We start from the raw sequence: 70,078 nt of genomic DNA, 5'->3' as shown, positions 1-70,078 counted from the left end.
ATGGAATCCGCGTTTTGATTTAGGCACAGATATAGGGTGGGGGAAATTTTTCACAGTGGATTCAGCTAGACGGGTGTTTTTCGTGAAAGATTGGCGAGGGGGACCAGAGATTGAAGTTCAGACGAGCATCTGCCATGGAAATAACGATAAAACAAGGATAGGCTCGCAACGTCTCTTCTGTGAGAGAGAGGTTGCAGGGTAGAGAAAAGGGCATCCCCCCTTAAACCACGAAGTCTATTTTGTACTCTGTCAAGGCAGGATAGGCTGTTTTTAGCAGCTCCTGCCCAGATATGGCAACAGTATTCCATCCTTACACTAAGTAAAAAATTCTTATTGGATCGTTCCATCATCGTGGTCGTTTTATTTACTGTTTCATTTTATTGAATGTTTTTTGAGGGAATGATTTTATTTATTGAATGATTTTATTTATTGAATGATTTTATTTATTGAATGATTTTATTTATTGAATGATTTTTATTAGATGTCTTCTATTTATTGATTTTTTTATTGATTGTTTTTTTATTGGATATTCTTTATTTATTGAATTTTTTTTATTTATAGAATGTATTTATTAAATGTTTTTTATTTATTTAATGTTTTTATTGAATGTTTTTTGGATGTTTTTTATTTATTGAATGTTTTTATTCGATGTTTTTTTTTTATTTATTGAATGTTTTTAATTTATTGAATGTATTTTTCATTGGGTGTCTTTTATTTATTTAATGATTTTTATTTATGGAATGTTTTTATTGATTGAATGTTATTTTATTGAATGATTTTTATTTATTGAATGTTTTTATTTATTGAATATTTTTTATTTATTTAATGTATTTTATTTATTGTATGTTTTTTATTTATTGAATGTTTTTATTTATTGAATGGTTTTTATTTATTTAATGTATTTTATTTGTAGAATGTTTTTATGTATTGAATGTATTTTATTTATTGAATGTTTTATTGATTGAATGTTATTTTATTCAATATTTTTTATTTATTGAATGTTTTTTATTTATTGAATGTTTTATTTATTTAATGTATTTTATTTATTGTATGTTTTTTATTATTGAATGTATTTTATTTATTGAATGTTTTTTTATTTATTGAATGTTTTTTATTTATTGAATGTTTTTATTGATTGAATGTTTTTATTTATTTAATTTATGTTATTTATTGAAAGTTTTTTTTATTTATTGAATGTTTTTTATTTATTGAATGTTTTTATTAATTGAATGTTATTTTATTGAATGTTTTTATTTATTGAATGTTTTTATTTATTGAATGTTTTTTATTTATTGATTTTTTTTATTTATTGAATATTTTTATGTATTGAATGTTTTTATTTATTTATTGTATGTTATTCATTGAATGTTTTTTTTTATTGAATGTTTTTTTATTTATTGAATGTTTTTATTGATTGAATGTTATTTTATTGAATGTTTTTATTTATTGATTTTTTTTATTTATTGAATATTTTTTATTTATTTAATGTATTTTATTTATTGTATGTTTTTTAGTTATTGAATGTTTTTATTTATTGGATGTTCTTTTATTTATTACATGTTTTTTATTGAATTTTTTACTTGTTGAATGATTTTATTTATTTAATGTTTTTTATTTCTTGAAGTTTTTTATTGAATGCTTTTTATTTATTGAATAACTTTTTTTAACTGATGTTTTTTATTTATTGAAAGTTTTTAATTCATTGAATGTTTTCATTTATTGAATGTTTTGTATTTATTGTATGTTTTTTATTTATTGAATTTTTTATTTATTAAATGTTTTTATTTAATCTTTTATTTATAGAATGTTTTTTTATTGAATGTTTTTATTTATTGAATGTTTTTCATTTATTGAATTTTTTATTTAATGACTGTTGACTGTTCGATTTATTTATTGAATGTTTTTTATTTATTGAATGTTTTTATTGAATGTTTTTATTGAATGTTTTTATTTGAATTTTTTTATTTATAGAATGTTTTTTGTTGTTGAATGTTTTTGTATTTATTGACGTTTTTTATTTGTAGAATTTTTTATTGAATGTTTTTATTTATTAAATGTATTTTATTCATTGAATGTTTTTATTTATTGGATGTTTTTTATTCCTTGAATGTTCTTATTGAATTTTTTTTATTTATTGAATGCTTTTTATTTATTAAATGTTTTTTATTTATTGAATGTTTTTATTTATTGAATGTTTTTTATTTATTGAATGTTTTTTATTGTATATTTTAAGATTTATTGATTTTTATATTGGATCTTTTTTATTTATTGAATATTTTAATTGATTGGATGTATTTTTATAGGTGTTTTTATTTAATGAATATATTTTATTTATTGGATTTTTTTATTAATTGAATGTTATTTTATTGAATATTTTTTTATTTATTGAATGTTTTAATTTATTATTTTTATATTTTAATGTATTTTATTTATTGTATGTTTTTATTTATTGAATGTTTTTTATTTATTATATGCTTTTTTGATTTATTGAATGTTTTTATTTCTTGAATTTTTTTATTGAATGTTTTTTTTATTTTTTTAATCATTTTATTTATTGAATGGTTTTTATTTATTGAATGATTTTTTATCGGATCTTTTTTATTTATTGGATGTTTTTAATTTATTGAATGTTTTTATTTATAGAATTTTTTTATTGATTGAATGTTTTTGATTTATTGAATTTTTTTCATTTATTGAATGTTATTTTATTTATTGACTGTTCCTTATTTGGTGAATTTTTTTTATTTATTGAATGTTTTTTTTTTATTTTTTGAATGTTTTTATTATAGAATGTTGTTTATTTTTTAATGTTTTTTTATTTATTGAATGTTTTTTATTGAATATTGTTCATTTATTGAATGTTTTTTATTTATTGGATGTTTTTTATTTATTGAATGGTTTTATTTATTGAACGTCTATTTTATTTATAGAATGTTTTTTATTTGCGGAATGTTTCTTATTTATTTTTTTCATTGAATGTTTTTAGTTGTTGAATTTTGTTTTATTGAATGTTTTTTTAGTTATTGAATATTTTTTATTTATTGAATGTAATTTATTTATTGAATGTTTTTTATTTATTGGATGTGTTTTTATATATAGAATGGTTTTTATTTGTTAAATGTTTCTTATTTATTGATTTTTTTATTTGTTGAATTTTTTATTGTATGTATTTTATTTATTGAATGTTTTTAATTTATTAAATGTATTTTATTTATTGGATGTTTTTATTTATTTGATGTTTTTTTATTTATTGAATGTTTTTATTGAATGCTTTTTATTTATTGAATGTTTTTATTTATTGAATATTTTTATTTATTGAATGATTTTATTTACTGAATGTTTTTAATTTATTAAATGTTTTGTATTTTTTTAATGTCTTTTATTTGTTGAATGCTTTTTTTTATTTATTGAATTTTTTATTAATGGAATGTTGTTTATTTATTAAATGTTTTTTTATTTATTGAATGTTGTTTACTTAGTGGATGTTTTGTTTTATTGGAAGTTTTTGAGAGGTTGGTCAACAGCTGGTTTGTTCAGTTTCTATACAGTTTAAGCCTTTTTAGTGATGTTTTATGGTTTTCGTTCAACAGCTGATCTGTTATAACTGAATGGATCCGTCAATTTATAGAAAATTCAGGCGATAGTATGGTCAAATCAGTAAACATTTCAAAGTTTTTTGACAGAGTGTAGCTTCCTAGTCTTCTTCATAAACTTTGAGGTTATGCTATTAATGGTAAAATTCTTCACATTGTTAGGTCTGTACCTTTTGATCAAAGTTTGTAAGTAACTCCTAACGGAGTATCTTCATTTTCTTTTCCCTTCAATGCCGGTGGTCCTCAGAGCTCTATTTTAGGCCCAACACTGTTTCTTCTCTATATAAGTGACCTTCCAGAGAATATTATTCAGAAAATGAACATTTATGCTGATGACACCACCTTCTATTGCTTCTGGCCCATCTTTCTCGGATCAGTAGAAATATGCAGTTGATCTAGAAGTTGATTTGAGGTTCAGTTATGGATTGGGGTAAGAAATGGCTTGTTTTGTTTAATCATGTTAAGACTCAGCTATAGTTCTTCAATTACAGGTGTGCCCTTTTTTTCCTGAGATTCTTATGGATGGATCGGCTTTGATGAGAAATAGATTCTAAAAATTATTGGTTTTCTTTCTCATGAAATCTTTCTTGGAGCCCATATACTAAATCTTACTCTTTTGTTCCTAGTAAAATCGGTTCTCTCTATCGCTCTAAACATTTCATCACACAAGAGAATACAGTCTGTCTCTACAAATCAACTATCAAGCCATGTATGGAGTACTGTTGTCATATTTCGCCTAGTGAGTCTGTGTCCCATTTGAAGGTTGTTCATAAATTGTAGAAACGTATCTGTAATTTAATTCGCCCCACCTTTTCTTCTTCACTGTTACCTCTCTCTCACAGACGTGATGTTGATAGTCTCAGTCTTTTCTACAAATACTATAACGGTAGGTGTTCCTCAGAATTGTCTTATCTATTCTTTGGTTTCTTTGTTCCAACTCACTTGACTTCTTGGTCAAGCGGTCTCAGCCTTCCTATCCCATCGCGATTAACCACCTGACAAAGGGCAGAGGAATAGTTGGCCGAAACGTTGTGAAAAAACAACTATGAAGATGAGGATAACAGTCCGTAAATAAATAAATAAATAAATAAATAAATATATAAATAAATAAATATATAAATAAATATATAAATAAATAAATATATAAATAAATGTATAAATAAATAAATATATAAATAAATATATAAATAAATAAATATATAAATAAATGTATAAATAAATAAATATATAAATAAATATATAAATAAATAAATATATAAATAAATAACTATATGAATAAATATATAAATATATAAATAACTATATAAATAAATAAATATATAAATAAATATATAAATAAATATATAAATAAATATATAACTAAATAAATATATAAATAAATAAATATATAAATAAATATATAAATAAATAAATATATAAATAAATATATAAATAAATATATAAATAAATATATAACTAAATAAATATATAAATAAATAAATATATAAATAAATATATAAATAAATAAATATATAAATTCATAAATATATAAATAAATATATAAATAAATATATAAATAAATATATAAATAAATAAATATATAAATAAATATATAAATATATAAATAAATAAATATATAAATAAATATATAAATAAATATATAAATAAATATATAAATAAATATATAAATAAATAAATATATAAATAAATATATAAATATATAAATAAATAAATATATAAATAAATATAGAAATAAATAAATATATAAATAAATATATAAATAAATAAATATATAAATAAATAAATATATAAATAAATATATAAATAAATAAATATATAAATTCATAAATATATAAATAAATATATAAATAAATATATAAATAAATAAATATATAAATAAATAAATATATAAATAAATATATAAATAAATAAATAAATAAATAAATATATAAATAAATAAATATATAAATAAATATATAAATAAATAAATATATAAATAAATAAATATATAAATAAATATATAAATAAATAAATATATAAATAAATAAATATATAAATAAATAAATATATAAATAAATACATATATAAATAAATGTATAAATAAATAAATATATAAATAAATATATAAATAAATAAATATATAAATAAACAAATATATAAATAAATATATAAATAAATAAATGTATAAATAAATAAATATATAAATAAATATATAAATAAATATATAAATAAATAACTATATAAATAAATATATAAATAAATATATAAATAAATAAACAAATATATAAATATATAAATAAATATATAAATAAATATATAAATAAATATATAAATAAATAAATAAATATATAAATAAATAAATATATAAATAAATATATAAATAAATATATAAATAAATATATAAATAAATAAATAAATATATAAATAAATATATACATAAATAAATATATAAATAAATGAATATATAAATTAATATATAAATAAATATATAAATAAATAAATATATATATAAATAAATAAATATATAAATAAATATATAAATAAATAAATATATAAATAAATATATAAATAAATAATAAATATAAAAATTATAAATATAGAAATATACAAATTACTCATCTCAAAGGCTTCCAATAATAAAATAATATAAAAATGATAAGGAAGACATGCTACAAAAAGAAGCACAGAAGATACAAACGTTTCTCAACCACTAATAGTTACCAATCGATTTCCTCGATTTGTCTTTTCTTCCTAAAGGATTTTTTTATATATTGTTATTCTACTGTTTTGGAGTTGCCGACTGACTTATTATCCAAGTCTCTGACTAAGTTGTGCCAACTTAAAGTTTTGTGGATTGTTTCAACACAACATGATCATTGAATTATTGTGAGAACAACTGGTCGGATTCCTGCGATGATTGCAGTTTAGAATGATATTGAGATCTTTTGATAATGCAGAGATTTGTGAGTTTGTAAACTTCTTCTTACAGAATTAACAGGTGATTATCTATCATCTACCATGGTGTTATACAGAGACAACGGCCTTAATATGTACTTTTTCAACTTCAAAATGATAATAATCAACTTCAAAATGGACTTATTTTTATGTAAAAAGATTTAATCAATTCCAAAATGTATTAATTAACCTCCAAATGAAAGAATAAACTTAAAAATGGATTAATTAACTTCAAATTGAGAATTAATATAAGACAACTAAATTTGATATTTCTTCTTTTATTTTTACTCCAAAAGGATATAAAATAATATAAATGTTCCTAAGAAATTTATTTGAAATATTATATCATCTAAGTAATCTCAATTGCGGATATGAAGTTAGTGCAAGCCTCTTAGTAGTTTGTATTATGAATAATTATTATTCAATTATAATTATAAGTGATTGAGGCTGAAGGTGGCTACATTGAATAGATGTCAGCTCTACTACATAATCATGTTCCTATTTACAATGCCTCCCTACTGGGCAGACTTAGACATTAAGACACTAGAGTCGTTTTTTAATGTGGAGAAAAGGAACAAAAATAAAAATTGTCTCAGTCGTGAAAGATTTCTCCTCCACTGACAGAGAACAAGAAATTGAAGTGCAGCATCTGAAGAACAGATACTACACTTTGATCTTGGCTCGAACCGGAATTGATTTTTTTTAAATAAAGCTGCACTGTTGTTTTCTTTAGGCGACACTTTTATCGTTCCACCCTGTAATTTGATTGAGCCTATTCTTTATTCTTTTCTGCAACCACCCTCTCTCTTTCTCTGTCTCTCTCTCACACACACCGACGTGATTTTGCTAGTTTCAGTTTCTTTTGTAGGTACAATTCTGGCATATGTTCTTTAAAATTGTTTGATCTTACATCAAGTAGCTTTATGCGTTGTCTGGATCGATTACTGTACGTAACTTTAAGACTCATTTATAACTAGGATGTTACACTAAATCTACACCAGGACATTAGATGGATTTGTTTAAAAATTGTCATACAATAACTCTTATTCTAAAAATTTGGATTTCAACATCTTAGAACCATTGACTAGTTTTTATTTTAAGGTTTCAAAGTAAATCCTCTTTGACTAACAATAATTCAATTTGATAAATCGTATCATTCAAACATGGTATTGGTTGAATATACGGTTAAGTGTTGGTTATACTCATTTAGAACTGCTTTAAAGCTTCACCCTTACTCATTTTGAGACCAAATTTCAAACAATTTTTACAGTTCATAGCTCACGTTCTCGGCTATATTTTGAAATAAAAATTTGCAATTTTCGTTCAGTAAAACAAAAGTTATAAGAAAATTACTGTGTTCAAAAATTATCAGACTTCTGTAAGGAACGGAGAAACGGTTTTTTTATTGTCTGTTGGTTACCATAGCAACCAAATCTCTTACGCTACCTCAAATCGGCTGGGAACGGTGAAGATGATGACGTAACAGGATACAAAAAGAAACTGTCGCTAATAATTCACCACTGTCTTGATCTGTCGCTCAGCTGTACTGTCGCTAATAATTCACCACTGTCTTGATCTGTCGCTCAGCTGTACTGTCGCTAATAATTCACAGGTAACAAGTGAAACAGAGAGAGAAAATTTTATTTCAAAGCAAAGCCTGGAAAAATCATGGATTATATAAAAAAAATGCGAACATGAAAAGCAATATGGTTAAGATCTAAATATGGAAAAGTAAAAGGACTAGTTGTTAAAACTGGAAAAGAAAAAGACGGGATATTCTTGTAAAAAATATAATAAATTTATAACTTAAAATATTGCAGCATTAATTAAGAATTGATTATATAATTTTAAATTGAATTTAAAAAAATATTCTTAATGTTGCAATATTTTAAGTTCTAAATTTTTTCTATTTTTTACCAGACTATCTTGTCTTTTTCTTTTCCAGTTTTAACAACTAGTTCGTTACTTTTCCATGTTTAATCTTAACCATATTACTTTTCATGCTCACATTTTTCCATGTAATATATATATATATCATTATAATTAAATAATAATTATTCATTTATACTTGCAGACACTAGTGTCCATGCTTACGTAATCATCAGTGTAGAATAACAACTCCTGCTAGTCATGAGATCTAAACCGAGCCACAAAGCCACTTTTTGCTCCATTAGCTGAGCTTCTACCTCAGGTTCACTAAACAATTGCCACAGAAAGGCAGGGAATTAAGAATTATTGTTATAGTTGTGAAACAGAAGAGAAATTAGCTGTTATTTATCTATCTATCAATCCAGCTATCACTCCTCTGCAAATACCGACTACCTGGGAGAAATAAAAGAATATTTATACATAAAAAAACTACACAGCATCTTAGTATCTCTTTGAAACGTCTATGTTTACACAGAATCCTTCTCCCTAAGGTTTGCTTGAAGAACTCCCAGAGAAATGACAGCAGAAAAACAGGTATGTCGTCAATGTATGTGTTTATGTATTTATGTCTGTCACACTCTCACGCATATTAATGCTTAGATGAAATTATCACTGACTGTGAAATAGACAGTTATATATATATATATATATATATATATATATATATATATATATATATATATATATATATATATATATACATGGATTAAATAAGAGGTTCTATTTTTAATTCTGTGCAGATTCCAAAATTCGACAGAAAGATTCCAGAGTTTGACAAGATACAGCTGAAGAAGGTAAGAGGTTACATCGGCTGAAACGTTGTAAGAATCACATCTGAGAACAGTAGTCTAAATAATCCAAATAATGTAAAGAACCAGTGTGTCATCGTGATTGAAATTTCTAAAGTGCAAAATTTAAGAATTGTAAAATGATTGTAAAATAGAAAATTCTTTATTTTTCAACTCAGGTGAATAAAACAGAAAATCACAGAAAGGTTATTTTGGACGTGTTTTTTTTTTTTTTAATTTGTTGTTTTTTTTTTTTAACTTAAAAAAAAATAACATGGTGTGATTGCTTTTGGATTTATTTACTCAGAATAATCATTTATGAGTAATTTATGAGTTTAAGCTCGTAAATTATTACCATTAAAAAAAATTCGGAATTACTCAATTTATGAAGTCAAAGATGAAAAAATTCCTTGAATGCTTTTTTGTTTAGAGATTGATTGGATTTTGATACAAAGCATCTTTCAAATCTTCATTAACCTTCGCTGGAGAACAAAAGACACAAAATCAGACAAGGTTTTGAAAAGTCAACACAGTAGAAGTGCATTCTATTCTACAAACACTGGCCAAAGAAATCCATTGGCATTCACCGGTAAGGGATCCTTCAGACGATTTACAATAAAACAACATCTTTTTAAGAAGTAAGGTAATACCTGGGAGGATGGATCTTTTAATACTACACAGAACTATACTTCAGCTTGACAGTAATAAAACCATTGTCATACTGATTGCTGCGGACGTGTCTATGATACACCTGAAGAAAGTCGAAGGTTACATTGACTGAAATATTGTGCAAATAACACTCAATATGAGCAGTCAGAACAATCCAAATTGTTAATAACCATATAATATTTTCCCAAAACGCCAACATTATGTTCACTGTTTGTGTATAGAATTTAGCTTACTGTAATTTAATATTCTTTATGTAATGAAACATGATTTTAATTTGGTTATTTAGGAGTAATGCCGAAAACCATTTTGGTGAAAATAATCAACACCTTCGACTAATAAATCACCATTTTATTTCTATGTTTCTTTTAGTCATCGGGGTTAAGATATGCCTGCTTGACCGTTTCATAATAATCGCTGAGTTTCCCACCAGTGAAGATGAAATGCTTCGACATGTCCTCCTTATAGCGAAGAGACGGCGGAGATTTCCCCAGTATTTCCGCTAGATGTCGTGTGTATTCAGAGCTGTTCCCACAGCAGAGACCAATATACTTGACACCAATTTCCTTGCAAGACTGACCGAAATATTCAATCTCGTCCATGCTGCAATGATGCTGGGCCAGATTACTTGCGAAACAAAATTTACCTGAAAGAAAAGAACAAAATCATCATCATCCTCATCATCATCATCATCATCATCATCAGTTTAATGTCCATTTCTTATACTGACATGTACTGAACGGTTTTAAGAAATTGACTTCAAAAGTGACATATCTATAACCAGGCCTTTATTTATTCCTTTTCCTTTCAGGTCCATTTTTATTATTTCACTAGCATTTCAGCCCGGCGTTGCCCGGGTGTTTAGAGGTGTATGTTGAGCAAAAAAAAAAAAAATAGTAGTAGGAAAGCAGGCTCGAACCTGTACCATGGAGGAGGAAAAGAACGGGAAAAAACGTGACGTCTTTGCTGTTACGACTACCATCAACCGGAAGTGACATAGGTTTAAATTAAGGCTAGACAATCGACAGGAGAGAATGACTTTCGAAAATATCGGCCAAAAAAGCGACCCCCCCTCTGTAGAAAGTGCCCAGTTGAAGGTGAAGATATTAATGTTTTTAGCCAATTTTTCGATATTTATCGTCTGACTGGTCGAACTTCGAAACGATACTGATTTTGTAAAAATCCGTCGACTCTGTCGAAAGTTTTAGGCAGACATGCTAACATACATACATATATACATACATATATACATACATACATACATACATATATTGGTAACTAAAATTTTTCAACCCAAATCGATTAAAAAGCTTGCCCTATCTCTGAATACCCTATATATAAATTTCGAATGTTTAGACCAGAAATTATCTGAGTAATTTGGTAGAGACCGCAGAGGTAAAATTTTTTTAACTTTGATCCCTATTATGACCCCTTAACATTTATTGTTTTGGGCTCAAGTCAAGTTATTAAGTTGGATCCATGTCCAAGGAACCTATATCTAAAATTTCAAGTGTTTACGCCCAAAATAGGCAGAGTAGTTTGGTAGAGTTCTCCAAGGTCAAATCGTTGAACTTTGACCCCTTAACAGACAAATTTCTGGCCGAAAACCAATCACAAAGATTTTCCCAAATCTCAGTACCTTGTATATCAAATTTCGAGTCTGTAGACAATTGACAAAGTTATTGCGTAGGAAAATGTACACAGACACACAGACACATTCACTTTTATAGATAGATAGATAGATAGATAGATAGATTAAATAAAAATATATGCGTATGCATAAATATATATGGAAACAATTTTGTGTTTACTCTAAATTTTTTATGCAAATGTTATGCAAGTATAAATCAAGTAGAATATCTGCATGAATATAATTCCATGTAATAGTTAACTAAAGACGATCATCCCATAAGAAAATCGAAAAAACTAATAGGGAATTAATTAAAATGAATGTTTAAAAGAATATCCAAATTAGCTAGATCTTTTGCTAGTGAATGCAATTCCACAACCCACACATAAGAAAATTGTATTTTCTTTTTAAATAAATAGAAAAGAGGGTTTTTAATATAAATATCAATACACACAAATAAAAACGAATTTATAGGAGTATAGATAGATAGAAGATAGATACCATGTTTTCCCTGTGAAAATCCTGCTACCTGAACTTTTCTACATTTACAAACACAAGGACTATCATTCATTGTTTCAACGTGGCCATACCACCTTTTGATACTGTCCAGATTTCATCTTCCTCTGAGATCAGCCGTTTATCATTACACATTTCTCTCCATGCAACACATATCTTCAGCTCTTGCTTGGTTGACACTGGTAACGCTCTGCTGGTTAGTAATGCTAAAAATTCCCTGCACTTACTCCATCTATTCCTAATTCTTGCTATCATGTAGACACCTACTTCACAATGGTATCACTAAGTTACCAAGATTTCTGAATAACTTCAACATACAGAATTTTTTTTTTCTCCATATCTGAGTTCACATTCGTCTCTGTTGTCTTATATAAAAACTGGTTGTTCTCTCTCAACCTACCTGGAATTCTGCTGCCCTTTTTTGTGTATTCAATGCTTAAAAAGTTCACAGAAAGTTTAGTTGCACCCGATTTCCTTACCATAAACTGAGTATGACAGTTTTCTTTCCAGAGGATTTCCAACCGCTGATCCACATTTTTGTCTCAGATCTTTACTTTCTGCAGCATACTTCCAAATTTTGAACTTAACAAATAGACTTTCCATTGTTTCACAAGTACCAAGTAATCAACATATAACATCTCTCCTGCTGGACAATTCATGCATAATTCCTTGGATAATAGCCTCTAGGACATAGATGAAATGTAATGGGCTCAGAACAGGGTGGAACGATAAAATTCTCGCCATAGAAAAGACAACATGATTCCATTTCCGTTTGATGAAAAGCGGTTTTATTTTTTCATAGCAGACCATTTTCTAGTTAGCCAATTGTGTATAAATCCCAAGAGCAATAGGAGCCTTCTATCATGTCTGAAAGAAACTCAAAGTTCAACGAACGAGATCAGAGACGCACTGCTGTACAACATGCTCTCCACCAATTCAAGTTATGACAACAGGACCATTGCCAGCACCCTGAAAATGCATCGCTGGATTGCCACAAATAACAGGGACATGCTCAGTGTGAGGAAAATAAAGTTTTCAGCCACAGTTTGGTGTGATTTCTAGTGAGGTCTACATCATGCCACCTCACATCGGCTTGAAAATCTACACCAAAGTGTACCTGGATGTGCTTAAGAATATGTTGATCCTTTAGTGCAATCAGGTAACCACTCGCAAACCCTGGGTGTGGTAGCAAGACTCGGTGCCAGCCTACAAGTTCAAAGAGACTCAGGCTTGGTTTCAGAAGGAATGCTATGACTTTCTCCCTTCTCTCACTGCACCCCTCCTCCCTCGACTTGAATCTGCTGGACTACTTCGTTTGATCATAGAACATCACCAACATGATCTCCCACATCACAAAAGCCAGCTTGATCGCTACCATCCGCTGAGTATTCGCTGAGCTCCTGCCAATGCTTGTGGAAAAGGTATGCTCCCAGTTCCGGACCCGTATCGAGGTGATGACTGAGGCAGAAGGCGGCTACATTGAATAGATGTTAGCTCTACTATATAATCAAATTACCTGAATTGATTTTTTCAATAAAGTTTTAAAATAAAGCCTTAGTGTTGTTTTCTTTAGTGCGATAAATTTATCATTCCGCCATGTAAAGCGGGGTGCATTTCTGTAGCTTGCTTGAACAATCTGCACAAACCATCGATTGGTTCTTATTTAGAGAATCTTTCATTGGCACTCTGTGAAAAACTTTCACCAAAACAAAATACAGATTCTTTTTACCAAGATATTTCTTCTGCATTTGTCTCAGAATAAATACAGTACCAATGGTATTATACTGAGGCATAAAAGCAAATTGCATTACATCTGCTTTATTTAACTTTTTGATGCTCATCTATCTTTTCAACCACTTTCAACCATCAACATTAAACCTCTGTAATTACTTCCATCAAGTGCTTCCCCTTTACCATTGTAATCATTCAAAATTGTACAAAGTTCCCAGTCTTTCGCAACCATCCTTTCTGATCAATTAAATGCCTTCAACATTTCTGCAACATTTGAAAGTCTTTTAGTTTCACCATTTATCATCTTACAGTTTCTTATACCATTTCTTTAAAATTCTTATACTAACGCCTGAAAGTATCCTGTACCGCTATAAGGCCACCATTCTATTCTAGTAACCGAATTCTCAGTCGTTTGGTCATTAAACTCATTGTTCTCATGTTCTCCATTCAACTTCCACACTTTTCACTTTTCTATTTACCTCATGAGCTTTCTTCAATAAAGTCACAAATAACCGATTTTAAGCAAAAAAAAACAAAAAAACAATCAAAGTATCGGAATTTCTTGCCAACGTTATTATTCAATTTGCCCCCTAGCTCCTCGTAATGCAATTCACCACATCAATTCCTCTGAGTACAATTCACTGCATGTGCTATGAACAATCCATGATGCCACTGTGAAATGACTTGAGGGTTATCCTTATATTGCACCATGGTGCATTATTGTACTCTAAGGAGTGTCCAACTAGAGTACACACACACACACACACACACACACACACACACACACACACACACACACACACACCGGTGTTTTTATGCATGTCCGTCACTCCAGATTCATACATTACAAGATAGCTTTTTGGATTTTTAAGAACAGTATTTGCAATCATCATGTCCATGCTGAGGTCGAATTATAAAATTCCTTTTCCTTCTGAATTCCAATCAACGTATCACAGACACCTTCTGTCCAACATGTTCATTTAAATTTCCAACCACAGCAAGTACTTCCTTCTCATCAACTTTACTTATACTTACTGTAATAAGTTTGTCATAAACTCGTCTTTCACATGTTCACTCAAACAAAAACTGGTGTGAAAATTTTCTCATCATTAACAATATGATTTGATCATGTGTAACATGAATCATTTTATCATTCATAGTTCTGAAGCCTTTCATAATATTGTCCCATCATCCAATTGGAAGTTTCACTAACCTTTATCCTCGAGTGACTTTTAGCCTTGGTAAGTGGTAGGCCATTAATATTAAAAAAAAAAAGCAATGGTAACAGCATGACCATGTGTGTTACAAAAAAGATCAGGTTGTCTAAAGATATTGGCTTCCTGAGACGAAATGTATCTAACATTGATGCTTTTTGTTTTTCTACTTCTTTTTGCAAAAGTTAATCATGTTCTGCAAAACCCAAAAAAAAAAAAAATCACCTTCCCCCCTTTTCCTTGTTCCCATTTCCCCTTTCTCTTTCTATCTCTCCCACTTCCTGACTGGTTTCGTTACTTAAAATTTATCAAACATTAATACTGTAGCCCTTTTCCCTCTCCCATTACAAAACTCATTCATGTTCTGCAGGGAACAAAAACGATAAAATCCACTATAAAAAACAAACAAACCAAACACTACAAACTTGCAATTGAAGATATAAAAAGCTTGAAGAATAAAAACCTTCTACAAAATAATTGGATGCAACATGAATACGATTTCTAAAATAACTAGATTCGCCATTAAATAACCCGAAAAGGGTTGATGTGCCATAAAACAAAACAACCAAACCAAAAAATAATGTAATGATTGACTCACCGGAATTTCTGTCTTTCAAAATTTGAATTGTAGGAGCCTCTGGGGTAGTTGCATAGCACACGGGTAATGCTGCAATTGGACCCTAAAATTTCAAAAGAGAACATCTCAAGAATATATTTCTGTCATCATCATCATCATCATCATCACCATCATCATTATCAACATCATTATCATCATCATCATCGTCAACATCATTATATGTAATATACAAGCACAATATATAGATAGCAAGTTGTTAGCTAAAACATAGCATCAAGAGTATAGCTCACTCTCAGTTATACAGCAATTCGAAAAGTTGTGGGGGTTGAGCAATTAAACTGAACATACAAAGGGACACTATCGGGGAAATAAAGACTGTGCTTGACTCTAATAAAGCAATCCTTGTCATGGATGTGTGTCAGAAGTAGAGAGGAATCACTCAATTCTCCACAGAGAAAAAATTGAACTGATCAACATTCACCGGCGCCTATTGAACGTTTACGAAGCTAGTACAGTTTATGTCAGCACATGTAGGAGATGGCTTCGTCGATTTCAGAGTAGCAATAGAGATGTCAGCGAGAAAATGCACTTTTGACTTTCACAACCCAGGCATCAAAAGTGGCTGGCAAACATGAATTGAAAATGGTGGTGACTATGTAGAAAAATAAATTCTGAAATATAAAAGGTGTATCGTTTTAGTGGTACCACTCTCATGTTCATAGTTCTTCAACGTTTTATTTTTTAAGTTAAAAATAGAAGACCTTACTTTTGGAACGACCCTTGCATATATATATATATATATATATATATATATATATGCATGTGTGTGTGTGTGTGTGTGTGTGTGTGTGTGTGTGTGTGTGTGTGTGTGTGTGTGTGTGACACTTAAGAAAGCAATTAAAATTGTTTTGCAATGTAGGATTTAATAATTAAATCCCTGATAATCGGTGCGATGCAATCATTTTTGTGAATAAGAACTAATATGCTAGGTCTGATCTTACTCACCTATGCATATTCATCTGATCATGACGTTGAAGACACGATTGAGATTCTCATTTAGTTAAATATAAAATCTAATGAAATTTATTGCTAAAAAGGTGCAACAAGCCGTATGAAAAGAAGGTGTGTGTTTATATATCATTTGATGTTTGTTGAAGATGATTTTAAACCTCGATATGATAGTCATCATCATTGCCTTTGGAAGGATGTTCCCTGGAGCAGAAATACAGACAGATAATTCTGTCTTTCTTTAAATAAGAAGAAAGTGACGATGGCATATGTTTGGTTGTGTTCCATGGAGACCACAACTTAGTGCTGGGATGAAAACTGCAAAAACGTTTCTTTAAATTCCACGCCTTCTTATGAATTCTTCTGTGTTTGAGAACAATGTCTTCAATTGTATGTTTGATCTAGACAAACTGTTGCTGTTTTCGTCCCCCACAAAATTTTAACATTATTTTATTTTATGACATGTATATTATTTTATGACATGTATATTACTGCCACAGTAATGCATGGCTATTTTAGCAACTTTACATGCGCTCAAGAATTAATTATTTTATATATATATATATATATATATATATATATATATATATATATATATATATATATATATATATATGATTGTTGAGCTGGATTAAATCTGACGATATGAAATAAAATGGAGGTGGAAGGACCTGAATACTCAACATCAATGACCATCCCTCTTGAAGAAGCCTGCATAAATCGGGCGAAACATTGAGCATTCAGGTCCTTCCACCTCCATTTTATTTCATATATATATATATATATATATATATATATATATATATATCTATATATATATACACTAGCAGTTCAGCCCAGCTTTGCTCGGGCCCTATGTACATTTGATAACTTTATATGCATATATTAAATAAAAAATTCGTTTCTTATCGTTGAGCACTTTCAGTTGAATTAAAAAATCGGTCAACTTAGCTCTTATGCATAGATCGTCGTATAACGATTAGACCACTCTCTGACTGACGTAAATGAACATTTAAAAATTAAAATGTTTAAATTCGACGTTATTTCACGCGGTTAATGGTAGCCGAATGGATTAGGTCTTTGCTAAACCGAGCCAGAGATGTCTCGTGATGCGGGGTTTGAATCGTTCGACTGGTATTAATCGTGACACCCTGCACTGAAGATTCCCGAAAGGATGAAACACTAGTGTCTGTAGGTATTTAATAATTATTATAGTAAAAAAAAATAATTATACATATATATATATATATATATATATATATATATATATATATATATTAAAATGTTTGAATCATGTCCAGGTAACCTAAATCGAGGATAAGGGTTAATGAATGTAAGGTGGTAGTGTAGTAATCGTTAATAGTATCCATTTGGTTGAATTTGGATAATTTATGAGGACAGCTCAACAAGAACTTGCTTACATTGAACTCAAATGCTACCATGTTGTAATCGGTCGGGAAGCATGCCAGTGAAACAGTGTTCCACAAGTGGGCAGTTCTAGCAAAGAAGATTTTTTCATGGAATCTGCATTTAGATTTGGACACAGATAAAGAGTGAGGGAAATTGTTGACAGTGGTTGTACCTAGTTGAGTGTTTTTTGTGAAAGTTTGGCATAAAAGGACCATAGATTGGAGCTCAAACAATCACTTGTCATGAAAAGTAGAGATTACTGGGTAATGTTGTGTTGGGTAAGCTAGTATTTAATCTCATTCAAAAGTGCATTTTTTGTGCTTACTGTGCAGGCTTGCCTCATCTCCTTAAGGAATGGGACCATTGTTCGTGGTCCACGGCTACAATTCACTCCAGCCACAGCAGCGCCCATATCTTTCAATTTCCTGCAAGCTTCTCCAAATGGCATACCTTCCAGCGTGGTCTTTTTAGAAGTTGGGGCCATTGTCACGACGGCTGGTAAACCTAAAAAAAAAAAAAAAAAAAAAAACACCATATAAAAAACATAAAAAAATTTGAATTCATAAAATAAAATAGTTCTTTATTTCTGAGCAAATTGTTACGTTTTAGGTTGATTTTCATTGTTTCATAATCAAAACAATCATACAAATCTTTATTAATGAAAATAAGATTTTTTTTTTCAATTATTATAATACGATTCATAGGAAGCAAAGATAGCATTTTACTTTATTTCATTTATAACTAGTGGCCCTGTGACCCAGTGTTGTCCAAGAAAACTGAAGAAAACAAACAACTCCCAGAAGTAAATTGATCAGAAAATAAAAGAGTTGAACCAGATTCCTACAAAGGAGGAAAGTCAGGTTTGTTTGGGCTGTCACATTGTTCACATTTCACGGTGTGCTGTATATTGTTTATCTCTCGTGTTGCCAGAAAAGAAGAGACAATTCCTACTGCAACTGCTACTGTTGATATTACTAGCGAACGTGATCACTATTATTGGTGAAAGGAATTGCTTAAGCAAGCAGTTCCTTGTTCATTTGCGGGTTTTCCATATCAGAACCAAACAAAGCCGTTTATGTCATAAATTGACTGGAAAGGGTTAAAAAGACTATTTTCACCCAAAATTCTAAGCCTTTATCCACGATATATTTGTAAATATATGAGGAGCAAAATAGAAACAATAAGAACAAATAGTTAATTAATGTAATAACCTTTTGCAAATCAATATTGTTATTCTGTTGCGAATATAAATGTATTTAAAGCTCACTGTTAATGCGATAAATGTTGCAGTACAACTTTATAAATATGCAGATATTGTGGTCGGGGTACGTCATTTCTGTAATAACAAAACTAAATGTTATTGACCTTCATGTCTTTAAAAAGATGAATCATGGTTGTTTTTGATTAGGACATCAAATCACCACATTATTTCGGTTCGGGTTAAATTACTAAAAAAATAAGCCTCATCAACGATCTCCCAAATCATTATTCCGTCAACATTTATGCAAACAAAAACACTTAAAAGGCCAAGATCTTTCTGGTTCTCCCTCTTCCGACCTTGAGGTGGTTGGTTAATTTTAATGCGTCCCAGCCAAGCTTCCATCTTTTCATCAACAATTCTCTGTTCCAACATGGCCGCAAATGAAATGAACAACTTTCATTTTGAAGAAGTACACTTCTTTGAAAAGCTTCTATGACTAACTTTCATTCCTGACCTGAAATGAAAAATTTACATCAAATCCGTTGCCAACATCGCTGGAAAAATGGTTGCATCATTCTACCACTCCAGAAGTATCTCACTCCTGATCAGAGCACCCTTTCCTGCCTTCACAGGGTACAAAAACTGTCTTCGAAATCTAGTGGGCGATGTCCATTTTTCCTCCTTACTACTTTTTTCTCACAGGAGAAACATTTTGAGCATATCACTGTTATATTCTTATTTTCATAGCAAGTGCTCGACTGAGCTTCAATCTATAGTCCTTCCCTGTTAAACATTTACCGCAAACACTTGTCTAGTTATAATCACTGCCAACAATTTCCCCTACTTTCTATCTGTGCCTAAAATTAAATGAAAATTCCATGAACAAAGTTTCTTTCCTAGAACTGCCTGTCTGTGAAACACAATACTGCAGGAGTGCTTCCCAGCTGACTACAGCATGGTCGTTTTAAATCGGATGTAAGCAAGTTCTTGTTGAGCCATCCTCTTAAATAATCAATTTCCTCCAAATTTCTATGCTACGGGTTACATGTTACACATTAACCTTTATCCTTAAATGGCTTATGGGCCTGCATAAGTAGTGACTCCTCTGTAAAATAAAAGATGAACACGGAGTGAAAAGAAAGATTAACCTAAGTGACATATAATATAACACTCCAAAATATCAGCTATTTCAATTTACGTTATTTTGTCTTCAGCTAACCCTTTTAATCGTTAATGACGTTGCAATGATGTGTTTAACCAGAATGGGAAAAATTAGAAATAACTCACTAGATTAAAAGAATGAAGTGGAATTTTTAAGATGAATATTTGTGGCAACTTTGTTTCTACATAAACTATGTGTTGCATGGCGAAAAATGATATGAGAATTCTATCAGGCATGTGTATGCAATGCAATCATGTATGAAAATGAAACCTGGCAAGTGAATGTTGAAGATATGCGTTGCATGGTAAAAAATGATATGAGAATGATATGATGGATGTGCAATTTGAGTCATAAAGACAGACTTAAATCTGATGACCTCAGAGGGAGATTAAGGGGATTAAAAAATGGACCTTAGGTTTACTTTCAAACATTCTCGTAATTCTCACTTCTCTTATTTTGTTCTTTCATGAGCAATGTTTTCTGATAAAGGGGGAAGAATTGCTGTTTTCTTGGTTAGAATCTATTCAGCTAGCACTTATTGTTGGTTTGTTTCCCAACTTGAAGTATTTTTTTTTTTTAGCTTCTTACGTAAAGTTGCTTTATGCCTTGTCTGGAGTAATTTTTATAAAAAAAAAAAACGTATGGAAAATATAGGGAGACTTTGTTGGTTTGGTCATATTGCAATAATGTATAAGCGTTCTTGGCTGAGTAGATATAGAGCAGTTGAGTTAGCAGGGTTCATTGATAGGGGAAGGCTGAGGAACAGATTAGAGAAAGAGGGATAAATCTAGCCAGAGATAGGTTAGTTGTTGATGATGATGATGATGATGATGATGATGATGATGATGATGATGATGATGATGATGATGATGATGATGATGATGATGATGATGATGATGATGATGATGATGATGATGATGATGATGATGATGGAAAAAGAAGAAGAAGAAGAAGAAGAAGAAGAAGAAGATATGATTGCCAAATCAGAGTAAGAATAAAAGGGGGGGGGATGTTATTATCGAATTCCAAAACAATGTTGATAGGCGAACTAATAAAACGGTTGTCATATGAAATATTTGACAGAATTTAATCTTTATACTGACGTAGTATTAATACTGTAAATGTACCAAACATTGTCGGTTTGTCTTTTTTTAATACTAAGGAGTTACTACTTACCAGGGCCAAAAGCCACTTGAGAATAAAAGTTAATGAAATTGCCAGTTCAATGATGAACAATACTGCGAAAAGATTGAAAACGGTGGATGAAAATTTGAGGACAACTTAAAAGCATTTAGTGACATTTGAATCGTCAGACGACCATGTTGTAGTCTGTGGAGAAGCAGTCTTGAAACTCTTCATAGAACCCCGTTTAGTTTTAGGTTCAGAAAGAAAGAAAGGAAATTCTGGTAGAAGACAAGTTCTTGCTGCAAAAGTTTTACAGGGAGGAATCAGAGATTTGAGCTCAGTCGAGCACCTTCTATGAAAATGACAATCGTTTTATGTTATACTGAATTTTAAATGTAAAATTTGAAGATGTACGTATAAATGTGAATGAAAATTACTTTGGGAATAATAGCTGGAATGGAAGAATAGCCCAACATGTACTTGTTGATATTTGATCGATGTAACGCTCTTGGAAAGAAACTTTGTTAATGAAAGTACTATTTGGTTTCAGGTGCACAGAAGAATAAACAAGAGTTCTTTGCTAAACGAGTTCTTGCTGTGAACGTTTTGCAATGAGTAGAGAGATCAGATTTTTCAGCTCAGACAGTCGCCTACCATGAAAACAATGATGGAGTAGAGAAAGATTAGCAATGTATATTTTGTGAGAAAGGTGTTTTAGAGAAGAAAAGAGATCAACCTCCCCACTGGATTTCAAAGCTGATTTTATACTTTGTCAAGACAAGAAAGAGTGGCACCTCACCAGATGTGCCAGCAATATTCTATTTTAAGATGTATCTTAAGATGTATCTTACTCTTATAGAGTTAGAGGATTGCATTAGATGTGAGGTATTATCTAGAGTGGTAGAAGGATCCAACCATTTTCTCAGTGATCTTTGCTAATGGAAATATATGGTTGGAATGGCTGAAAGGACGACAGAACAGTGACAGTTACAAACAGTTGCTGGACGAGAAAGCCCTTTGATGTGTCTTTCATTTGTCTGATCTATTCCCTGCTTCTTTTGTTTCAGCTCATTTGACGTGTTGGTCTAGTGATCTTCATCAATTCACTGTTTTCATATCTCATTGTATTACAGTTTCCTAGTTAAGTATAGGAGCCCGACAATATTTTTCAGACACTTTAGTATTCAACCTTCCAAGTACAATAGAGTGGCAAAATTCCTTCAATAGAATAGCCTAAACATATAAAGACAAAACGTGTAATAAAAATGGAAGAAAATCGATTAGGTAAGGAAAAATATTTAATTTTCATCATTTTTTACAAAACACACACAACATTATTTTTTGGACATCATTGGAAAACTGTTAATAGTCTGTAATATCACCTTTCTTCTCAATAACTTTTATCAATCTCTCTTCAGAATGATCAAACATATGCACAATAACATCTCTACATGTTTCTATTAATTGTTTTTTAGCATCTAGTATTCGTTCCCATAGTTGAGCCTCTTTCGTTATTTCAGGTCCATCATAGACAAGTTGCGCAAGCATTTCCCAAACATTTTCCATTAAATTTAGATCTGGGTTTTTTGCAGGCCATTCCAAAGTAGTCATATTCACTTTAGTCATCCATTCTTTCATGACACATGGATGCTGCAATTGTCTTGCTGTAGAACGAAATCATTCTCCATCTCCCTTCTTATCTTTCTCGTCCAGCAACTGTTTGTAGCTTTCACTCTAGCCAAACTAAAAAAATTTTTTTATTTTTTTTTATTACATTTTCACTCCAAACAAGGCACATTGTCACTTTGATGTAGGGGGCTACTATCAGGGACATAAGCTACAGGGGTACTATGTGGGGAGTTGGGCAGCAAGATGTCGGTTCACATTATACTTGAACTTCTGCATGTCAGTACAGTTGGGGAAGCAGGAACCCGGAAGGGAATTCCAAAGTCTAGCGGTTCTGGGGAAGAAACTACTGGAGTAGGAGGCTCTTTTACATCTAGGGATCTCAACTGTGAAGGGGTGGGATTTTGCTGCTTGTCGGGTTTGTCGGGGGTATTTACGTCGAGGGGGTACAAGTGCTTGCAGTTCTTCGGAGCATTCACCGTTAAAGTACTTGTACAACAGGCAGAGGAAGGGATGCTACATTTCGTCGACGGGACAGAGGCTGAAGCTTGGATGACAGTTCAGGACCTATTAGGTTGGCGACTCTCTTTTGAACCTTGTCTAGGAGTGAGAGACTAGTAACAGATGCCCAAATATGACAACAATATTCCATACATGGACGAATGGTGGACTTATAGAGGTACAGGATACTTTCTGGCGTTAGTAGCTTTCTAGCACGGTAGAGAGAATCTATCTTTTTAGCAGCGGTCCTGGCAATGCTCTCAATGTAATTGTTCCAACTCATGTTTCCTGTGAACGTTAGGCCGAGAGTTTAAAAGATGTGCTTTCAAATAAAGAGTCTTTGGCCATTGTTATTGGTGGTAGAGAAGGTTTCTTATATTTATTGAAGGAAACAAGTTTAGTCTTGGCAGCATTGAATGTGACCATCCATTTTTGTCCCTATTCCACTACAAATTGGAGATCATCCTCTAGTGTTTTTGCCATTTCTTTAGATATGTGTTCATTTGTTTTCCTGTCGTGTCTGTTATAGAGCGTGGTGTCATCAGCATATATACCCATCTCACAGACAATTTTGTCAGGGAGGTCATTTATGAATATGAGGAATAATAGAGGTCCAAGGATAGACCCCTGAGGCACTCCCGCATTTATATCATATTGTTTAGGTGCATGACCATCGAGGACAACCTGGATTTTTCTCTTATGATAATTGTAGTGGATTTTCACTTCTCAACTACGTACTTACAATCTCAAAAGTTTTTGGCACTAGTAACTACCTTGAAGTACTTTTTTCAAAGAGTACAAAAAATATAGTCGGGCCCCTGTAGTTTCTTTTCACAAACTACTGGCTGACAGTTTTTCTCCTACATATAATCTTTATCTTTTCAAGGCTAAGGCCTCCTGTCTTTATAACAATATATTTTGTTCTTCTTAGCTCATACATCAAGTGGCTTCATGCCTTGTCTGGTGTTATTTCCATAAAAAATTCAGGTTTGAAGTGAAAGTCAGTAATACTGGCTTATCAAAACAAGGAGCTTTCTCAGGGAGGGAGTCATTTATTTCAACTGAGGCAAAATGATTTTTAAGGATTGAATTAAAATGCATAAAAGATGATGCTTGAATAGGCATAACAAATAATATTTGTATCGGATTTTTTTTTTTTTTTTTTACAAAATTGAGCAATTCACTGTCTTACCTCCGCCATATTGCTTTATAGCCTCTAAAGCTAAAGAAGCTTCATGGAATGAATTAAATGTTTCTCCGATAATATAATCAGCCCCTTCCTCTTTGGCCCAGATCACTTGTTCCTTAAAAATATAAAAGTAAAGTAGAATGATAAGTTTATGGAAAGTAATTACTAAGAAACAATTTCAAATAGCAAAAAACATTGTTATCTTTATAGAAAAAGCAGCTGTTTGTGTGTATGTCCACTTAAAACTCAAAAAAAAAAATCTGTTGCTCTGGATAAATAATATCAAAATTTAGAAAAAGTTTATTTTTTAACCCTAAACTGGTGCATATTTCGTCAGAGCAGGGGATTCTTTTTGCAGCTATTTGATGTACTAAAAGGAAATGTTGCAATATTTTTTTATATTTAATGAAAGTATGATCACTAAAAGTTGGAAGATCCTACTTATAGATGCTGACAATAGGAACTGACCAATCAAATTAAATCACATTCTGCTCGCAACCAATCAGAAACTAGAATTGCTTCATAAAAATATTGAATCTTTGAGCATTCCAGTGCATAAATTTTTCATGTCAACACGAGAAGGATCTTTTGCTTTTTGCCTACAAAATTATGAAGTCCATAACCTGTACAGAACAGCTACCCACTGAAAATTCTTCATCTCCAGAACTTGTACAGAATAGCTACCCATCGATACAGAATAGATACCCATTACTGAAATTCAAAAAATTCAGTGCAACTTGATGAGTTGCGTAGATGAAGGTTTCTGGAAATTCCATGTTTATTCGTTGTATTTTTGTGTGTGAAACGGTCGTCAAATTACATTAAATTGTTTTTTTTTTATCTTGGTAAGAAAATTAAAAATTACAATATCGTCATATTTTGCATTTTGTTTTTTGCTATTAATGTTATAAAACTTTGTTACATTAAATCATTTTTCTTACATTTTTTAGTAAAACAGATTTACCTCCTTTGCAACAATGAGATTAAATTCCGAATTGTCAAAAATACTTATTTGGTACTTGTAAGGAATGAGTATTTAAAGAGTTTCAGTACTCAATGTGTCAGTCCTGAGTATAGATGGAGAATCCATACTCAGTTTCAGAAATGTCCTCAGCAGATTATGATTTGAAAGTCACCCGCTTTTATTTTATTTTTTATTTATTTTTTTTTTTAGAAAATGTTTTCAATTTTTTTAAGGGCGAAGTTTTTTAAAATCTCAACACTAACCTAAGCATTCTGGGATGGAAGCCAAAGAGGAAAATAAGTTAAAATAGAGAAATATTTACAATTAAAAAAAATAGAATCTTAAAAACATTATGTAACGTATATGACGATTTGCAACCCCTTGAGAGAGATTGAAAGAACAAAGAACTTGATAGATGGGTGCCTTACGAATTGAACAAAAGAAACGCTCTTATGAAATGTCAGCTTCCCTTCTTTTACGCAACAAGAATGATCTGTTTCCAATCGAGTTGTGATTTACGATGAAAAGAGGGTTCTTTATGACAACCGGCGATGCTTTTCGAAGCCAGAGTTGCACCAGAAGAAGGTCATGCTAACTGTTTGGTGGTCTGCGACCGATCTCATCCATTACAAATTTTGAATGCAGGCGAAATCATTATGGCAGAGAAGTACTGTCAAGAAATGGATGAACTGCATCAGAAACTTCATCAACAACACCCAACATTAATCAACAGAAAAGACCCAATTCTCCTCCACAACAATGTGCGGTTGTGTGTTGCTAAACTGACCCTGCTGAAGTTGAATAGAACTGGGCTACAAAACTCTGCCTCATCTGTCATACTTTCGAGACCTCTCACCTCTCACTACTACTTTTTCAACTATCTTGACAACGTTCTTCTTTTTTTTATTCATTTTCACTGCAAACAAGGCATATCATCACTTGGACGGAAGGGGTTACTAATTGGGCGCATGCCTAAGAAAGATTAACAAGATGTTGATTTACGTTACATTTGAACTTCTGCATATCAGTACACTCTGGGAAGCAGGTAGGGAATTCCAAAGTTTAGCTGTCTGAAGGAAGAAGTTATTAGAGTAGAAAGCTTTCTGGCATTTAGGAACCTCAACAGTGAAGGGGTGTGATTTTGTTGCTAAGCGGGTTTGTTGAGGATATGTACATCGAGAGGGCACAAGTGCAATGAGTTCATCAGAGCACATTCCAGTAAAATACTTGTAAAACAGGCACAGGGATGCAACATTGTGGCGATGGGACAGGGGCTGGAGCCTAGTTGACAAAGTGGGACGGTTTGCAGATTCGTTTTTAGCACACAGAAATCTACAAAAAAATATTTTTTTATATACGAACGTGAGACGGGCCTTAAAGTAAAATAATACCAAACTTTGTACTCAAATCTATAATAAGTCGTCGCATTTGTTTAATAAATATTATCACCACATTTTTAAATAGTCGCATCTTAGTAAAACGGAGTTATCTCCCTTAACACAATGACGATGATTGTAAACACGCCGAAAATCTTGAATAAGAAAGATAAATTAGTTAAAAGAAAATAACGAACAATAACTCTTACTAAAAGAATAACAATTACCTCCCTTGAAAATATATTCTTTTTTTTGCAAGTGCTTATATAATTGCCTTCCCAACGTCCGAGTCAGAGACAGGGTTAATTTTTAATATTGAGAAAATGAATCCCCCCTCCCATGAAATGGGACAAAAATAAAAATTGCCCCAGCTTATAAGGATTTTCTTTTTACTGACCTAAAACAGAACAGATACTGTACTTTGATCTCAGTACATACTGAATACACGAATGACAGATCTTATAGCATTGGTCCTATTTACTGCCCCTCCATGAGGGATGGATGTGACATAAGGTCGATTTAATGTGGGAAGATGGACAGATAAATACTCTGTTAATAACAGCTCTTTTTTTGTTTTTTTATGGTAATCGCTCCAGACAAGGCATGAGGCCATGTGATGTAAGGAGCTTACAAGAACGAAAGATGATTTTGCAAAGACAGGATATACCTAATGATCTTGGTTTTGAAAACACCAAGGCTATAAATAGGAGGAAAATAGTCAGCTGGAAGAAAGTTCCACAAGTCTGCAGTTCTTGGAAAGAAGATAGGAGCAAAGTGCAGCACGAATGTTCAACTGTTCAATAATATGCTCCAAATGTACAGCTCTGCATTGATCAATACTGAGCACCATTGAGTGGTCAGCAAGAAGTTTGGGACAAAAGAAAAGGTATTGCTAAGGTGGGACAACTCTTCACACTTCAAATGACTTGTTGGAATGTCTGTGGGAACACTTTGAAGGTCATCTCATCAGCAGATGTGATCGTGAATATGCATCACATGCTATGACCTCCAAATTTCTTGTTTGTGGGGTTATTTTTAATACAATGTCTATCAAAATAATCCCAAATATCCTGAACTGAAACAGTGCATGACTGGTAAAATCAGGACATTGCCAAGAGAAGAGTTTGTCATCATTATTGAGAGTTTTACACGTTGTATCCAGGTGTGTTTATCATTGAACATAATAAAACAAAGACTGCTAAACATTCATGATTGAAACTTGGTGAACAAGTCAGGTTTTGACTGAAGTTTATCTATACCAAATATAGTTGGATTGCAGATATTATTAAGAAATTCATAAACAATTCCATGAGTGGCATTTTTGGGGGTGGGGAGAGCACGTTATAGCTGTATGTACTTAAAATTTTGTAAAAAATTGTACCTTTTATGTTTTTTATATTGCTGATAACATGATGCAGCAATAAAAAATAAAAATTGACTAGTCAGAGGCAAAGTTGGATTTGTCAGCTTAAATGCTATTTGGGACTGGTTTTGAGAATCTGACAAGATAATTTTTTATGTTAAATATCAAGCCCGAGGGAGATGATACAAAAAAAAAAAAAGGCGGCCATGTGTAATCAAACAAAAATGTCACATGACTTTATTCAACCAATCAGAACATTTGCTACCTATCAGAACTGTAGGAAGGGGCATCTCAGTTGACTGCAATGTTATCTTCTTTTATTCTCTACATAGAAGTTGTTTACCTCTCTCAGACAACAAAAAGTGTGGCACAAGGCCGATAGATAGGTATTGTAGACCAGAGCACAAGTAGTTGTATACATTGGCCCTGCAAAAAATACCTGAGTAGCCCTGTCAGCATTCCCCAGTAGAGTTACCTTAGACGATTGGCTACAAACTAATCTCTTCTCAAGAAGGAAGGTGAAGCCTAGGAAAGTGAACCTCTTAGGACTATTCAGAACAGAGCAAAGCAAGAATAAACCATCACGGCTGACCCTCTGTTAGACTAATCATTGAGGATTGATTCTCGACTGGCAACTATGTTGAAACATAGTCATACTTTTCCGAATTAATTTTTTAAATAGTCTATTGTAAATGCAGCAAGTATAATAAAGCAAACATCTATTAAAAAAAAATCAAAAAGATCAGTTAAACCATTGCATGAATGTGTGACGATCAAACTTGTATTCCTTGTTAATGATTTAATTCTTTGGTATTTTTTTTACAACCAAACCCAGCGTAGTTTACCTCTTAAAATGAAATCAAAATCTACTTTTGTTTGGCTAATACGTTTCAACGATATTTAAAGATAATATGAAAGAAAGAATTTTTAAAAAAAATAGGAGAAATTTTTTTTTAGAGTTGGGGGATCACTTTCCTATATAAACTTAACGTAAAATGAGCACCCACTTCTTGGCTACATAGCGGTCAAAAAGTGGGTAATTGTTAACATTTTTTCAAGTTTAGTGACGGGTGGGGAGAGGAGAGAACTAGTGAGCATGATCATAAGTTCCAAACATTTTAAAAACACTTAAGAAACACTTCAAACATTCGGGGTGGGGGGGGGAGCATTAAAATTTATAACTCCACAATTTCCACTTCTTTTTATAAGATTTGCTTTGGAAAGGTCTCACCATTAAATATTAATTAATTATTATTTCATGATATTTTCAAAGCTGTTAACACTATCCGTGCATAAGCAAACATGGCAATCAGTGAAAACACTACAGAATACATTGGATAATAAAGGTCTTGATATGGTTGCCCTCAGATTAATAAATGAAAAATTCTTTATATAAGAGGGATGTGCATGTTCTCGTCGAGTGGTTCCAATATGGGGGATTGATTTACTTGACTGCTGTATTAGAAACTGAGTACCCCTTAGAAATATTTAAATATTGAAATTTTGCAGGGGGTGGGGGATAATATGGTAGATTAGTATCCGATCGGTAATAATCTGTTGCAAAAAAGTGAAAAAAAAACGAAAAGAAAAAATGACAAAGTGTGTGTGGGGGGGGGGAGATTATTTTATAGGTCTATCCTAACTAACAGCCTCAAAAATACCAGGAAATAATAAGTAAGTAATATTTAACAATGAAACTACTATTGTTTTTAGGAGGTAAATTACACTAAGTTAGGTCATAATAAATACCAATTTTTTTCTTATTTACATCAAACTGATCTTTTTTTTTTCTATATTCGTAAATTCTTTTTACGTCTTTTTTTTTTTTTTGCTAAATATCTTTTTACCTTCAGAATCAAGCAAATAATTAAGAAGCTTCAGTAATTCAATCATGGCGAATATTTTTTAAAAGTTGAACATAGTCAAAACATAAATTTTTTTTTCCTTGCTTACTTCCTATTTTAGTGGCGTTTTTTTTTTTTTGTCCAAATTTGAAATAAATATAAGATTTTTATCATTAACATCTGACATCACGTTTTTTCAATGGATTATTTTCCAAAATCTCTATCTTTTCAATAAACTACACTGTCTCTGCTATATTCTCTTTATTTAATAATGGATGTAATTTAATTACAATTCAATCAAAGAATAAATGAATTTGCTGTGCAGGCCTGGATTAAGGATCATCTTGTACATACTGCAATATTGTACATATATTTAATGTCTTTAAGACATCTTAATGAGAACAGTAGTCCGATAAATCCAAATGATATGAATGATCAATCCTCATTTAAAAAATTCGCAAATATCATATCCTTAAGACTAGTTTTTCTACTAAGCCACAAGAGAGATTACTCTGACTGTGTTCTATGACAAAGACATACAAGCGGGCAGATACATAAAAGACAAGGCCATCACACCAGATATTGTGATATGGAACAAGTCTGAAAGAACTGTAATGTGCATCCAGGAGATAAGCGCCCACATGTTTATGTGTTGTGTGGGTGCGTAAGAGAGACGGACGAAAAGGAAAGACTTACCTCGAGACCGGCTCCGAGTCACTGACCGAAAATAGATAAAGAAAGATCAAGATGGCAACCGCCATCTTTTGTAAAGGATGATATCTCGCAAAGTCACACGAATTCTCGCAATATGCAAATTTAGCCAGCCTACAACGACCATAAAAGCGGGGGATGAAAAAGACGTGGGGAGAGCGACGATTGAGTTGGTCGGGGAATCGTGTTGCTGTTGCTTCTCGTGCCGTGTGAGGATATCTTACCGTTGTTGGGTCCGGTCTGAGTAACCGTTCGCGTCCGTCTAGGCACCTTGCTAGTTGGATTCCGTGCAGAACCGGTGTTTACTGGTTATTGAATTGCTGCAACATTTATAACATCTTTTCCTGAACTTACCGTGCTAAAGAGAGAGTCGGGCGCCATCTTGAATTTTTTCTTATACATCTACAGAGGGCGCAGTAATTTTTTTTAAAGGACTTTCCTTACACATTTTTCTACAAGAACTGCGCTCATTATCAAAATCACAGACCCAAATGATTTTGACCTTAATAGAGCTGAACGGGAAAAGATAACAAAATATCAGGACCTAAAAAATGATCTAAAAACGACATGGTCTCTAAAAGAAATAAACATTATATCGGTTGTGATAGGAGCAACTGGTTTAATAAAAAAGAACCTTCAGAAATACTTAGAAGCAATCCCTGGAAGACCAAGCTGTAACGAAATACAGATAGCAGCCATAAAGGGAACAGCATCTATTCTTAAAAGAGCCCTCGGATATAAATTTAAATCATAACAAAATCAAGTGTTAGCTCCAGGAGGAAGCCCCTTGATCTCTTAAAACTTACTGAAATAATAATAAAAAAGTAATCTATTACCTCTTAAAATCGCATGTACCTACAACAGACATAACAACAAGAAGGAGGTAATGGTGGCTATGTGGTTAACGACACAGACTGACAACCTTGCTGTGCCAAGTTCAACACTATTTCATTCCACAGAAACACTTTCATTTAGGGATGTTGGTAAGCTTCACATGACTCTTCCAGTAAGTATCAGATATCTTTGTATAAAGAATAAAAATATTTTATCAATTTATGTAATTTTGAAATATGATATTTTATTTTTGTTTTGTCAAGGGTACATACATCACACAGATTTTTCCCCTATTTTTTTTATGAGGAATTCCGAACAGGAACCAAGAATTCTAACTAGAAAGATATCAGGGAAATGAATACCCAAAATAATCATTTATTTCGTTTGAATGAATGATGCTCATCATCATTCGCCTCCTTTTCATCATCATCATCATCATCATCATCATCGTCGTCGTCGTCGTCATCGTCGTCGTCGTCGTCGTCATCATCGTCATCGTCGTCATCGTCGTCGTCGTCATCATCATCATCATCATCATCATCATCATCATCATCAAGAACAACAAGAAAGAAAATAAATCTCACCTTGAACATTGCTTGTGTCATTTCAATTGCTTCCGCATTATTCGGATCAAAAAGGGCGATATTGCTGAGATCACCCGCCATTAGTGTATCTGTAGCGTTTGCAACTTTGCGAGCCATGCGCAGCGAGTTTCGGTTGAGTTTTTCCACATCGTCTTCACGCCCAATTACATTCATCTTATAACGGTGACCATAATACTTGAAAAGCAAAAAGAAAATGAATCCATGTAAAGAGAAGGAATTTGTTGTTAGTGAATTTAGTAGATTTAATTTAACATTTTTTTTGCATTCGTGATGTAAAAACTTTCATTAGAAAACGAACTTGGAGTGTAAGCTTGGTAGTGGTCGTCAGTTTGAAACCTGTGACTCTGTTTTGACATGCTATAAGGTTGGCGAGTGCCGAGAGGTCAACAGTTTTGAAAGAAACATATTTTTTTTATCACATGATATATACTTTTTTGTCATAAAAAATGTCTCACTGTATACAAAATCTATCTACTTTTAAAATAAACATTGGTTATATGTCCTTAAAAAGTGCTATTTGGACTAGAAGTTGATGATCATTTTATGTTAAATTTGTATGTAAAACTGATCTCTAATCTAAAGTTTAGAATAGTGTTGTTTCTTTTTCTTTCTTTTCATCATCTAATTTTCAAGCTGTTTACATGTAATCATATAAAAAGTATGTAACGTTAGTACCCATTTACACATGTGTAAATATGTAGACCCAACACGTTGTAGACTCCGTCGTAAAGGAGACAAAGGCAAGGAATAGGAAAGAAATTTAACTCTGTTTCAGGTTTTAAGAAAAAAAAACGTTTACTCCTCATTGTTACGGCTGTGACGTCATCCACGTCTTTAACGTGATCGTGATCTCTTCGCATGTGATCTCCAGTCTGCCCACGCATTCTTTTTTTATATCTTTTTCTTTTCTCCCTTGCCATGACGTCACCTTGCACATGACTTAGCATTTGCATACAGCCACCACACGTGTGTCAGCTTTCTGGAGTGAATTACCATATAATGAAGAGGCCCAATAATATATAATAGGCTAGACTTTTTAGCGTGTCAAAACTGAACAAAATTTTTATTTCGTTTGAATGAATGATGATGATGAATGAATAAATGATACCCATCATCTGCCTTATCCTCCTCCTCCTCCTCCTCCTCCTCCTCCTCATCATCATCATCATCATCATCATCATCATCATCAATAGTAATAACAACAACAACAAAGAAATAAATCTCACCTTAAATATTGCTTGTGTCATTTCAATACCTTTTTTTTTTACATAGAAGTCACCACTTATGAAGGCACAGAGGCCACTCGAGGATAAGGGTTAAAGACTGCACAGTAGTCAATGGGACAATATCGTAGTGATCGTTAGTAGTGGAAATTTAATAAATTGGATTACTTAAGGGGAATGGCTCATCAAGAACTTGTTTACATTGGACTTGAAGACAACCATATTGTAGTAACCTGGAAAGCAGACAACTGGAAGAGATTTCCACAGGTGTGCAGTTCTAAAAAAGAAGCATTGTTCATGGAATCTACGTTTTCGGATCAAAGAGGGATATGTTGCTGAGATCATCTGCCTACAGTGTATCATAAATTCATTTATGCCAAACTTCCAGCATAAATGTAGTATCATGGTGACTAATCACTATTAATACTTTACTGTGCATCGAAGAGATGTTATAATACTTAGTTCGTTACACCTTATCAAATCCATGCAAAAATTTCACCTAGATCAGACCAGTAGTTTCTGAGAAAAAGTGAAACCGACAGACAGACAAACTAAGAAAAATATATAATAGATGCAAATCTTTTGTTTTCCACTTACTGTGAAGGCGACAACAACTTCACTGCCAGCATGAACAAATTCTTCATGCATATTCTGGACAAGTTCCGGGTGTTCGATGACTACTTCTGGTACGAGGGCACCTGATTTCAGATAACCTCTCCGAATGAATTCGAACAAATAACCCTCACCGACCAGCAGAGTTTCTCCATCATCAAAACGTTGCAGTAAACCTGAAAAATGGAAGCAAAAGAGAAACAGGGTTAAAATGCTGCAAGGTGGTGGTAGATAACGATGTTGTATTTGTTTTCCTACTATAATCTCTCTGCAAAGGAAAGATATATATATGGAACATGACACAATGAAAGACACAAAATAAGTGGGGAAATACGCCACAATTCATGACATATATTTTATTACAATAGAAAAATGCGAGCATGAAATGTAATAAGGTTAAGCTTAAACATGGAAAAGTAAAGGACCAGTTATTAAAACTGGAAAAGAAAAAGACAAGATATTCTAATAAAAAATATAATAAATTTATAACTTAAAATATTGCAGCATTAAGAATTGATTATATAATGTTATAAATTGAATTTTAAAAAAATTCTTAATGCTGCAATATTTTAAGTGATAAATTTATTATTTTTTACTAGAATACTTGTCCATTTCTTTTCCAATTTTAACAATTATTCCTTTACTTTTCCATGTTTAAGCTTAACCATATTACTTTTCATGCTCGAATTTTTGTATTGCAATTCATGATTTTTCCAGGCTTCCAGTTGTTCTTTGTTTAATTTCAGTCTTATTTTTCTGCCCCCATAAACATAGCATGCACATCTGTAATGCACTCGTTTGCTATCAATAAAATCCCCAAATTTCCTTTCATCCTTTCATTCTCTCTGTTTCACTTGTTACTTCTCTTTTCTCGGGAGCGGTGAATTGGTAGAAACAGTAGTCGCTGTAGCAACGTGGTTGCTATGGAAACCAGTCGCTCACTTGTTTATGTGCTTTTTACGATTTTAAACACCAGTAAATTCATCATAACTTTTGTTTTACTGAACGAAAATTGAAAAAAAATTTTTCACAATATAGCTGTAATAATTGTTTGAAATTTGGTCGAAAAATGAGTGAATGGTGAAGCTTTAAAGCAGTTCTAAATGACTGAAACTGCCACCTAACGATATATTCAAACACAGTAGTGTTTGAATGATTCATTATTAACAAATGTAACAAAGACAAATGACATAAAACGAAAGAGTTTTATTCATGCTCGTTATGTCTACCATACGAGGCAGGTCTAGAATCTAGGGCAGAGTTTTGTATTCACTCATATGGAATTAAATCCACCGTGAAGAAAGCATGTTTTCTCCTCCGATGTCTGGGTTTCTCTGCCTAAGGGAAGTAACTAACCAGTGTCTTAGCAACCAATGGTCTTCTCTATTATTCCCCCTACAACGAATATAGCCCATATTACTTGCCTCCTCATGAGGAAAAAATTATATTAGCTGTTTAATGTAGGGAACATTCAGATCCCTCCAAAAGAACACTCTCGCTTGGGACAAAAATTAAAATTAATTCAATCTAGAAGAATCGCTCTTTCACTGACCAAAGACAGAAAAGATGAAATGCAGTATCAGAACAGATACTACACTTTTTAAATGCAGTCGATTCCATAACACTACTTTTAGTTATGGATGTAAGTCACCTTTAACAGCATGAAACCAGAAAATCATACCATGCTGATTCATACAAATTTACTTTTCTTACTAGTTAACTATACTGCACAATTGTCTGTATACTATATATACTATATGTATGTACTAGAAAGGAAGGTTCGAATTACTACAAATAATCCTTTGTACAAGGGTTTATCAGAATAATCTGGCATGAGGATATTTCACCCTACAAGTAAATCCTGACAAAATATTCAAAATAATGTCGTATTCTAAGTTCAAATAAGGTCCCTTCAACACGGCTACATGCAACATAGCGCAGACACGCATATGCAAATGCATGTGAAATGACGTCACCAGTAGGGAAAAATAAAGACTTTAAAAAGGAGATCACGTAAGAGATGGTAATAACGTCCAAGATCATGTGACAGGTGTGGAGAACATTCAAAGTCATATGGGTGATGTCAATGAGGAAATAAATGCTGTTGTTATAAAGAAAAAGTGAGTTGAAGTTCTTTTCTATTTTTTGTATATTTTGTGACTGAGGCTACAACATGTTGGTTTCTAGACAATGTTACATACACACCGACTCATATAAGGAATTGTGCACCTTTACCCAGTGATATTACCTCTACTAACATTACTAAGTTGAATACTTCAACAGACCAGATTTGGGGTGCAGAAAATTAATGTTATTCAATTCTCTATAAATTTAAAGTTTGAGAGGTCAAGGCGAACTTTAGTTGAACACTCAGATATATAAAGTCAGTCAGCACCAACCCTATTCGGGTTTAACTGGCTTCCTCCAAAGGAGGAAGTTTCATGGGAGTATGAAATTCACAAGCGGTCCCCAGTTGCATGTATATTCCCGTTAGGGGAGATGACAACGTTAGATTTTTTGCAACTTTTGAAGGGAGGTGTTGACGTCCTCCCACATACAGCACCTGGAATTGCCTAATTGGTCACCCATTTTAGCAATGACCAGGCTCAACGTTGCTTAACTTCGGTGATACTGAAGTAAAATGCAAACAAAACAAGAAAAAGAAATGATGAATAAAACAAATAGACATATGGTAAGATGAAAAATGTTATCGTCACTTTTACTTAGACAAACTAATGAGCTTTCCAAGATGGTCAACAATTTTGCTGGGACTTAGTCACAAATTTCAAGTGTTAAAGATAGTAAAAAAAAAATTTTAAGAAAACAAGGTTAGTGGAACTGTAAGCCTAAATCTAAGTGCAGTGGCTAATCAGGTTTGGGTAGGCTTCATCTTATTATTTTTGGAACCTGAAATTCACAACAAAGTTCCGGAAAAATTGTCAGTCATCTTGGAAGCATGTTTGGTTTGGCTAAGTAAAAGTGACAATAACAAATGCATAGGTAATAAAATATTACAATCAGCAAACACACATGAAAATTATACAGGTAAGTAGAAAAGTAAATTTTATTGCATTTGGTAACAGTTATTTGTTATAAAACTTCTCTTGTTAAATCATTATCTTTGTTAAATATACGGCACATTCACGAGTATATTGTCTCATCTTTACACCTGTTTACCTTACTCTTCGTTAGCATTCATTTCCCGAGACTAGTGATGCTCGCACTTGTTTGGCTTGTGAACTAATTCATAAATGACCATGCCAAGATGATCTGCCGACTTAAAAATTGCGAAACATAAATTTATTCATAAATACTAAGTACATATTTCACTGATGACTTGAATTAAATAGAATCACCCAAAGTTGCATAGTCTAAAGAGTTGCTACTGGTAGCTAGTCTCAAGCAGGATTCCAAATAATCATTTTATACATATATCCATCATTACTAGCAACCTATCTTTCGACATCGAGACTGACAAATGCATTATCAAAGCTGCAGGTATGATGGCCAATCTGAGCAAGAAAGTGTGGAGTAACAGACGGTTGCCCTTAACACCAAAATCAGGGTGTACCAGGCTTGTGTGCTCACCACGCTCCTCTATGGCAGTGAATCCTGGGCCACTTATGTACACCAGGAAAACGATTTAGAAAACTTACATCTCCATTGCCTGCATCATATCCTAGGCATTACATGGCAGGACAGGGTCACCAACGTGCTGAAGCATGTGGAGTACTTAAGCATGCACCTCTTCCTCTGTCAGTGCAGACTCCACTGGCTCGGTCATGTCAACTGGATGCCAAGGGCATCTTATATGACGAGTTAGCAACAGGACAGTGCCCAAGAGGTTGCTATCTATCTATCTATCTATCTATCTATCTATATATATATATATATATATATATATATATATATATATACTAGCAGTTCAGCTTTGCTCGGGCCCTATGTACTGTTCACAACTTTATGTGCATATATATATATATATATATATATATATATATATATATATATATATATATATATATATATTAAAAAGTTTGACTCATGTCCAGGTAACAAACATCTAAAATTTAAAGTGTTTAGATACAAAATTGGCGGAGGAATTTGGTAGAGTCTGCAAAGATCAACTCTTTCAACTTTGACTGTGAAAACTCTACCAAAGCCAAATGTTCCCCCAAAAGCTTTTTAAAAAGTTTGCTGCTTGTCTGAATACCCTTTATGTAAAATTTCAAATGTTTCGATCCAAAATTTGCTGAATAGTTTGCTAGAGATGCAAATCTCAAATCTTTTGAACTTTGACCCTTTATTAAGCAAATTTTCAGTCAACAACCGATTAAAACCTTGCCCTATGTCTGAATACATTTTATATAACATTTCAAATCTTTAAACTAAAAATTGGCTAAGAGGTCAAATTTTTTACAATTTTGAGCCCAATTTTGACCCCTGAACATTTATTGTTTTGAGCTCAAATCAAGTTAAAAAGTTTGATCCATGTCCAAGGAACCTAGATCTAAAATTTCAAGTATTTAGACCTAAATTTGGCAGAGAAATTTGGTAGAGTTTTCACAGGTCAAATCGTTGAACTTTGACCCCTTGACAGGCAAATTTCTGGCCAAAAACCGGTTAAAAAGATTTTCCCAAATCTCAATACCCCTTTTTAATATTTATATATCAATATGCACATAAAGTTATGAACAGTACATAGGGCCCGAGCAAAGCTGGGCTGAACTGCTAGTATATATATATATATATATATATATATATATATATATATATATATATATATATATAAATATAATAGTATATACATATATAAATATAATAATATATATATAATAATATATATATATATATATATATATATATATATATATATATGTATATATAATAAACCCGAAAAGGATTATCTTTAAGAAAGCAAACGTATCATGATAGTATGTCAAATCTCGAGTCTATAGGCTGAACATTAACAGAGTAATTTCGTAAGGAAATGTACACAGACAGACAAACAGACAGGCAGAGACTATTTCACTTATATATATATATATATATATATATATAATTTACAGAATATTTAATAAATACATTCTCGAATCTCTCAACTGTCAAACAGATTGAATAAAATTATGTGCGTGTGTGTGTGTGTGTGTGCGTGTGTGTGTGTGTGTGTGTGTGCGTGTCACAAAATATCTAACATACATTTTCATTGTAAAAATAAAATCAGTTGAATACTTCATTGTTTTGGCATTATCCTAGTTTATTGTAGTTTACTTTAAAATTTGTCCACACTAGAGCAATTTCTAACGTGATTACATAATTTTTAGCTCTCTCCTAGCTATATTTTACATAAAAGCAGACCTTTAACTCGGTTAGCGGAGAGGAGGGGTGGTGTTTGAATTGCGACGTGGAGGCAAGGAGATCAGAATTTACACTAGCGAAAAATCCGTTATCAGAATGCGCACAAACCTACTGAAAAAAAATTAACAAAACAAAAAAAAAAAAACATGGCTGCCCTATTTTTTAGCATTTTCTTACTCTGTGTATTTGCCTCATACAAATCCTTTTCATGTTGCTGGAGAACAGCATTCTGAATGATTTGATGGGACACAAACGGTTACATTATCTTTCTCTATTCTGTCCATGTATGTTCTCATGTTTCTCCCATTTGAGAATCTCGACATTATAATGAGCAACGGTCACAACCTTTTGAACTAAATGTTAACAGAACACAATATAAATGGTATTTAGTTCTCTCCCACTGTAAGAACGCAGACACCAGGGTCGGATTGAGAAGTCAGCACCCCACAGAAGGGGCACTCTGACCTGCAAAAAAGTGCCTGGGCAGCCTCGTCGGCATTCTCCAGTGAGGTCGTCTCCAGCGATTAGCAATAAACTGATCCCTTCTCAAAGAGAGAAGGGAAAGCCTGGCAGGGTGGACCACCTAGAACTGCACAGAACTTTACATCCACTGCAAAATCAACATGGATCAGATCATTACAGGAATGGTCCAATCTCTGTTTATTTTGGGGGGTCCAGGATAAAAAAAAAACTTATTACATTTATAAAATAACGAGAAAAATACCCGTCTCAGGGCCAGTAAAATTAATTTTTAAAACAGTTTTTCACAAATTTTATGCCGCTTTGGCAAAATCAAAATCAAGATATAATGATACTAAACCTAGTATCCTTGTTTCAATTTTAATCAAAATCCAGTACATGATTTTGATTCTGAAAAATGTCCAAAGTTTAAGACTTAAGTGCAGGGAATCTTAAGAAGAAACTGAAATTCAGTGAATCTTGCTTATTTAATGCCTAATAATTAGGGATCAAATTTAATGCAAACCTGAAATATTTGAATTTTCAAATGAGAGACTGTGTCCATGTTATGCTCCCTAAAATCCCTTCAAAACAATCCAAAGAAATTGAAAAAGTGGGGAATATTTATTAATTGATGCAAAATACCTATTGTTAAAATTCCCCTCCTCCCCCCAAAAAAAACTGTAGTGTCTGATTGTTTCATAAATGTTTTATGCCTTTTGTATAAAACTAAATAAAACTAAATATAGCCCACATTTGACTACTTACTTCTTACAAATGTGTGCCAGCATTCATATTGACCGTTCACGTGATTGAGGAGCAAATCCTGTACATACATAAATCAAAATAGATACATATCTAACTTTATATTGTGTTTTTGAACGTTTTCGACCAAATCAATTTTGTTTGTGATTTTCTCGATTTTTTATTGTCTCCCCTTAACTCATGTTAAATCAGTGTTGTACGCGATAGTTTTGTACCTATTTATTTTAATTATGTTCACATTGATTGGTCATGCTAGTATCAAAGTCGGAGCTAATACAATTCCTGCAAGAAAGACGCATTTATTTACTGGACCACAACGTTAATTGCGAAATCACGGACATTATTTTATTCAAACTAATTCCAAAAAATATGCTTGAAAGTTTTTAGTTTGCCGAAAAGAAAACGACAACAAAAAAAGAACTCCGTTCGTGCCTAAGGGAACTAATTCAAACCAATTCATAAAAAAAAATCGCTGTCGGTAAAATAAATAAAATGTTAGCAATATATATCAAATTTAAATAATAAACTTAAATAGAACACTTAAAATAATTCTCTCAGTATAAACAATAACTAATATACTGCTATTTAATAAAGTCGATTTTCCTTAATGTAATACGCAAATGACGTCACCTCTTTAATCTTATATTTTACAATAATCATAGTGTATATAACAATGAATAATAACTGTAGTATCTTTTTGCTGCACTTAAGATAATTTGTACCAGTCCATGGAGGGGAAACGCTTGCCTACTTTTAAGGAAGCTGGTCTTTACCCCACATTAAAAACTGCCTTGTGCCTAATTTGCTTTCGTGGGGAAGCAAATAAATACAATAAACGGAAGTTACTTGTGAACAAACAGACAGACAAGAATACGAATATATATATATATATATGTGTGTGTGTGTGTGTGTGTTTGTGACCTGTGATTGATTAAAAATAATAATTCTTTTTTCTTTTTTTTATTTTTCTGGCGGATGAATTAAGAAAGTGTGAGGGTCCAATTTTACACACAGAAATGTGTTTGATAAAAGTCGACGGATAGATTTTTTAAATATGCCTTTTTAACCAAAAACTATTTTAATTACTTTATTGTCATGTCGAAAATAGTTATATAACCAAAAATTACGAAAATTCATAGAGTAGAACAACTGTTTTTGTGTTTTAGTAAAAAAAAAAAAAATAAGGCTAAAATATTGGCCACTATTAACATGTACTATTCACTAGGTGTTCCGAGTTATGTCTCGTGTATGAACTCTTCACCGTTTATTTCATAACATCTAAGAAAAATCAAATGTTACTCAATTTTTCGTAAAAGATACTTTTAACGATAAATACCTTTCTACTCGGTGAATTTTCGTCATTTTTGGATATATTACTATTTTCGACATAACAATCACGTAATATTGCTTTTGCTTAAAAGGCTAAATTTAACAAAAATATCGATCTGTCGACTCTATTTTAACAAGCACAAAATAATTATTATATAAGCTTCAGCTTTCCATAATCCAATAATTTGTCATCGAAAATGTGAAAATATTGATTTACCTTTCGTCATTTTGAATAAAATTCTCTGTTCTTGTTTATTTGCTTCAAAACCAAATTTCAGTAATAATTTTTGGTTTATTTTTACTAGACTTTTTGGAAACGATGCTATATAAGCTGTCCTGCAAAAGTGCGGCTGAAATGAGATATCATGCAGCACTGCAGCAGCAGGCTTACGTATATAACGGCTTTTTCATACTTATCTGGGGGGGGGGGGGTTACAGAATCATTTATGTGCACACATTCTCTCTCTCTCTCTCTCTCTCTCTATTTCTTTCTTTTTTCTCTCTTAAATACATACACAAGCACGCATACATTATATATATATATATATATATATATATATATATATATATATATATATATATATATATATATATATATATATATATATATATCGAGAGAGAGAGAGAGAGAGAGGAGCAGAGGGTTAGCGTGGGTGGGAGGGTGGCAAGAGTACAGACATCTAAGAAAGGAGAGATAAAGAGATTGGGCAAAGATAGATAGATAGATAGAGAGACAGAGAGACAGAGAGAGAGAGAGAGAGAGAGAGAGAGAGAGAGAGAGAGAGAGAGTTATAGAAAAAAGAAAGATACGTAGGTGATGAGGCGTGAGGCGGAGAATAAAAATGCGAACTTTTCGAACAAAAATTAAAAAAAGGAAAACTTTATGTCGTTGTATGTTTGTTTGTTTGTTTTTACTTTTTTTTTTTTTTTTTTTTTTTTTTTTTGCCTGGTCCCAATTTTATTTGTGTCACACCCTGGGCAATTGTCGTGGTACAACGAAGCGATAAGAATTTAATATCAAGGCACAAATGTTACAACTCTTAAACACCGATTAAACAAATTATTCGCTTATACCGGGTCACATATTATATAACTAGCGGGGAGGAGCGCTTGGCGTTGCCCGGTCGTAAAATCTGCTTAAATATATTTTAATTCATGCAGATTTTGTATTTATTATTACAGTATTAATTCTCTATTAAATATCATATTGTACCTAATAGGTACGGGCAAAAATGGCGGAAAAATAGTAGGACAGAAAGCCGGTTTATCATAAATGTTCCTAGGTTTCCGACTACTCTTTGATTATATTTGAAAGATTTAAAACTAAAGTTAATTTCCAAAAGGAAAAAATATTTGTACACATAAAAAAAAAGTTATAATGAAAAATGTTTTCATTATAACACGGGGAACTAACAAATTCAGCTAAATTTTGAAGTTTATTTTTGTTTTTTGTTTTTTGTTTTTTTTACACAGTGGTCACCACTTAAGGCCCGGAAGCCACTCAGGGATAAGGGTTATTGCAAGTACATTACGTTAGTGTGGAGATTTGATGAAGTGTTTACTTAAGGGGGCGGTTCATTAGGAATTTGTTAACGTTGAACTTGAAGACATCCAAGTTGTAGTCCGGTGGGAAGCAGGCAGACGGAACAGAGTCCCACAGGCGTGCAGTTCTAAGAAAGAAGCTTTGTTCATGGAATCCGCGTTTTGATTTAAGCACAGATATAGAGTGGGGAAATTTTTCAAAGTGGATTCAGTTAGACGTGTGTTTTTCGTGAAAGATTGGCGAGGGGGAACCAGAGATGGGAGTTCAGACGAGCATCTGCCATGGAAATAACGATAAAGCAAGGATAGGCTCGCAACGTCTCTTCTGTGGGAGAGAGGTTGCAGGGTAGAGAAAAGGGCACCCCCCAGTCCCCCACTAAGTCACGAAGTCTATTTTGTACTCTAAATCGTAAAAATCCTTTGAAAGATAAATATTAATTTTCTGTGTCTATTTCAAAGATAATTAATGCGTTCTTACTGCAACATGAATAAAACACACGAAGCTGAATTCTCATGGTTACAAACAAGGAGTGTTAAAGTCGCCTCCAAAATGGTGGCTCCTCCTCGCTCCGTTTATTTACAATAATAAAAATACCTGGAAAAAAAAACAACCTATTTACAATACCTCCGCACGGGACAGAGTTAGACACCAAGGTCGTTTTTTAACGTTGAGAAAAGGTACAAAAATAAAAATTGTCTCAGTCGTGAAGGATTTCTTCTCCACTGAAAGAGAACTAGAAATGGAAGTGCCACATCTGAAAAACAGATATTAAACCCTTTATTCATGTTAAAAATACATTGAAAATCAACAATGAACAAAAAACTTAGGCACATGGCCAACTTAAAAGGGGGGATTGTGGGGGTCGTTGGTCATCCTTGTCACTCCAGAACTAAACAAAATCAAAAGTTTCTCCTTTCACCATAATACCGCATTCACCATTTCATACTGGGGGACGTCCTACTTAACTCCCAATTTTTAAAACATTTTTTATTGACGTGTAAAAACCAAAAAAGATAACAATAAAAATGGTACAATAATTCATTTGTGTCGAGGGCGGAGGGGGGGGGGAGTGATTAGTAGGACCCTCCCAACCCCATCTAGTTGATAGACTGCCCGTTTCACTAGGTTTGTAAAAGGAACCTCGCTTCTGCAGGTCAGTCTCTAAGTGGGGATGCCCTCTAGATGGAGGTGAATGGAGAAAAGAACATTTTGTGGGTAAGGAATGGGGTTAGTTTGTATTACTTTCTCTCCAAGATGGGTGAAATTTAGAGGAGGGGGTGAAAACAAAAATTGCAAGAAGGAGGGGGTGGGGATCTTGGAGGCTTCCTAATCGGGGAGGGATGGAACACACACTCAGCTAGCTGAGAGGCTACTTGTTTAATTTTACTTTACAGAACTGCGCTTTCCACACCTAGGCAGGGAACACATATTCAAATTTGGCTCCTCTTCGTACACACAGACTTGCTACATGTATCCATCTTCTGTCAAATGCCGCGCGATGCAGCCGTCTTCTACCACATCTGATCTTCACCTGTAGTTGGTGTTTAAAGAAAGCAATCAGATCCTGATAAGAAAAAGACAACCCCCCCCCCCGGCAACCCTGCAGTTGCGACGTCCAAATCACCATTCTCGCCACGGCCAGGATCGTAATGTAGACCATTTGTCTTTCCCGGTCCCGCGGCGGCCTCACGTTGTCCACGACATTGGATACAGTAATCGGGCAAGGATGCTCAGGATCGATGCGAGCCATCACCTCGCTGACATACGACCAGTACCGGCGGAGTTCGTAGCAATCGAAGAAAGCATGATCAGTCGTTTCTATGGCCGTTGTCCAACAACGGGGACAATCAGGCGACTCTAAAAACCCGGAACTGCATTGTATGTTGTTGAGTGGAAGTGCATTTTGGGCCAATCGTCAGGTCAGAGAGAACTCTGAATTGTTCAGATGACTCGAACCTGGCACCCAGCTCCACGCGGAGCGGATCTCACTCTGCTGCCAACCCAAAAGCGCACATAGCGTGTCAGCGGCGACCCCCTTCACTAGATCCCTGTGGAGTTCCCTAAGGGTAGCAGTCACAAGGTCGCTGGACCTTGGTAGTCATTTTAGCGTGGCTCAGCACTCTTTCATGTAGGCAGATTCTCCCCGCGGCCTGCGACGGCTCTCGATAGAAGGGTCAAGAATGAGGTCAGGGAAGGCGGCAGTAACCACGGGGTGCCACGGTTGGTCATCTTGCATATAGTGGCTCAGGAAGGCCAGCCTCTCAGCGTCTCGATGACACTTCAAGTCCGGCATTTCCAAACCTCCCTCATAAGGACGTTGAATACAGACCTGTCTGCTCACCCAGTGTCTTCCTCTGTCCAAAGAAGCGAGGACAAGAGTTCGACAAGAGCTGGTAAGTGTTGTGCCGGCAGAGGAAGTACGGCCAGTCAGTAAAGGATGAGAGGAAAGACGTAAGTGGGGCACGCTTCAGCTCTGCCCTTTAAGGAAAGTTTCCTAGGAAGCCACGAATTGACTGCAGCCTCCACCTTTGACAGTACCTCTAACCAATTTTTGTCAAGCTGGAGACCTGGTCTGAACCACACACCGAGGATCCGAAGTGGGCCATCCGTCCAGCTGAAGGACGTCAGGAGGTTGGCGTTGCCACTCCAGGCGCCCAACTGCAGTCCTACCGACTTGCTGCGGTTTATCTTGGTCCCTGTAATTCTTTCGTACTGAGCGAGCACCTCTGACACGATCTCGATGTCTCTGAAGCTTGACACAAAGACCGTGACATCATCGGCGAACGCGGATACCTTGGCGGCTGAGCCACCGGATATTGCAATTCCACGCAGGGCCGAATTTGCCTCTCCACGTCTCAACTTGCGGAGCAGAGGCTCCAAAGCCAGGAAATAGAGCAGGGGCAACAGCGGACAACTCTGACGAACCGACCGAGAGATAACAAAGGGTTTTGAGCGCTTTCTGTTGACTTGCACGACGGCTGTGGGCTGTCAATACATCACTGAGATCCACTTGCAGAAGTCCGGTTTAAAACCGGCGGCCTCTAAGACAGATGCCAAGAAACGATGGTCGACCCTATCGAAAGCTTTCGACTGATCTAAGTTGATCAGTGCAGCTTCTGTGTTGTCATCTACCCCTCCCTCTAGGATCGTGCAGATCAGGTGCAAGTTATTCTGAATCGATCTCCCCTTCACAGTGTAGTTCTGTTCTGGTTCAACCAACTCGCCGATAAAACCTGCAGCCGATTCGACAGGACCTTGGCCAAAATCTTCAACTCTGTGTTTAGCAGAGTTATGGACCTGTAATCGTCTAACTCTTCCCTACCATGCCCGTCACCTTTCCTCAGCAATGTGATCACTCCCTTGGTTACTTGCCCTGGGATGGATCTCTGAGCAAACCAATGGTTGAACATATCCATCAGAAGAGGCAGAAACATGGGCGACAGCCTCAAATACAGTTTGTATGGCAGACCATCAAGTCCCAGCGATCTGTCACAGCTGACCTGCTTCAGCGCAGTAAAAACCTCCTACTCCATAACCCGGCCCTCGCAACTAGCCACTCTAGCCGCCTCGAGGCGAGGAGAGTCAGCCAAATAGTCGCTAAATTCAAGGACCGGAAGATCGGGCTGCTGCGTAAAATGCTCCTCGAAATGTTCTCAAAACCCCTTGCAGATCTCCCGAGTCGATTCCAGGGTGTGTCCATCCGGATGTCTTACCTTTGCAATGTACTTGTCCAAGCCACGCCTAGAAATTTCACGACGCGCGTCAGTGTTGGAGTTGACTGCTTCTTTGCCTACCTTTCTAAGCCTAGCTCTGACTACTTGACCTTCATAACGCTCGCTATAATCACGCAGAAGGTTCTGCTTAGCTAGTTCCTGACTAACCCTATCACCCTCCCCCGTAGCCCGGGCTAGTTTCTACTCTAGCTTCTTCTTCGTCTTATCTAGTGCGAGGCGCTGGGCATACTTGACGGAGAAAGTTCTAATTTTGGCTTTTAGACCTACCCACCACTTACTCCCGGTAATCGCCCCCACTAGTGCTTTTTTGAATTAATTCTATTAGCTTCTCTTGGAAGTCTTGTATCTCCAGAAGGGAGGTGTTTAACTTCAAGTGAGCCACTAACTTAGGCCTATTTCCTAGCTTCAGCCGGGCCATAACTAGCTTATGGTCCGTCTGGCCTAGCCAAGTGAACATGGGACAAGATAAGAAGTCTACTTCGCCTCTCCAAACTAACATCCTGTCTAAGTAAGTGTTTGGATAGGAGGAAACACTATTGGTTCACGTCCACATCTCCCACCCCAGATGCTCGACCCAAAACTTTTTTTTTAAGTTTTTCCTCTGCCGATGGGAAATGTCTGTTGCCACAGATAGAGGGCTACATAACATAGTTCCTCAGGGGCAAGGGCTTTTAAATTGGTTGGTCTGCAAGAGATAGAGAAGTCTCTCCCCTCCCTCAGTTCATTCTTTTCCTTTTCTTTTTGGGGTGGTGGCTCAGTTTGCATTGGTGTGGGGACGGGTGTTTGTGTGGTGCCTGGTGTTGGTGCTGGTGTAGTGTCTGGTGTTGGTGCGGTGTCTGGTGTTGGTGCGGTGTCCGGTGTTGGTATGGTGTCTGGTGTTGGTGCCATGTTTGTTGTTGGTGCGGTGTCTGGTGTTGGTGCAGTGTCTGGTTTGGGGGTGGAAGTGGATTTTGTTGTTAGCGGTGGTGTATGTTCACAGGGAGTGGGGGCCACCTTTTCTTCCCCTTTTCTTCTATTGTTTTTCTTTTTTATTCTTTCGAATGAACCAGGGAGAGGTGAGGTTGAGTTCTTCTCCCTCTCACTTGCGGATTCATCCTCAGAGGAGCAGTCTTTTCTCCGCTTGATCCCTGTCTCGGTTGGTGTGGGGACCGTTGGTTGTGTCTGCTCCTCTAGTTGCTGCTGTGGCTGTTTTTGTTGCTACTTTGGGGGCAGCTCCTAGCCATGTGGCCCTGTTTTTGGCAGAACCAGCAGTGTGGACGACGGCCCTCCACCACTAACGTTATGCTGGCGTCCTTGTATGTCAGCAGCGCTGGTATCGTCCGAACACCCTCCCTCTTCAGCCTCATTGCTATTATGTAGCAGCCCAGGTGAGTCCCAGTTTTTGACCGTACTGGGGTCATCTGTTCCACCTCACCATACTGGCTGAAGAGGCATCCTAACAGTTCCCCAGGTATTTGGGTTGGCACATTAAATACCTGCACCCGAGTCCTTCTCTTGCCCTGGTATTCGGATATTAGTTTGACTCTCTCATGCTTTATTTCTTGGAGGAAGAGTCTCTCCGCATAGTCCTTGGTGGGTAGGAGGATGTCCCACATGGCGAAGTTCCTCTGGTACAGGTATAGTACTGGGATGTTAAGTTCGTGGAGGAGCCCTGCCATGTCTTCCTTCTTCATCCCCAGGAGGCGGTTTTCCGGTATATCGGAAATGGCAAAAGACAGGACTCTGCCCTCAATCACCTCCCAGGAACCCGGTATGGGTTTTATATCTGCTCCCTCTATGTATTGTCTGTAATTTGTCAGGTACAGGTCTCTATACTCTTGAGGAGACAGTTGTTTTTCTACGGTCTTCCCCCAAGCAGATCCTCTTGGTGGTGTTGGTGTTGGTGTTGGTATGGGGTCTTTGGTGGGGTTAGACCGTTTTTGGTCTTTTATGGAGGTCGCCCCTGCCTGTTTATTGGCGACGCTTCCTGCCTCCCCAGATTTCTTAGTCTGTCCTTTTGTGGGAGTGTCGCTTTTGGGGGGGCGGCTCCCTTTTGAGTGTCTTTTGGGCCTGACTCTACTTGGTTAAAGTCTTTTTCAGGAGCAGCTTCCCGTTTTGGGGAGTCGGCCTCTTGGGGAACATGGTCTTTTTGTTTACTTTGAGGCCATCTGCCCCTTCCTCGTTTGTGAGGTCCAGGCAGTATGCCCCCTCATTTTCTTGATCTGCTCCCCTTTGGGGGGAGCAGCCCTCCTGGGAGCGCTGTTCCCGTTTATTGCCTTTTTGGCCTAGCACCTCCTCCTTTCTGTGGTCGGAGTGAGATGCTACGACCGATCTTGGTTTTGCTCCCCTTCTTGGAGAGTCGCCCTCGGGGGGAGCTGTTGATAAATTTCCCCCTCCTATGGAGCATCCAATGCTGTCATATCCAGGTGGTACACCCCGTCAGTGGTTGTTTTTGCTCCTCCTGTTGGGGAGTCGTCCTCTTGGGGAGCAGTAGCCCCTTGGCTAGGGATATCCATATTGCTGGCCCCCTGGCTGAGAGTATCTATATTGGTGGCCCCCGGGCTGGGGGTGTCCGTTTTGTTTCCCGCTTCTTTTAAAAATCACCAAAAAGAGTGACGTGGAGACGGCGTCCAAAGTGGGGAGCCGACTTTGGCGCCAAAAAGAAGTGGCGCCAAAAGGCGGCAAGAAGGGGAGATAGAACTGAGAGAGGAAGTGGGAAGTTTGTTGAGAGAAGAGAAAAAGTGTTTCCGACCCTCCCTCGCGGGAAGGTCGTAAATTATCAGCTCGGATCCCCTGTGAGGAGGGAGAGCAGAGAAAGACAGACAAAGTGGGGGTGCGGACAGAACGTTATCCAACAAGCTCGTCAGGTGTTCCGGGCACAAGAATGTGTCGCCAGAACAGCACTGCCTCACGCGGTGTATGTATCAGACAACAGATACTACACTTTGATCTTGTGTAAAGGACTACAATTCCTCCCATTAAGATTAGTAGTGTAAGTGAAGTAATTCTGCCCACTATATTACATTCCTTTAATTTTACTTGGAATCACAAACATAATCGTTCAATTTCATGGGTGTTTCCAAATACCTCCTGACCTGCGACTAGGTGGCGATGCTGGGTTTTCCACCACTGTAGGAGTCCCTGCAGCTTCATGCATATGTCTGCTCTCAGGTACTAAACTTTTCTGTAGAACTTCAGGTGTGCCAGAAACTTCAGATGTGCCAGAATTTTCAAGATCCTCTGCAGCATTATCTGTTTGTATCTCAGGCGTCACTTTCTCTGCTGCCTTTGATAGAAGTTTCACCAGCTGGTCCACATGTCTCCTTACTATCCCTCCACCAGTCTCCACTTCAAAATTCACTGCTCCCAACTGTCTGGCAATGATACCTTCAATCCATAGTTAAGCAGATCCATAGATCTGTAAGAGTACATGATAGGCTACTTTGAATTCACAAAGTGGTCTCATTACTTTGGTTCCTTTTCCATTTTATTTTTCATGTCCAGAGCTTTGTGAATGTCTAGCTTTACCAGATGAGATGCTGTTCCTAACTGCCATTTGAACATCAGGTCGGCTGGAGAAATCCCAGTTGATGAGTTGGGAGTTATCCTATAGGTAAATAAAAATCTGTTCACCTTGGTTTCGAGTGTAGCCTTTTGGTCTGGTTCCATCCTTTTAAGTGTTTCCTTGAATGTGCGCTCTGCTTGTCCATTTGAGCACGGTTGGTAAGGAGCTGTGAAAATTCCATTAGCATTCATGAATGCTTTGAATTCTTGACTTGTAAAGCAGAAACTATTGTCAATCACGACCAATACTGGTAGTCTGTGTGTTGTGAAGATCCCTCTCATTTTCTAAATTGTGTCTGTCACAGAAGACGTGTTTGTGATACATATCTTTGTCCACTTTAAGAGAGCATCTACTACTATCAAAAACATGTGTCCCAAAAATGAACCCGCATAATCTATGTGGATTCTTTCCCATGGCGAACTTGAATATTCCCAGCAATGAATGGGAGCCTTGTTTGGGTTACTTTAATTAAGTATGCAGATTCCCAAAGCTTTTTCAGTTTTCTTAATGTCAGCATCTAGATTTGGCCACCAAACATAGCTGCAAGCAATCGCCTTCATCCATACGATCCCTATGTATCTGATGCAGTTTCTACAAAACTTTCACTCGAAGCTTGGCTGGATTTACAACCCTACTTCCCCATAATACCGCACCATCTTCACATGTCAACTCTGTTCGCTTGTTGAAATAAGGCTTCATCGCTGTGTCTGAGATGCACTTGCTCCAGCCATTCATGATGTATTCGTATACCCGACAAAGTCGGGTCTCTTCTTGTCTCTATTCTTATCGCCGCCACAGCTACTGGAGCGTCAATCATATTCATCATGTGTATTTTGTTAATGCTTGGTGTAGCATCTTGTTCCTGCGCATTAATTAGAAGATGACTCAGGCAATCTGCATTTCCATTGAGGGACCTGGCACGATACTCCAATTTATAATTGTAGGCTGCTAGAAAGAGGGTCCAGCATTGAACCCGGGCTACAACAAGAGAAGGAATCAGTTTGTGTTCAGCAAATAGCCTCAATAACGGCTTGTGGTCTGTAAACAAAGTAAAATTATTCCCATACAAATATTAGTGAAACTTTTTAACCGCAAAAACCAGAGCCATCCCCCTCCCTTTCTCAATGTGTGCATAGTTCTGCTCTACCTCCGACAACGTTTCTCCCTTCTACCTTCCATTTTATGAGCAATTACAGCTCCTAGTCCATAGGGAGAAGCGTCTACTAGAATAGGTTTGGATGGGTCAAAATGAATTAAAAGGGGTGCAGAACACATCTTTGTTTCTTCAAAGACCTGATTTGTCCAGCACCCCACACTCATGGAGAACCTTTCCTCATTAAGCTGTGAAGTAGTTCTAGTATTGTCTACAAATTCGGTAAATGATTGTGATAATAGTTAATTGCCCCGAGGTAGGCTTTTAATTGTGTAATGTTTTGTGGTGGAGATGCCCCTGACGCAGCAGCTACCTTGTCTGGAAGAGGCACTGTGTCTTCCTTACTGATTCTAAAACCCAAACTTGAATTTATTTCTCTTTAATTTTAATCCTACAGCTGATCCAGAGCAGCCAATCCGTAGATTCTTTAGATGACTATTGTCATCGTGACCTTAAACTAAAATGTCATCGTGACCTTAAACTAAAATGTCATCGTGACCTTAAACTAAAATCTCACCGACACGCACCTTGCAAAAGGGAATGTTTTTCAACCTTTTGTCCATTTCCCTTTGAAAAATCCCCATTGCACTGTGCACACCAAATTGTAATCTGGTGGGCTGGTATAATCTCTGGTGGGTGTTTACTCTTAGCAATTCCTGAGTTTCTTCATCCAATTCCAATTGCTGATAGATATGGTTCAACTCAAGCTTGCTAAATTTCGGACCCCCTCTCAAAGTAGCAAGTATATGCTTTGTCTGGGGTATGGGATAGTTGTCTCATGGTGATGCTCGGTTTACTGTTTGCTTGTAATCTCCACAGATCCAGAGGTCATCATTATCATTTATGTCAGTCCAGAGTCCTCTACTTTTTTGTAAATTCCCTGGGTTTTAGGGAGTCTAGCTCTTTCTCCACTTCTGCTTTTATGGCATAAGCCACTAGTCTTCTTCACTAAACACCGACTTGAATTCTGTAATAAGCTTTTCCAACCTTGAAGGGGAATCTTCCTAATATAAAGAAAACATGGTTCTCTAATCTAGCTTTATCTTATTTAACCAGTTGCAGCCAAGAAGTGTCGGTACATTTCCTTTCACAACCAGCAAAGGTAGCCGATGCTTTAACTCTTTCTGTATTACTTCCACGTCTGTGATTCTACGTGGTTTCACTAACTCACTAGTGTATGTTCTTAACTTTACATGGTTTTCTTTTAGATCCTGAATTTGGTCAATTTTCTTGAATTTTTCTAGCCTCATTACTGAACATGAGGCCCCTCCGTCCACTTCCATGACCACTTTCTCTTGGTTAATTAGAAGTTCCACTAGTACTGGCGGTGTCTGAAGTATAGCAACTGTGTGCAGATCTAGTTTTTCCATATTTATTTCCATTTCTTCTGCACAACAATTCTCCTCCACATTGTTCACATCCTTCTTTCCTTCCCATGTGTTTTTGAACCAGATGGCCTGCTCTCATTTTGTCTGCATTTCCCACGAGTATGTCCGATTCGCCTTCATTTAAAACATTGTTTTAAACTGGCATTTGTTCGCTTGATAAGCAGTACTTACACAAAGATAACATTCTCTTTTCAATGGTAACCTGTGGACGGACGTTTCACTTCCACTCATAGATGCTCCTAGCGTTAACTTGGAAAATTTCCTTACAGATTTCATGGACACTGCTATTTCAATGGCCTTGTCCAACGTTAGTGCCCTTCACCAAGCAAGCGCTCCTGTATCTTTTCGTCCTGAACTTCCATTACCAGCTTTGGAATGTGATAGAGATGGATTATATGCATACAACAACAGGAAGGATGTTGAGAGTGTCGGTAGAAAGAAGATGGCAGAAATAAGGACATATATAGGAGAGGAGGGAAATGCATATGAAGAAAGAAGTATGGAAATACAAAAATACATACAGTAATCAGTGAAAAAATATATAAACACTAGCAGCTGTCCGGCGTTGCCTGGTTTTAAAATACGCATAAATAATATATTTTAATTAGTGCAGATTTCTTATTTATTATAAACAAAAATACCGTAGATATTAAACGTAACGTTAAATTCCTTCCAAAAAGAAAAGAAGTAAAAAAAAGCAGAAAGAAACTGAGACATGCGCATGCAAGTATTATGTGTTTTCTAAACAATTCACTTCTTGTAAGTAAAAAAAAATACTCGAGCTGAGATCGAAACCAAAACCTAATGACCGTGAGTAAAGTACGATCACCATTAGGTCAACTTTACATGATCTTTAAAATGTGTTTTCAAACCTACTTATTCTTAACATAAGTAATCTGTCATGTAAACGATTTACGCATGCACATTCGTGAAACAGTTGACAAACAGATAACAATCTGATGACCCCCCCCCACGTACAAATTTTTAAATTTTTACCCTTTAGCAGCCCTTTTTATCGGATGAATACCAATTAAAGTTTTCCACATATCTGAATACCCTATATACTAAATTCTAAAGTTTGTGTAATATATAGGTTGAGAAGCGTCCTCACACGCATTCCCACTTTTATAGATATATAGATAGATGGACTAGATTAGAAAACCAAGTATTCAAAACTTTAGAGGATAATCCGAGTAAAATCCACGAGGAAAACAATCCAGAGGATATCAAACCAGGGTTAAAGAATCCATGCTGAAAATCTGGAACTAAATGAATAAAGAATAAAAGATTTTAAAAATGTCTACTACTACTACTACTACTACTACTACTACTACTACTACTACATTATTTAAGATTTACCTTTATTTTAATTTATTACTATCTTTATTTTATTTTTATTCTTATCTTTAATTTCATACTAGCAGTTCAACCCGGCTTTGCTTGGGCCTTATGTCAAATTTTGAAACTGTGGACTGAAAATTGACTGAATAGTTTGGTAGGGAACTGTACACACACAGACAAACACACATACACTTTATATATATATATATATATATATATATATATATATATATATATATATATATATATATATATATATATATATACTAGCAAAAATACCCGTCGTTGACTGGGTTCAAAAACAGCCTACAGAAAATGAACTCTGATTTATGAAAGTATGATAGGTTATGAAAAGGAAGGGTTGTTAAGAGATAGCTTCGAATTTGGGGGTATCAAAACCAAAGCAAAATATGATGAAAGTAAAAATAAAATAGATAGACCCCATAATTTATTATACCATACCTGTTTACACTGAAACACTTATCACAATATTCTGTGGATCTATATTAAAAAAATCTTGTCAAACTTTGTGACATATTTCCATTCTATGAAGGTCAGGCGCGAACGCACACCCCATAATTTTATTATACCATATTTCTTCAGAATGAAACATTATTATCAATATATACTTACGCAGATAGATATGAAAAGTCTTTATTAAAGTTTGTGCCTATTTCCATTCTATGGAGGCCAGGCGCGAACGCAGACCCCACAATTTTATTATACCATCCCTATTTAAGTTAAAACATACTTATCAAAGTATTCTTATGCACATCTATATCAAAAACACTTATAAACGTTTTTTTTTAATTTTTAAATTTTTTATTTCCATACTTTGTGGACCAGGCACGTAGGAAGACCCCACAATTTTAATGAATCATAATTACGCCAGATCAAATGTACCCATTCCTGTGTCTCGATATATCTTCTATTATTATATGTGATCAGTTTTCTATAATAGTCAACCATATAGGAGCCTATTCGTGACCAGACACACACACAGACGTTCAGCTTTATATTATAATATATATATATATATATATATATATATATATATATATATATATATATATATATATATATATATATATAAATAAATATAAATATATATAAAAGTGTAAAGGATATATATATATATATATATATATATATATATATATATATATATATATATATATATATATATATATATCCTTTACACTTTATTCATCTTGTTCTCTTTTATCTTTTTAAATTTATCTTTGTTTTTCTTTCCTTCTTTTCACTAATTATAACCCCACGTGTAGCTCCCTCGTCAGACTGCCGACTCCTAACATCGTGTACAGTGGATTTTTCGTTCGACTATTCCTTTATTCCTCTTATGGTCGGATCGTCCTTTTCCCGTTGATGAGAACACACGCGGTTCACAAAATAGAAATATGAACAAAGAAAGGAAAAACACAAACGCCAATGTTCACATATAGCTTGACTGTTGAACTTGTGAGTGTGTGTGTGTGTGTCTTCTCCTCGTCCTATTGATGTTACATTCGTCTATCTCTGTTTCACAGTCAATTCTAAAATTGTCCACGTCTCTATTTCACAGTCAACTCTATAACTGTTCAACTGTAGCCATTATCAACTCCTATCCGTCGTCTAGCGCATCTAGATCTCAACTGCCTGTCTCTTCTATCTTGCTCTCTCAGGTCGCCCACCCAACCCTGGTTACCGGAAGCTGCACTTCCCTGTTTTATCAGTAAGTTTCTATTGTTATTGTTTGCTATTTCCTATCTATTGTTGATTGTAGGATATTTCCGATTTCTTTGTTTATTCTAAGCTATTTCCTATCTATTGTTGATTGTAGGATATTTCCGATTTCTTTGTTTATTCTAAGCTATTTCCTCTTCCTTTGTCTATCCTCCCTCTCAGCATTTAGTGGCTCAAATCCACCCCAGGGCCACTTTATAATATTACAAATTTATTTTTCTCCTTTCTTATTTATTTTAACTTAGTTTACCTTAAGAGCTTATATTTTTCTTTTGGGTGTTTTAGTTTATTTTCTATTTGAAAAACAGATGTTATTCTCGAAATATAAAAGCATCTACTATTCTGGTTATACCAAACAGTAAGCCCTTATTTACTTGCTTGTATCTGTGGTTATTTTTGAAAAAAAAATACATATACGAAGATGTATTAAATCTGCAAGACCTTCGTTCGTGTGTGTTTTTTTTCATACATCATATACCTTGAATATCCGGTTTCCTGTATTGCTATAGTCTCTTTATACTCTTATATGTTTTTTACCAGCAATGCTTCAAGTAGACTAGTTTTCCCATATATATATATATATATATATATATATATATATATATATATATATATATATATATATATATATATATATATATATATATATATATATTGAATTCGTGGAGGGGAGACCTTTATTATTCATGATTAAAAGTAAAATATGTAAAACACGTTTTAGAAAAGGCGGTGAAGAAGAAAAATAAAGGGAGAGGGTTTTAGTCATGTGTTTAGTCATCTGTTTAGTCATGGGAGGATAGATTTAGGACGTTCTTGCCAATATTTGAGTTAGTGGCACACCCAAACATTTTGTATATTAAATGTTACAATTTATTGTTGAATTTAAGAACTAGCTTTTCATAACCACATTCTTGTAAAATTGCAATATATATTGCGAACCGAATTTTGTCATAGCACTAAAGAATGCTCACTACTTTCCTCCATAATTGTACATTTTTATCTTCATACTTTTCTAAATTTAATGCTAATTTATGCAAAAAATTATGAATAAAAGCATTTGCAATTCTAGGTCCTGGCTGTAACCTCGTTTCTTTATATTTTAGATAAAAAAAAAAACGGAGGACATCCATTATTACTTACACAAGAATGTAGGAATGTCTTCTTGTGTTGATCTTATTTTGCTTTTAATCAGCAGAATCGAATTTAATTTCTTAATTAAACTGGAATTGTACCTTGTCTTGAGATATTTCATGATTCTGCGCAGTGGTTAGAGTACTTGGAAAAATCAATTGTAAAAAGTCATATTCTCCCGAAGGTTGAAGGGCCACAGAAAAATACAATTGCAAATTCCTTAGAGCCTTTATCCAGTCATGGCTGACGGAACAAGAGCACGCTACCCCCGTGAAGTAAATAAAGGGTTCCGCTGGAAATTTCGTCCAAATTTCTGAGTTCGAAAGAAACATTCCCAAGTTCGATAAGATACACCTGAAGAAGGTCGGAGGTTATATCGACGGAAACGTTGTGAAAATCACACTCAAGATGAGAACAGTAGTCCGATGAATCCAAATAATATTTGTTTTTAATATCTATCTTCCTCTCTTATTTCCTCTCTTTCTCTTTCTTTTTCTATCCATTTCTTTCTCTTTCTGGTTCTCGTCATCACGAGAAAAATAGATAATCAGTTGAAATCAGAACTCCAAGGCAACGGGTCGCTAACATAACTCTGCAGTTAAAAATGCTTTTTCAATTGTTAAAATGAAAGAATTATACAGTATAACCCCTGGATACGGTGGACTCGGAATACACGTTTTTCAGGTTACGATGTTGAATATGATGTTTTCGGTCCACTGGTTACGGTATTTGTCCCGCCTTATGGTATTATTTATAATGTTATTTAATTATGTACATGTGTATACTGTACTGTATTTTGTTACTAATTTTTAATATGTACTGTATAAAATTTTGATCAGACACTGCCATACGGCGATTTTACCAACTCCGGAATGGATTAATACCGTACCCCGGGGTTCTACTGTACTATCGTTGTTCGGAGAGTCACTCAGTGTGTCCTTCTGAGTGTCTTGGCACTAAACATCAGAAATTATTGTTACATATCTGTTCCAATAAATATTATTGTTGTTCAGGCGAGTCTTTTTTTTTCTTCTTTTTTTTTTTGCTTTTGGGTTGCAAACAGAACCGACTTTCTACACAAGTTTCTGATATAGCTGAATCCACATAAAAAAATGATGCAGATTTTCAAACAGCGTAAGTGTGGAGTGATTAACGGAGCAGCTACTGGGATCGCATGTGATCTTCGGCTGTGTTTAGTCGTGGCCTTCGTTATAAAGATGGCCGGCCAGCTGAAAAATAACGTCATCGCCGAGGTCCCAACAAGCAAGATATGTGGAACTCTTAGACTGTCAATAATGAACAGTAATTTTTACAGACAGCGTTACAAAACTTCAAAATTGGATTAAAATAAAGAAATAAAGAAAGAACACGATGATTTGTACTGAAACTCATCTAATATTAATAATAAAAAAATAATAAAAAAAACACAAGTTGTTTGTTTAAGTATATTATAAGCAATTGAATATTTCGTTGTATTATAGATTTTAAAGATTAGAATGCATTCTTTAATTACTTATAAATTACATTTTAAAAAAGTGAAGGAACACGATTTGATTTGAAATAAACTTGAAGTTTATTTAATATAATTAAATGAAAATTATGCATGTAAGATTATGAATATTTGAAGCAGAACACAAGCAAAACATTTGATATGAGTTAAGACAATAAACAAATATTAAAATGGATTAATACCGTACCCCGTAAACTATTTTTTAATCAAAATGAACAATATTTTTTAAATCAAAATGAATTTTTTTTTAATCAAAATGAATTTTTTTAAAATCAAAATGAATATTTTTTAATCAAAATGAACAATATTTTTTAAAATCAAAATGAATATTTTTTAATCAAAATGAACAATATTTCTTTTTAAATCAAAATGAATATTTTTTAATCAAAATGAACAATATTTTTTTAAAATCTAAATGAATATTTTTTAATCAAAATGAATATTTTTTTAAAATCAAAATGAATATTTTTAAATCAAAATGAATATTTTTTAATCAAAATGAATATTTTTTAATCAAAATGAACCACAATATTTTTTCAAAATCAAAAACAATATTTTTAATAAATTCATGAAATATTGCACAGTAAAAAAATAATTAACCTAAAGAAAAAATCATGTTTCTTACTTAAGATTATTTCACCACATAACAAAAATAACATGCAAAATCATTTTTTTATATCCATATTTTCAGTTTGTTAAAATATGTGGGTTTGTATTACTGTAAACATAGATTCGAAAAAGTTGTCAAAAAACAAATATATAACAAATAAATGTTATCAAAGGCAAGATAAGTTACTTTTCTACCAAACTGGATATATTTTTCGTGTTTTTATTCAATGTAACATTATTTATTTGTATCATTATTGATTTGTATCATTATTGTTTTGTATCATTATTGGTGTGTATCATTATTGTTTTGTTCTATTATTGTTTTATTGGTTTAGTGCTAAATCACGCAGAATACCACACTGAGTGACTCCCCCATCCCGGGTACGATGGTATCACAAAGTTGAAGATGAACAAATACAATTTTTCGAATGATAAACTTATTCGAATTTGAAAAACGTTTGCTTTGTTCCATTATTGTTTTGTATCATTATTGTTTTGTTTCATTATTGTTTTTTTCATTATTGTTTTGTATCATTATTGTTTTGTTTCATTATTGTTTTGTATCATTATTGTTTTGTTTTATTATTGTTTTGTATCATTATTGTTTTTTTTTCATTATTGTTTTGTATCATTATTTTTTGTATCATTATCGTTTTGTAGCATTATTGTCTTGTTTCATTATTATTTTGTATCATTATTGTTTTGTATCATTATTGTTTTGTTTCATTATTGTTTTGTATCATTATTGTTTTGTATCATTATTGTTTTGTTTCATTATTGTTTTGTTCCATTATTGTTTTGTTTCATTATTGTTTTGTTCCATTATTGTTATGTATCATTATTGTTTTGTATCATTATTGTTTTGTTTCATTATTGTTTTGCATAATTATTGATTTGTATCATTATTGTTTTGTAGCATTATTGCTTTGTTTCATTATTGTTTTGTTCCATTATTGTTTTGTATCATTATTGTTTTGTATCATTATTGTTTTGTTTTATTATTGTTTAGCATCATTATTGTTTTGTTTCATTATTGTCTTGTTTCATTATTATTTTGTATCATTATTGTTTTGTAGCATTATTGCTTTGTTTCATTATTGTTTTGTAGCATTATTGTTTTGTAGCATTATTGTTTTGTTTTATTATTGTTTAGCATCATTATTGCTTTGTTTCATTATTGTTTTGTTTCATTATTTGTTTGTTTCATTATTGTTTTGTTTCATTGTTGTTTTTCTTTCATTATTGTTTTGTATCATTATTGTTTTGTTTCATTATTTTTTGTTTCATTATTGTTTTTCTTTCATTATTGTTTTGTTTCATTATTGTTTTGTATCATTATTGCTTTGTGTCATTATTGTTTTGTTTCATTATTGTTTTGCTTCATTATTGTTTTGTTTTATTATTGTTTTGTATCATTATTGTTTTGTATCATTATAATTTTGTTTCATTATTGTTTTGTATCATTATTGATTCGTATCATTATTGTTTTGTATCATTATTGTTTTGTGTCATTATTGATTTGTATCATTATTGTTTTGTTTCATTAATTTTTTGTATCATTACTGTTTTGTTTCATTATTGATTTGTATCTTTATTGTTTTGTTTCATTATGTTTTTGTATCATTATTGTTTTGTATCATTATTGATTTGTATCATTATAGTTTTGGTTCATTATTGTTTTGTATCATTATTGTTTTGTGTCATTATTGATTTCTATCATTCTGGTTTTGTATCATTATTGTTTTGTATCATTATTGATTTGTATCATTATTGTTTTGTTACATTATTGATTTGTATCATTATTGTTTTGTTTCATTATTGTTTTGTATCATTATTGTTTTGTTTCATTATAGATTTGTATCATTATTGTGTTGTATCATGATTGTTTTGTTTCATTATTGATTTGTATCATTATTGTTTTGTATCATTATTGTTTTGTTTCATTATTGATTTGTATTATTATTGTTTTGTATCATTATTGATTTGTATCATTATTGTTTTGTATCATTGTTGTTTTGTATCATTGTTGATTTGTATCATTATTGTTTTGTTTCATTATTGTTTTGTTTCTTTATTGTTTTGTATCATTATTGATTTGTATCATTATTGTTTTTTTTTCATTATTGATTTGTATCATTATTGATTTGTATCATTATTGTTTTTTTTCATTATTGATTTGTATCATTATTGTTTTGTTTCATTATTGTTCTGTATCATTATTGATTTGTATCATTATTGATTGTTATCATTATTGATTTGTATCATTATTGTTATGTATCATTATTGTTTTGTATCATTATTGTTTTGTTTCATTATTGATTTGTATCATTATTGTTTTGCTTCATTATTGTTTTGTATCGTTATTGTTTTGTATAATTCTTGATTTGTATCATCATTGTTTTGTTTCAATAATTTTTTGTATCATTACTGTTTTGTTTCATTATTTATTTGTATCATTATTGTTTTGTTTCATTATGGTTTTGTATCATTATTGTTTTGTATCATTATTGATTTGCATCGTTATTGTTTTGGTTCATTATTGTTTTGTATCATTATTGTTTTGTATTATTATTGATTTCTATCATTCTGGTTTTGTATCATTATTGTTTTGTATCATTATTGATTTGTATCATTATTGTTTTGTTACATTATTGATTTGTATAATTATTGTTTTGTGTCATTAATGTTTTCTATCATTATTGTTTTGTTTCATTATTGATTTGTATCATTATTGATTTGTATCATTATTGTTTTGTATCGTTATTGTTTTGTTTCATTATTTATTTGTATCATTATTGTTTTTTATCATTATTGATTTCTATCATTATTGTTTTGTTTCATTATTGATTTGTATCATTATTGTTTTGTATCATTATTGATTTGTATCATAATTGTTTTGTTTCATTATTGTTTTGTTTCATTATTGTTTTGTATCGTTATTGATTTGTATCATTATTGCTTTGTATCATTATTGTTTTGTATCATTATTGTTGTGTTTCATTATTGATTTGTATCATTATTGTTTTGTATCATTATTGTTTTGTTTCATTATTGATTTGTATCATTATTGTTTTGTATCATTATTGTTTTGTATCATTATTGTTTTGTATCATTGTTGTTTTGTTATCATTATTGTTTTGTTTCATTATTGTTTTGTTTCTTTATTGTTTTGTATCATTATTGATTTGTATCATTATTGTTTTTTTTCATTATTGATTAGTATCATTATTGATTTGTATCATTATTGTTTTTTTCAATTTTGATTTGTATCATTATTGTTTTGTTTCATTATTGTTTTGTATCATTATTGATTTGTATCATTATTGATTTGTATCATTATTGTTTTGTATCATTATTGGTGTGTATCATTATTGTTTTGTTCTATTATTGTTTTGTATCATTATTGTTATGTATCATTATTGTTTTGTATCATTCTGGTTTTGTATCATTATTGTTTTGTATCATTATTGATTTGTATCATTATTGATTTGTATCATTATTGTTTTGTATCATTATTGGTGTGTATCATTATTGTTTTGTTCTATTATTGTTTTGTATCATTATTGTTATGTATCATTATTGATTTGTATCATTATTGTTTTGTATCATTATTGTTATGTATCATTATTGTTTTGTATCATTATTGTTTTGTTTCTTTATTTTTTGTATCATTATTGATTTGTATCATTATTGATTTGTATCATTATTGTTATGTATCATTATTGGTTTGTATCATTATTGTTTTGTATCATTATTGTTATGTATCATTATTGTTTTGTATCATTATTGTTTTGTTTCTTTATTTTTTGTATCATTATTGTTTTGTATCATTATTGATTTGTATCATTATTGTTATGTATCATTATTGTTTTGTATCATTATTGTTTTGTATCATTATTGTTATTTATCATTATTGATTTGTATCATTATTGTTTTGTATCATTATTGTTATGTATCATTATTGTTTTGTATCATTATTGTTATGTATCATTATTGTTTTGTATCATGATTGTTATGTATCATTATTGATTTGTATCATTATTGTTTTGTATCATTATTGTTTTGTATCATTATTGTTTTGTATCATTGTTTTGTTCTATTATTGCAGAAGCAAATGTTATTTTCCTTTTGATTTGTTATCTTTCATATACATTCCAACTGCTGGTTTTGTGAATAACGATTATCAATATCAAAATCATTTATGAACCAACAAATCCAACTTTGTTGCCTTGTGTCATATCTTCTAGAGGTGAAGGAAAGGTAAATACTCAGCCAACTCTTACTTGTCATCAAACCCCTCAATAAATAATAAAAATACAACCCTGGGGAGACCTTCAGCAAGCTCTTAAATATAATTTGCTAATGCACGTTGTGTTGACAGAACAAAACAACCGCCTCCTGTTAGAAAGCAAATGGTACAATACATTCGTCCGTTTCAAACAGGTTTACGTATACCGAAAAATTATCTTTTAGAAGTACATCAATGAAATGTATGTCAAATATGACAGCGACACGATTAAAAAAATTTTTTTTTTAAAGCTAAATCTAAAAGAATTCACTGACCGGAAAAATTGTGAAATAAACAAGCAAACAAAAAAATCTACCAATCCTAAAAATTTGGCAACTCTCATTAACGAAAATATATCCCTAAACTCTTGGTTTGATTGACAAAATAATAAGTACAAAAATGTTTTTATTTAAAACTAACGAGGGGGCACGATTTTGCCAGGTTGTAAAGTACGTTTTAGTATATTTTAATTCATGCAGAATTCATATTTATTATTACAGAGCCACATCTACATTGAAAATTATACAGGGCGTATCAAAATGTAAAAGTGTACTCACACTTCGAATGACGACAAAACTTCGATTTATGAATAGAGAGTAAAATGGAATAGCTTCGAATACAGAAAACAAATGTAATCATGTTCGCTGATAAGAATTAAAGCGTGAGTATATGTTTTATACACACTTTATTGTGCCTAAAATATAGTAGTGATTTATAAAATAAAAAAAATGACTTGGGTGTCATTTTAGTTAAAAATGAAGACAACGAAAGGAAGTCTCTTTTTACCTTTAATAAACAACTTTATTTGTAATCTTCGTTAGTGGCGTTAGTAGAGAGAGAAACGGGTTAGTAGGTGGAAGTGTTCTTGGGTGAAGATAGATTTAATATATTGCCGGCTTGTTGAGAAGAGAACAACTCAGTCCACACGTGCCTGCAGCCAGCAGTTTTTTTTTTTTGTTTTTTTTACACGGTGGTCACCACTTATCAAGGCCCGGAAGCCACTCAGGGATAAGGGTTATTGTAAGTACAGTACGTTAGTGTGGAGATTTAATGAAGTGTTTACTTAAGGGGCGGTTCATCAGGAATTTGTTTACGTTGGACTTGAAGGCATCCAGGTTGTAGTCAGGTGGGAAGCAGGCAGACGGAACAGAGTTCCACAGGCCTGCAGGTCTAAGAAAGAAGCTTTGTTCATGGAATCAATGTTTTGATTTAGGTACAGGTAAAGCGTGGGGAAAATTTTTGACAGTGGATTCAGCTAGACGGGTGTTTTTCGTGAAAGATTGGCGAGGGAGGACCAGAGCTTGGAGCTCAGACGAGCACCTGCAATGGAAATAACGATAAAACAAAGATAGACTCGCAACGTCTCTTCTGTGGGAGAGAGGTTGCAGGGAAGAAAAAAAAGGGAATCCCCACTAAGCCACGGAGTCTATTTTGTACTCTGTCAAGGCAGGATAGGCTGTTTTTAGCAGCTCCTGTCCAGATATGGCAGCAGTATTCCATCCTTGGACATACTTGGCTTTTATACAGATAGAGAATTGCATCAGTAGTGAGATATCTTCTGGAGCGGTAGAAGGATCCCACCATCTTTCCAGCGACCTTGGCAACAGACTTGATGTACGTGTTCCATTTCAGATCAGGAGTAAAGGACAACCCCAGAAGCTTGTCAAAACATGGGGCTTCTCCTAGACGAAAGCCCTCCATTTCAATTGATGCCAGATGGAGATCAGAGCGTTGATGATGTAAAGATAGGAGTTTGGTTTTAGATGCATTAAAGGTAACCAGCCACGTCTTCCCCCACTGAACCACGCGCTCGAGATCAGAAGAGTGAGAATCAGAGAGAACTTTGTCATTTATAGCCTTTGATGTGTTGCCGTAGATGGTCGTGTCATCAGCATAGATATCAACGAATGATTTAAGTATGTGTTTTGGGAGATCATTGATGTAGATCAGGAAAAGAGTTGGGCCCAGGATGGACCCTTGAGGGACTCCAGCATTTATACTGCAGGCCTCTGATTTTGGTCCAACGACCACTAGTCTTATGAGTCTATCGGAGAGAAATGATTTAATGATTGAGAAAACATTTCCAGTTATACCGTAGCTGGAAATCTTGTGTAGTAGGCCTTTATGCGATACCTTATCGAAGGCCTTTGATATGTCAAGAGCAATTGCCCTAAAAAGGAAGCCTTTGTCGAGAGATTCACTAATCCTATGAGATATAACCGTTAGCACATCTGCGGTAGCCTTTGCAGACGGAAACCATATTGTGTGTCACTAAGAAGGTTATTTCTGCTGAGGTGGTTGACTATTTCTCTATTAATATGGATTCCAGCAACTTACTCATAACCCAGGAGACTTATTGGTCTGTACTGAGAGGGAGATGACTTATCACCTGAATTCTTAAATACAGAGCATACTGATGAAGTTTTCCAGGGAGTCGGAAAGCACTTCTCCTTAAAGAAACGCTTAAACAGTTTCGTACGTATGGGAGCAAGTTCTGCTTTAAGCTTTTTTAATACTATAATTGGGATGTCGTCAGGGCCAGTTGCTTTACTGGAATAAAGGTTATGATTAGCTTGGCAACCCCATGCACAGATATTTGTATGTTACCTAGCGTGTTCTGTGTTATAGGAGGAAATATGACGAGTTGATGGCCTTCGTCGCATAGGGTAAAATTAGCTGCAAAGTTCTTGGCAAATAGTTTGGCCTTGTCTGATGCTGACGAGATGACCTCTGGTCCATTGATGATGGTTGGGATAGAACGCACACTTCTGTTCAGGATCCTATTTGTTATTTGCCAAAACTGGTGGGAACCAAGCCGCTGATCAGCTACTTTGGATTTAACAGACTGGGCATATAGCTCTCTTGCATTTTTTATTACTCTTTTACAGTGGTTGCTGACGTTCCTGAAAGCAGCTTTAGTCTCAGTGCATCTATTACGTTGGTAGTTATGGAAAAAGTGATTTCTGTGCGCGATAGCAGCAGCACATTCTGGGGAGAACCATGGCTGGCTGTTAGGTTTTTGTTGGAATTTTTTTAGATGGTATGAATCGGTCTATGCCTACAATTCGGTCAGATCTGATACTATAGAGGACACATCCATTTTAAACATGGAATGCAGAAGTAGATCAGATATGAATGTACGGAAGCTATCCCAGTCAGCCATAGAGTATCGGTATACAGTACGGTGGAGGGGTACGTCGGGACGAAGGAGACCGGTTGAAAGAGAAAGAAAGGACAAAGTCTTCAGTGTATTTACGTGTTGTCGTGGGTGCGTGTGTATCGATGCATCGACAAGAGAAGTTCTGTAGCACGATAACGGAAGTTCATGTGGGTACCGCACGTGGAAATAAATAAGTAGGTGTTAGAAGAGAGCCGTGTTGGTTGTTACACTCACTTTGGCCGGGGCCTTAGCTCCCTGGTGATGTATACTGCTAGGTAGAGCAGGGAGAAAGAGGAGTAAGAGGGAGAGCGTTCTCAGTTTTACCTTCTATAGACTCAGTCACGTGATTGAGAGCTGGCTTGTGATTGGACAAGCCAGTGAGAAAATGGATTTCAAATCTCGAGCCGCAAAAATTAGCTGGTAGCAAGTTTCGACTGCTGCACCATCAATTAAAATCAAAACCAAAATATTTAGTGTTATACCGGCCGTCCTTGAACAGAGGAATTTACACCGATTAGCACTATAAATAGCGCTAGTAATTCCAACACCGGTGAGAGAGATGTGACTGCACTTCAACTGCTAATCGAGTGCCCAGCAGATATACACGCTTTCCTATCTTTGTACATTATTGTTAATACACTTGTTCCTTAACCGAACCTCGACTTGATTGTTCTTATTTTCACTGTTGTTCCACAACACAACATATTGGCGACAAGGAATCGAAACGACCATCACTGCAGAGAATCACCAAAAGTGATTGAAATAAAGATTCGTAAAATATTTCCAGCTGAACACCTTCGTCGTTTCAATAAATATTTGGATACGCAAGGATTAACAGCGAATTAATTACTACAATAGTAATTTGGCGACGGGAAAAAAACTTGCTACCAAAATCTACAGCGAAAAATGCGAATGTTGTCAATTATTTAATATTTGAACACACTTACCAAGTGTTTTAGAAAGGGAAAGAGGGTTCATTTTTTTTCTTCACCAGAAGCCATTTTTCCTACTGTAAGAATTTTCCTCTGCAAAGTTAAATGTCCAAAACCAACTAGCAAATACCGTGTAAGCTTATCGTTATTTCGATAACATCTGGGATTTGAAAAAAAAAACACGCTTGACTTTGTCAGGAGAAAAAGAGACAGACCGTGAAAAATAATTATTCGCGTACGTCATTTGTGCTTAGCAAACACGTAAAGAATCAAGTCATTTTTTGCAAAAGGCAAAGAGGGTAAAAAAAAACTAAAAGTTTACCATACGGATTTGTCGGATATTTTAACCGACGGATTTTATTTTTGCTACGTAAAAACGCGTGCAAATAAAAAAAAATGTTAAACAAATGTTATTTTGCTGGATTGTTTCTAGTAAGACTAGAAATATAGCTTTCAACAAATTTAGTTACAAAAGGACTGGTAAACTGTTGTTCTTCAAACAAAAGAATTGAGAAAGAAAACTTGGTTGATTTTTATTTTTTACTAAGGAATATTTCTTTAATACAAGCGTAAATTGTAAGCAGAATTCGTATGATGGATGCAAAATTCAAAGATTCCCTCTTGGAATGGTTCCAATTCCAGGCAGAGCAAAATCTTGCGTTGCCGAAAAAGCAAGAATTTTTGTCATGCGAAAATTAAACAACCTTTGGAACTGATCTGTTCGAAAAGTTTAGACTATAGGATCTGCCTTTAAGCTTATTTTGCCAAAAGGTTGAGGATTCGAAAAACTTGAGGGGGAGTTAAAAGAGAATTTCCTAGACGTATTTTCAGGCGGTTTGGGAAGGTGTACAAAAGCGGTTGCAAAATTTGACGTAAAAGTAAATGTTCAGAAAGAAATGTTCCATACGCCGCTATAGAACGGATAGACGGTGAATTAGAAAGATTCGAAAACATGGGTGTCATCGGAAAAATTGATCACATTGAGTGGGCTGCACCAACGGTTTACATCAAAAAGAAGAGAAAGGAGATTCGGGTTTGCGCCGACTTCGCGACAGGCTTAAACACTTACAAGTTCCAGTCGACGAGGAGTGTTCAAAGCTGCTATGTATTAATACCCATAAGTGATTGTACAAGTTTAACAGACTTCCTTTTGGGGTCAAAGTCGCCCTTGCGATTTTTCAGCAAATTATGCACATTATGTTAAATGGGTTGGATTTCGCAGTAGGGTACCTGGACGATGTGAAAAGCGCCAGCAAAGAACAACACAAAGCTCATGTAAACCAAGTGTTCAAAAGGATCCAGGATTATGGATAAAAATGTACATTTTTCATGGAGAAAATAAAATACTTGGGGCAAATCATCGATAAACATGGAAGAAGGCCGGATCCAGATAGATCGAGTGCAATAAAGAATATACCTGCTCCAGAAAATATTGCGTATTTACAAAGTTTCTTATGTTTGGCAAATTACTACAATGTATTTGTGCCAAATATGCATAAACTAAGGTCGCCTTTAAATGAACTGTTAAGCAAAGACCAAAAATGGGTCTGGGCGCAAGAGTGCGAAGAAGCATTTCGGGAAATTAAAGAGACTTTAACGTGTTACTTGTTTCTGGCACATTATAATCCCAAGCTTGAAATTATAGTTGCAAGCGATGCCATTTCCTATGGTATAGGAGCATGTATTTTACACAAAATGGATGATGGAAAAGTGAAACCCATAGCACATTCATCCCGATCACTTTTGCCAGCCGAAAAGA

At 33.7% G+C, this 70,078-nt stretch overlaps 1 protein-coding gene across 1 annotated transcript; it reads right to left on the bottom strand.

Moving 5' to 3' along the window:
- Nucleotides 1-9,388: 9,388 nt before the first annotated feature.
- LOC145241530 (betaine--homocysteine S-methyltransferase 1-like) lies at nt 9,389-42,751 on the bottom strand. Its single transcript, XM_080104574.1, has 7 exons — nt 42,461-42,751; nt 34,318-34,508; nt 32,477-32,671; nt 24,804-24,915; nt 18,322-18,500; nt 15,600-15,681; nt 9,389-10,556 (listed from the first exon to the last, which is right to left on the bottom strand). Exons 1-7 carry the CDS (start codon nt 42,468-42,470, stop codon nt 10,279-10,281), a joined length of 1,047 nt encoding a protein of 348 aa, XP_079960700.1. The 5' UTR covers nt 42,471-42,751; the 3' UTR covers nt 9,389-10,278.
- Nucleotides 42,752-70,078: the final 27,327 nt, after the last annotated feature.

The sequence above is a fragment of the Euprymna scolopes genome, chromosome 20 (genome assembly GCF_053919585.1).
Source record: "Euprymna scolopes isolate OS-2025 chromosome 20, ASM5391958v1, whole genome shotgun sequence".
In the NCBI taxonomy this organism is placed as follows: Eukaryota; Metazoa; Mollusca; class Cephalopoda; order Sepiida; family Sepiolidae; genus Euprymna; species Euprymna scolopes.
This window is presented reverse-complemented; position numbering and strand designations above follow the sequence as displayed.

Bases quoted from the DNA above. Each gene is read 5' to 3' on its own strand.
- LOC145241530 (XM_080104574.1), bottom strand. The intron at 24,916-32,476 runs GTGAGATTTATT...TATATTTTTAAG, and splicing joins TGACACAAGCAATGTTCAAG to GAACAAGTGATCTGGGCCAA. The intron at 10,557-15,599 runs GTGAGTCAATCA...CTTTTCTTTCAG, and splicing joins TTTGAAAGACAGAAATTCCG to GTAAATTTTGTTTCGCAAGT.